Raw genomic sequence first — 72,089 nt, forward strand, 5'->3', positions numbered from 1 at the left:
GTCATTTTACAAAATAAAGAATTTAATCTGTAACTTTTATAAAATACAAAGTCTAAAATAATATCAATCCTATTTTATATGGGGACTAAATAATTTAAGATCTCGAAGAGTATATTGGCTCCCTACACATCTAATCCTGGCTCCGCCGCTGCTCATATGATTTTTCTTTTTACTGGTGTTGGATTTGTAGAACATCTCTAATAAGGGGTAATTTGTTTGTTGGTTTGGTTTATGTTAGTGATCGTATTGGTTTTTGTGGGAGAGTGAAGGTGCACTGTTTTTCTTTTTAGCTGTCAATATCAATTAGATTGTATACTTGTACGTTTATTCATAGGGAAGACAAATATATGTAAATATGGCAGTGATAATATCACTTAATCTTCTCTAACTTCACCGTTCTTCTATGATTTATTGAATGAGATCTCTATTGGTATACATAGGTATATATAACTAAGAACACTCTCAATGGTTCCTTTAAAAGAGATTCTTCAACAAAATTTTAAAAAGGGTGGAAAAATAATCTTTCAACATATGATCTAACTAAGAGCACTCTCAATGGTTCCTTTAAAAGAGATTCTTCAACAAAATTTAAAAAAGGGTGGAAAAATCATCTTTCAACATATGATATAAATGGATTTTCTAATTTAAAGGGTTTTTGTTTTCTTCGAACTCAGATCATTTTTAAAAAAGATATATATTTTAATAGTATTTAAATTATATTTTATTTTAATTTTATTAATATGTATTATATACATTGAAAAATATATTATTTTAAATGATATGGAGAAATAGAAAAAAGATAAAAAGCTAATAAAAGTTTATTATAAAATATACAAAATATAATTTTAGTAATTTATTTTAAGGAATAGAATAAATAAGTTATTATAAGGGATTTTTTCATATATAACTATATTTAGGTCAGAATTTACTTTTTTATTACCATATGACCAAATAAATAAAATTAGGAAAATTAAAGTTTTTTTTTCAAAAATACGACAGAGACTTCTTCTTCCCCAAAAGAACTTCTCCTTCTTGCAGAGCAAAATAGTGAGTTTCTCTCCATCGTCAACAACGCTTATTAAGGGGTGGAGATCTGGAATCATCAACCACAGATGATGTAGAAACTATTTTGCGATCTCCATGAACGCCGGCGAAGAACTTTGGGCTGATCTCCATTAACGCCGGCAAGAAGTTTTGCTTAGATGCTCTACCATGGCAACGAGATCACTGTAGGGAGATATCCATGAAGCCAATGAGAAAGAATCAACAATCTAGGGGGAGATCTAGTGGAATCAACGAATATCATGCGATTGAGAGGTCTTCTTGAATTTTTATACCCACACGTTTTGGGTTTTCTTTCAAAAAGAAGATTTAATTTTTATGTAGTTTTTGAAAAAAAAAAAAAATTGATGTTGTTTAGTGTATTTTTTTCAATTATTTTGTTAATTATTTGTTGTTGTTTGGTTGATTTACATATATTTTCAGTATTTTTATAATTTTCGAAAATCTGGAAGGAAACTACTGCATTGAATTTCTGGAAAATATAATAATAACAATGAGTATGTGTTAAAATTTTAATACAAAAATATGTTGCTTTCACGTTGTTTTTAAGTTTCATTTACGTTGTTTTTTTACCATTCTAAAAATAAAAGTAAAATGTACAAGCGACAGAATAACAACACAAATATAACAATGAATGTGACAGGAAGATATTGCAAATATGAAGAAAATTTACAAATACTCGTGCAATAACAACACCACTAGTTGATTTTGAGTTGTTTTGTGTGTTTGCTATAATTATTTGTTCATCAATTGATATTATTCTGGTTGAAAATAACAAAAATAAAAACTACACAATATCTGCAAAAGAATAATTAAATTATTTTCATGTTATTGTGAAGTTTCTTTGTTTTTGCAACATCTTATTTCAACTTGAAAATATTATATAATATCAAGTTGTTTTCATGTTGTTGTAAAGTTTGTTATGAATTGTTCATACACTACACTAGTTGTTTAACAATTAAAGGAATATGGTTTTACATGTTAAAACAAAAACTTATCTTTATCTCTTACATCCAAACATGAAAAATAATAAGAGAACATTATGTTGATTTTGAATCAAGTATGGGTATTGATAGAAAGAGATTGTAAATTTTTAAAAAAAAAAATTACTTATATTTAGTTGTAACATTGTTTGTTGTTTTACGGTTGTTTTAAAGTTGTAAACACGTTGTTTAATTTCATTATTTTTTGAACATGTTACTTTCACGTTGTTTGTACACTTTTAATTTCAGTTGTTAAAATTTGTAGATTTCTTATATTATCAGTTGTTTTTATGGTTTTTTATATCATTATTAAATAGTTGTTAATAGTTAAAAACAATTACTATCAATTATTGTCTTTTTTTTAAAAAAAAAAATATAATTATACAAACACTTGATGTATAAATTAAAAATATAATAATTGTTGTTTCTTAATGTAGTAAAAGATATAAACAATTAAAAAGAAATTATAATATTTAATATCTCGTACAAGATATAAATAAAGTTAACTAGAGAAAATTTAAAAAAAATATATAAAAGTAAAGTTTCTTAAAAAAAAAATCTCGCTCTTGAGCATATACAACCAAAACGAAACACACTTCTCAATCGTTAATTCATGCACAGTAACTCCAACCTTCTTGAAAGACTTTGGAACATTTTCTTGTACACTTTTGATGTATGCCACTAACTTCATTCTGATCAATTTTGAAGTTTATCATCACTAAACATCAAGTCTTGTAGCAAGTAAAACAATATCAAAACAACATTAAACAAACTATAAAACAACTTGCTACTATAAAATATATATATTTTTTTCAAATGAATGAACTATAGCCAGAGAACATTTCAAACAATACAAATAAAAAAAAAACAAATTATAAACCTTGACAATATTTTTCTTTGGAAGCTTCAACTTATCAACAACATCAGATGTCTTATCACCCACCTGAAAATATAATGATGACAAAATTAATAAAGCAATGAACTAATAAAAAACGATTAATAGCTATACAAAACTGTAAATATATCATGTACTGAACAATATAAAAATAACAATATAACAACTAAAAAATAAAAAAAAAAATGTAAAACTTAATAAATATGCAACTAAAATAACTCTAAATCAAAATTCAAATACAACTGATAAATGTAAGACCTAACCCAATGATCTAATTTTTTTTTAAAAAAAAAAAAATTAAGAACCCTAGAATAAGAACCGTATAATAACTAAATTAAAACTAAAAAACAACTAATTAGAAACTGAAAAAGTGATAGACATAAAATATTTAAGGTTGAAAAATTCTTCTAACTTAATACATAAAAAAAATAAATAAAACATAACAAAACAGGTCTTTGAACCCAAACAAAGATAACCAAAACTAATACATTAATCTTTTAATTTGCAATCTCGTCATCATTATCTCGCTTTTTGCTCTGAAAGCCTCTTCAATAGATAACTTGGTGAAATAACAACAACAAAATAAATTAAAAGATGAAACAAATTTAAAACAACTTATACACAACGTTAAATCACCTTAGTTATTTAAAGTCTTTAGATAAATCTCTGATTCATAAAATTATAAAACTTAGAAAAATAACTTTGCCAGCTTGTGAGATAAATGGACAACAATAAGTATTAAATTTTTGAAGTTGAGATCATTTGAAAAAAAATTTAAAATCAAATCCAAAGAAAATTATTGAATAATAAAACTCTAAATTTGAGTTTTATACCCAACATTTAGATTTGAGCTTCGCTAATAAAAATAAATTAAATGAAAATGCAGCAGCAACAACAACAATTAACAACAATAACAATAGCAGCAATATAAATAAAAAGATGAAAGCAACTACAAAACAACTTATAAACAACAATAAATCAACATATTTATTTAAGATCTAAAGATAAAATTACTAATTCATTAAATTCAGTTCTACAAAATAAAAATAATAATAATATCATGAAGAAACTTAACTTAAAGATGAAAAAAGTAGCACAATTGAAGATGCCCTATTTCTTTAGGCAAATAAAAAATATTTACTATGTTAGGCATTTTGTCAAACACATGGAAGGTATGACCTTATATACATATAAATAAAAAACTCAACTTACAGAAGAAGAAAAAATTTCACAAAATTTGTGGGCAAATGGGTAGAATCAACAATAAAGAATCACACTACAACAATATTCTTATAAAACTTTTAAATTTAAATTTTTATATTGATGTAATTTGAAAAGAAAAAAGAAGAAGAAGAAGGAGAAGGAGAAGAAGAAGAAAAGAATAACTTACAAATCAGAGCTTGAAACTATATCAATAGTAGCAAAAAGAAGTTTGAAAGAGATGGAGATGATTTGACCAAGAGATGAAGAAACTCAGAGAGTGTCTCTTTCTCCTTAGACTGCGCCATAGGAAGGTTAAGAAGAAGTTCTGCATGGCAAGAAGGGCTGTAGATGGGAGGAATGGAGACGGGAGGAATGGAGACAAGAGAGGCTGAAAGTGAGATGGAAGGGTAGAGATGGCTACCACTCTAAATAAATATATGTGAATAGAGGAAGAAGAAAGAAAAATAACACTTTTCGTATAATTGTAATTAGTAAACTTTATAATAGTATTAGAGAAAATTTTTAAATGTAAAAATGTAAAAAAAGGAGAAAGAAAATATAAATGTTAAATATTGGTAAAAAAAGTCACTTAGTGTAAAAATTCCTTATAAGTGCTTTAAAATCTGTGAGATTATTTACTATTTGTTGAGTAGTTGGTGTCCTTGCATTAGCTAAAATTATAGAGCATTGCTATTAGGCACCAGTGGTGCCTAGCCTCTTCTCGACATGTCGCGTTACGATTGGCTAGCGATACTCTCTAAAAGCTATTATATTAAATTATATGGGACCCGATACTTAGTTGGACCAATAGCGATATTGACACATAGGAGAGTGCTAGACACCACTAGTACCCTTTAGCATCCTCCAATTATGACCCACGGAATCATAATAAATCTGAAAGGGTTACAAAAATTGATGCGGATGGAAAGGGATTGATTGATACTAGTTTTTGACACGTGCACAACCTTATTTTAATATGTAATATGAATATAATAATTATTTAAATTAAAAAGTATAATTTAATATAAGTTATTTCTTTAATTTTTTTAATTAGTTTAAAATAAAAATTAAAAAAATGAAACCTCCTACTCTCATTAAATCAAAAATTATATTTACTCTTATGTAAAAGATATATACATATTTTGTAAAATATGGAATACTAATTAAAAAAATGACTTTTTTTTTTGTATTTTTATATTTTAAAGCAGTATTTTTTTTATAATTTTATAGAATTTCACATAGAAATCCACATAGTAGCCAATAGAGTTACTCAAATTGTAATTAAAATTCACATAGCAACCCACATAAAAACTACCGGAACAATCCAAACTGTAAATTTAAAAAATAATATATAGAATAATTCCTCTAAAAACTCACTTAAGAATTACTTAAAATCCTACATATACCAAACCAAAATTAGTTTTAGCTAGAAAATTATACAAATTAACTATTAATCAAATAATTTGAGGTAAATGACCCCCACAAAATATGGATTTCAGTAAATTTTCAAAAAAAAAAAATACTTAAAATACAAAAAAAAAAAAAAAAAAAGTAATAATTTTTATATCTAAGTGTAAAATTTATGAATAGAACTAAACAAAAAAATGTGTATTAAATAAAATATAAATAAATATATACTACTTTATATTATCCTAATTTTTACACTATGACGTGGCACTTGATAGGATGACACATGTCTTATATTTCTTAACCTTGGGGGACAATTTTATTTCTAGCAACCCGTGGAGATTGATATGAAGGTCCAAGTTGTACGTACATAGGAGGATGTTCGAGCAGAGTCATCAGTGGACATCCGATCAACAAGACCGTGTGATCAACTCGCATGCACCGACCAGGGGATGTGAGTTGGCAATTTTCAGTAGTGATCGACATTATCTCCTAACTTGCATGTCACGAAGCAATCCCTATTTTTGTGGGATGTATTCATACCTTTAGAGAATAACGACAATCAACCTAGATTTGCTCAATTTTTTATTAGAATTATGGAAACATGTTAATTTTCTATTTTATTTCTTATAGATTAAGGGAAATCATTCCAATGTAATTAGTCCCCATAAATAATGGTCTCATCTCACTATTTAGGGACACGAATTTAATCAAAGAGAACACTTAAGAGAGAAATTGTGATCGAAGAGATAATTACTCAAAGATCTTTTGTAAGAGCTTTCGAGAAGGAATACTTCATTCATTGTCTCATAAGTTAATACAACTAAAAGGAGAGTAGGCTATTACCACTATCACGGGGTTGATCCTCTATAAATCATGGTGTTTTCTTTACTTATTATTTTTTTCTTTCTATTGTTTATTTAATCAAATCGCTTTAATTAAGACTCACTGTAGTTGATTAGAAGCAAAGTCAATATTTAGGTGCTTTCATTGAGAGCAAACACACCCAAGTTTTTTGCCTTACGTTTTTGAAAGGATACAGGATGGTTGTAAACTCGTGGGGGAATTCAAACTGATCCAGTCAATCCGATGATGACAGATCCAAGAGTGCAAACACATGGAAACATAAGAGATCCACTAGGGATGACCCCTAGACAAGTTAATACTCAACCACCAACAGTAGGCCGCTGAGTGACTTTTCCTCTGGCTGGGTTCACTCCAGGTATACAAGAAATAGGAAATACCAGAACGGCGGCCGAGTAGGCCACTCCTGGCACTAAAATCTCATCCACCACAAATACTAAAAGGCCAGTCAAAGATGATACTGAGCTTCAGAACTTGTGAGCAGCATTAGGGCTAATGCAAGACCACAATAACATCCTGCACCATGACTAGAAAAATATCCGAGCAGCTATCAATCTTGCCTTTGATGAACAAAGATGCCAGTTCATAGAGTGGAGGGATCGAGAGATGGAGAAAATGAGAGCCTAGCAGGAAGCCATTGACAAACGCTTTAGGTAGGCCACCATACTGATCAAAAGGGCCTATCAAATCACCAGTCAACAATAAGTAACTGATTCTAGTATCCCCTTGGGATCTTAGAATGGGTCAGAAAAGTATGTAACTGATCATGTCGCATAGACTTACATCGATCAAGCATCCAATCCAAGGTCATAGGTTCAAACTGTGGGCCAAACAGTAGATAAATAAATCTTACCAGGGAGTAGTCAGCTAAACAACCATACCCAGATAGAGTTATTAGGCCAACCTCTCAACCAAGCTGGTCAGACACAAAGACCTCTTGGAACATCGGTGTTTGACCAAATAGGCACCTTACACGACCTCAAAAACAATCTGAATCACAGAAGAGGACTGGATGGGAAAAATGTTCCTCCTACCGTCCAGCCAAATAATGCGAACAACTATGTCCTAGGTCCAGTTCTAAGAGATCTTAATATGACATAGGTCGGCCAGCAGGCTAGCCAAGTTCATCCACTTAAGCAAGCACAAATATATCAGCTTAAAAGCATCGTACAAGGCCTGATCGACCCAAAACTCACTAATCTTGAACTTGATCGGGCAAGAGGATAACCCTTCTCACAAGAAATCAATGCTCTCGACCTACCACCCAAGTTCAAAATGCCAGTATGGGAGATGTATACATGCAAAGAACATCTTTTATCTCACCTGATATACTTTGAGATGCAAATGGACTTGTAAGGGGTGGATGGTAATGTACAGTGTAGATGTTGGAAATATTTTACCAGGATCTAGATTTACTACCATATATGATTCATTAACATCCTAATATGAATTCTAAAACAATGAAATAAACACATATAAAGTTTAGGAAACCTTACATTGGGTGTAGCGAAATATAATGACTCCTTCCGTTCAGATCTCTAGCCCTTGATTCCTTTCTGTAGTAGAGCATAATCAAGATATGAACCTGGATCTCTTTCTCTCATTCCTTTGATGTTGATTCTCCTTCTTGTTGATTGGTTATTAGTGGTTAAAAATACACTTTTATTTATTTTAAATGATAAAATAAATTGAGTTTTAATTGATATTTTCATGAAATTATTGTAATATATTTTATAAATGAAAATATTTGATTTTGATTCAATTTATGTCTTTCTTGTAGGAATTAAAGTGTATTTTTGTTGAAAGAAAGAGGAAGGAGCAAAGTTGAAAAGAAATGAAGAAAAAAATGGCATTTTTGTTGAAATCCAAAGCAACCCAACCCAAAAAGGTTAAGCCTAGCCCATGAAGCTCATCATTAATTTTGTCTCTCCAAAGCATGTGATGCAATGATGATAAGTATAGGTCATCATCAACCCTATTTTTCTCTTCCACACTCAACCTTCATCCAAAGAGTAGAAGTCAAAATCACAATGATAACAAAAATAATATTAATTTTATTTTTGATTTGAAATGTCAAATTTAATCTTAATATTTATTTTATAATCCCAAATTTTTATTTATTTATTTTTAGTCCTTTTATGGCTCTATAAATAGGAGCTCATTTTAGTAATTTTTAGTGTGTAATTTTTAGTGTAGAAAAACTATAGCAAAATTCTCTCAACTTTTGTTCTCATCTTTTCTCTTTAGAAATTTTATGAGAATGATTAGCATAATGGCCTAATCTTCCTTGGAAGGTTAGGGATGATTCCATATGCAAAGTGAGGTTATTTTGTATCTTTGATTCACTTTTTGTTGTAATGTTTATTTGAGTAATGCAAGTTCATATTCCACTTTTATTTTTATGTTCTTCTTCCATCTATACTATCTATGCTATTATACCAAATATATATATAGACTTAGTCATGCTCTTTCTATATATTTTTATTTAGTGATTATAGTAATGGTAGTATTGCTCATTTCTATCTTTTATGTTCATTTTTATTTACTTTTTGTTAAATGATATATAGGTTTAGTCATGCTCTCCCTATGTGTCTAAAAATTAATAAAAGTAATATTAATGTTCATTTCCTTCACTATCACCTCCATCTCCATCTCTATCTCTTTGTCATTATTTTTACTAAAAATATATAGGATTAGTCATGCTCTTTCTATGTGTTACTATTTAGTAAAAATAATATTGATGTTTAGTTTTATATTTAATCTTTTATTGCATTATTGCTTGATGTATAATGTCATTTCTAGGATCTACATAAGATTAAATTATTTCTTTTACTTTTAAGAACTTGTATACTAAAAATATAATGAACTTTAATGTTACATCATTTGTGTCAACTTAGTGAATCAAAGGTACAAAATAGCTAAACAAGCATATGGATGATTCTTGAAGCCTTTCTCTCTTTTACTATTGATTACACATCTATTTGCTTTCTTTTAATATTTATTATCAAATTAAAAATCACAAAATCATTGGTTACTATTATCACTTATTATTAACCTTTTGTTTTTATTTTTCTACTAACGCTTTTGTCCATAATCACCTTCATGTGGAATCGACCGCCCGATCTATACTACAACCACCGCTAGTGGAAGTCACATTTGGGCGTTAAACAATTGGATTCTTCAAAATCTTCCACACTATGATTGAGATACCACTTGATGTGTGTGGGCACTCACTCATTCACTCAAGGTTCGAAATTGACGAGAAGAAGAGGGTGGCGGCTATGGTATAGAATAAGAGGCTCAACTTTCATCTGACAGAGTTAAGTGTGAATGTGAGCCATCACTATCCATTTATAGGTAACCACTTAGGTTTAGGTTAGAATTATTTGGCATTAAAATAATGAAAAAATAAATGATAAAAGCCATTAAGTGTGGCCGGCCATGGGCTTTGGATATTGGGCCTCAGTTATGCAATTTTGCTGTTTTATCATTTCTGCATCTCATTTTTTCAAAAATACCAATTTTCCAATTCAACCATTTAAATGCCAATTCTAATTATTTAATAACTAAAAAATTAATTATTAAATAATATTGTCATTTAATATATTTATTAATTAGACATATAAAGTCTCTTAATTAACAAATAAAACCTAGAATCTCTTTTCTTCACAATTTTGCCCTTACTTAGTGAAAATTCATAAAGTAGACATAGTCTAACTTTAGAATTATAATTGATTAATTAAAATCAATTAACTGAGTCTTACAAGCAGTATGGTCTCAACTAGTATGGAGACTATGGGCCTATATGACCGAGCTTCCAATAAGCCGAACCGAATTTACCAAGTAAATTCCCTAACTTATTAATTCCTTATTGAATCCACACTTAGAACTTGGAATTGCACTCTTAGTCATATAGAACGCTCTATATGTTCCACGATATAGATACGCTATTAATTATCCATTATCATAATCCTAATTTGATCAATGACCCTCTAATAGATGATCTACATTGAATAGGAACTAAATTACCGTTACACCTTCAATGTATTTTATCCTTAAAACACTTAGCTCCGTATAAATGATATTTCCACGAAGTGAAATGAGATCTCAACCATTTATCTCTGTTTAGCCAAGCTCGAAGGATATCATCGTTTCACTTCTAAATTCTTATAGAAGTTATAGATTCCATATCTATGTTAGCGCTCCCACTCAATTATACTATCATGTTCCCAAAATGTACGTATCACCCTGACCCAAAAGTAGACTTAACTAACAAATCAAAGAGCATGTATAGTACTCTTGAGATCGAACCTAACCATATCAGGATTAAGATCATTTTAGGTGATATTGAATTGAATAGATATTACGGTAAATTTTAACAAATCTAATCAAAGTTCAATATTGGTCCCTTCCAATGTATACTCCATACATGCGATACTGGTAAACTTTGCTAATGCCCTGGAAAGGACATAACACTTATCCAAGGTGTAAGAATACCTATCGCTGATTATCATGCCAGTCTAAATCTAGTGAACTGACAAATCAGGGAATAAACTTTCGAACGTATAATCAAGATTATATTCCACTGTGCTGACAACACTATAATCATTAACAAATTCATATGTTCTGGACTTAAATAGAATTTATACATTATATATATAATCATGAAATAAATCATGTGAACCATGCAGCATAAAATGTTATTTCTGATCTTTATTAATAAGTAAATCTGATTATATTGAAATGGGTTTTATTTAGGGCACAAAATCCAACAAACTCCCACTTCCACTAATATAAAACAAAAGGTGCATTTCAAATAATCTCAACACCTTGATATACAAATCAAGTGTAGTAGTAGTATACTCCTCGTAATAGGATCTGACAGGTTGTATTAAACCCAACCTTTTCTCCACCATTACTCTTCCATAATCACAAAAACTTTGATAATGTGAAATTCCTCTCTATATGTCTACTCTCTTGGGATACTGGATTCTATACTTTCGTAACCTACTTTTTGAAATATTGCAGGAAGTAACACTAGTAGTTAAGAAATGTTGGAACGGTGCCAAAAATGTATAGAACTTTCCTTAGACTAAATAAGTACCTTTCCTGCAACTTCAACATTCAGTCTCTCTCTGGTAGACTTAGAGACTTCAGATAGGTTTTTACACTTCTCCAAAATCACTACTCCACCCCCAGAGTAATCACCATCTCATCAGCAGACTTTCTAGCACTAAGACAAGTCTAGAAATCGTATGTGGTGTAGTCTAAGAGTATTAAATGTACCCTTATCAACTAACATATAGTTCCTCTTCTTGATCTTAAGATTTACTTGATTGTCTTCCAATGTTCCTTTCCTGGATTAATCTGATACCTACTCATTACTCCCACTCAACAGCAGGTGTCTGGTCTAAGGCATACTAAAGCATACCTGTGACCTCTCACTGTTGATTGAAGGAATTCTTTCATGGCTTTATCTTTTCTGAAATAGTTGAGACTTTTCCTTTGATAAATAAAATCTATGCCTAGAAGTCGAGAAGCTTCTATAGATTGCCATTAAAAAGAAAATGCTTCAGCATCTTACTAAAGTAAGTTGCTTGCATTAGAGTAAGTAATTACCAGGTATACCATAAGCCATAGGTTTAAATAAACTCAAACTTATAATACTAGGAACAGGAAATTTTGTTAAGTCCATTGAATAGACTTATTAACGAAAATTTCCTTTCATGTCCTTGTATTAGAAAAATTTAGGTTACTCCATGTGAATGGATTAAACCATAGTTCTCTTGGCTTTTCTTTTTAGTTTCTTATTTTGACGATCTATTACTTGTTTAAACTCACAATAGATTTTAATCACTAGTGTCTTACAAGTCATAAGAAGGTGAGTTCCTAGAAACCTTCCCACTACGACAAGGTACCGTGAATTATGTCTAAGAAAACTAAATGGTATTGACCTCTTCGGTTGTGTCAAGACAACAGAGGCACTGGGATCATCACATGTAGAATAAGATGATAGAACACTTTTGGAATCAAGAAAAAAATATCTCCATTATTTGCTACTTTATTTTCAGACTTAGTCATTTTCTTAGAAAAGTAGTATTTGTTTAAACAAACACTTTCTTATCTAATGACTATGGGATGGTCCACCCCTAATCACTTAGAATAGCTAACAAACATGCAAACCTTGGTTAACAGTTCTAGCCTTTCTTAAGATTATGATTAGGTCATCCATGAATCTAGTAATAGTTTACACTAAGTACACAACCATTCCATCATTCTGGAATTTTTCTTTCACTAGGGTATTACCTTAGAGGATATAGGCAACGACTAGTAACTAATCATCAATATGCAAATCGAATTTTTGGGGAGGTAAGTTTGGATATAATTCAAAAATCAACTTAATGATCTTTGAACTGCATATCTACTAACTATTTCTCCACCCCTATCAGTTCGCAAGATCTTTAACCACTGACCTTAATGGTTTTTCACCATTGCTAGAAATTCATGAAATTTTTTAAACATTTCAAATTTTTTTTGCATAAGGTAAAATCTAGAGTGATCGTTTTTAAGAATATAACGAAAAACTCATATCCACCCCTGAATGTACGTCCATCTTCGAATGAGATGAGTATACTTTCAGTGGATATACGCATATTAACTCTCTGCAGAGAATGATCTTGTCAAAACCACTATGAACAAGATACAAATGCCATAGATTTAAAAAATGTGGTTGTAGTCTTTTGATGACTTAGGTTTAGTTACATCAAAGAGTTCTTAGAATAGTGCAAGTGGATCCGAGTCACAGAATACTAAACTCATATTCCATACTAACATACAATTTGAATCCATTGATAGAAAAATGGTTATTAAACACTTGTAAAAGTGTAACTGTATTGTATTCTAGAAATAGAAATATAAAATCTTTATTTGGAATCTAAAAGTTAAAGTCAAAGACTTAAATTTATACCAAATATAATGAGTAATTCTTTCTTGGACCACCACTACTAATTTAACTCTAAGTCTAATTTGCCCATACAAGTAGGAGATTTCTAAGATTGAGGATTTATATCATTTTGGGATAGAATTTCGGGAATATAATCAAATGCGTCATTCAATTTTATTTTTATAAGAGAAAATATAGAATGACATGATATGATTTATAGACCATTCATCTAATGATATGTTATTGAGCTAATTCGAAATGAAAAAGCTAAGAGGAATTAGGATAATTTCATATTTAAATAAGAATCCAACGATACCAATTAGCGAGAGTCAAAGTAATCTTATTTATACAATCTTGTTTCATATTGTAAATACTAGTCTAAGGTGTCATCAATTGATGAACAGCTAGATGTTGCATTTACAATATTTATCTTTCGAGATCAAACACTATTATGTTTGTCTAATGTTGACAATCCATTAGGGATTTATCCCATTAGAACAACAAACCAAGTTAGACCAACAATGAAGATTCGAAATTAAACTACAATTTAATAGCAGAAAATAACATGGTTCAATATAAATTCATACACAATTCAGAAATTATTAAACACGTAGCAAGTAGGAATGACAAGTGAAAATACTAAAACATACAATCCTAAATAATTTCCAAGGTCTTCAACAAACTGATATCAGTGTCCCGTTTAGGCGAGAGTCAGTGATACCATCCATTGAATAGAGTTGTCAGCTCATCTAAAATGATAAACATTCTAGCAACCTTTTATTCGATCAAGATCAGAATCCAGCGTTGTCCCGTTTAGGCGAGAGTCAAGGCTATTATATCTTATGGGCTTCCACCATTGTTTCATACTTTTGTAAGTCTTATATTGTCGCCACCATTAGGGTGATCAATACAAATATAAAACACTTACAAATAATACTTATCTTTCGAGATTCTACGGCGCTAACTTGCTAATGAACGTTCCTCCATTAGGGAGGATTACTCACTAAAACAATAGCTATGTAAAACCAACAATGGAGATCGAATGTCCTAATAATAATAAAGCTCATTATTTAAAGTGTATTTTCTTCTAATATTTATTTTAATCAATTTATTTTAAATATATATTTATTTAATTAAAATTTCCAATTTAGAATGAAAAATTCTAAATATAAATTTTAATTTAATATTTATAAAATTATACTTAGATGGATATGAAAATAAAATGAATTATTTCCATCTTAGTAATAATTTCCAATAAATATTAAGAAAATTATTTAATTTAAGTTGTTTCAAAAATTAATTTAAATTAATTTACAACTCAAATTTAATTTTCTATAAATATATATATTGCATTTCGAAAATTGAAGTATTTAAGAATACTATTTTCGAAAAGTGCTTTAAAATATAATAAAATAAATTAAACATTACTAGAAAAAAACTTCAAGCAAAAATAGATAATATCTATCTAGACTTTCATTGACTAATTAATTCAATTTCTAATTATAATATATTTTAGTTCATTAATCAATAAATGAAAAAATCATTGATTTAAGTTGGTTCAAAAATTAATTAAAATAATTAATTACAACTTTAATCTGTTTTTCAAGAAAAATTCAAAAATATCTTGCATAATTAAATGCAATTTCGAAAAATTGATTAATAAAAAAAATATAATTGAAAATTATTCAAATTTAAGCTGTTATGAAATTTTAAAGAAAATTTCCATCTTAAAATAATTTTCTATTTTAATTAAATAACATGAAAATAATAATATTTAAGTATCATAATGAAAATCAACTTAGATATTTAAATTTTCAATTTAATTAAATGTATTAAATTCAAGAAATAAATAATTAAGTACAGAAGAGACTTAATTATTAATTTTAGTTTAATACTAAGAAAATATACTTAACTTAGATTGTACCAAAATTAATTATTAAACAATAAATTTTACAATCTAAAATATTTTCCTAATTTAATATTAGAAAATAACTAGTTCTAGAAATAAATATCTAGAATATATTTCAATAACTAAGTGTTTTCTAAAATTTGAAAAAAGTATCTAATTTAAGTTGTTATAGAAAAAATCTAAAATATCAAACTTAAATATTTTTCAAATAAAATTTAATTAAATATCAAAAATTAAGTTGTAACCACCTAATTTGAAAAATATTCCATTTTAAGTTGATTTATATTTTTTTAAAAAATATCAACTTAAAAAATATTTTAAGAATCTTCAATAACCAATTCTTAGAATTCCTCAACTTAATTTTGAAATTCCAAAGATATTCAAATTTAAGTTGATAGATAAAATTAGTTAGAAATAACTAATTTACAACTTAAATAGGAATATTTAATGAAATAATTAAAATAAGCTTCAGAAAGAATCTAGTTAGTTATAATTCTATATTTAATTAAATACAAGAAAAATATAATAGTTTATCTAGAAAATTATTCATTAAACTAAGTGTGTTTTTCTTAAATTAATTTCAAAAAAAATTGAAATTAATTATGTTGCTAATCAATTTTATTAGGTTAAACTAATTTAATTAACCTAGCACAGTTATCCAAATCAGGCAAATGGGCCTTCACAATTGGGATAGTTCATGTGAGGGGGAGCTAGGTTCAGTATGTCGTACCCACTTCTATTGGTCCCCAACTCTCACACAAGGCCCAAAAGAGATGAATTTAACCTTAAAATGAACAACTGTTATTAATTGAATAGACCCATAAACTAAATGGGCCTAAATAAAATCTATCATGGTGTGACATTTTATTTAGCAACAACCTATATGCATCTAAACATAAAGTAAACATATAGGCTCACACAGGCACACAGATTTGGATGGATCCTATCATGTTACTAGGTCATACACAGATGAAAGAAGAATGTAAAATTTACGTGTTACAAATTATTTACTTGACCTATTGACAATTGAATCATGGGTTAAAATCAGATCATTGGATCTGTCAACAAGTTAACCATGGCAATTTAGATCAAGCAATAATAGGTTTTAGAAAACTTACAAACAAGCTAAAACACATACTCCTGCAACAAGTTGACTTTGGATAGTTGGATGTAGGATTTATTTAATTTTAAATTAATTAATCAAAAAAAATTTCGAAAATAATATTTAAATAAATAAAAAAAATATTTTTGGTTTTAAATAAAATAAATTAAAATTTAAAATTAAACCTACAATTTTGAAAAATTAGATTTCAACTAACCTAAATATCATTTCAAAAATTTGCTAACCATCTTTTAAATTTTCATGTTATTTTATAAATTAAATATCCAATAAAATAGAATGATAATAAATATCTTTTCTGATTTTATAATTTAATTCAAAAAAAAAATAACAAAATTTAAAAGTTAGCAAAATATCTTATTTCTATTTAAAATATCATGATTATAGTAATCTTATTTTAAATTTAAATAAGGTCAAATAATTTAAAAAATAGAATAATTTTAAAAAAATATTAATATCTGACCTTAAATTTAAAAAATAAGATAAAATAATCAAATTTAAAAATAAGATAGATAATTAATCCAGAAATTAGATATTTACCTATTTTCAAGTTCAAATTACACTAATATCATAAATTAAATTTTAAAAAAAATTAATTAATTTAATTATGATAATTAGAATTGAAATAGGAATAGTAAATATCTAAATACAAAACTACACAAAAAATCGGAAGTTAATTCCATGAAAAAGCATGAAAAAGCATGAAAAAAATGAAAAATTGGAAAAAATTGCATGTGGTACGGACAGTATGCACGCACGAAAAGGGGGGCTTGACCGAGTGGACACGGCGCAGGAGGCTGCAAGCAGCCTCTCCGAGCGCGCCCAGGTTGTCTTCAGACATCCCAGCACGTCTAGACCGAGGTTTCTCGGTCATGTGCTTGTCTGAGCGCGTGCAGCCGAGAAAAATAGGGCCACCCGCGCGCGTGAATGGGGTTATGACATCCTGATTTTTTTTTCTGATTTTCAAAAATTCATAACTAATTCAAATAAAATCAAAATTGAGTTCTGTAAAAAATTAAATTGCTTAATTTTTTCCAAACTATCCAACAAAAATAATTCCAGAAACAAAAATTCAATTATTTTTCATAAAATTTCACAAGCATCAATCAATCATCATATAACACACAAATCAACATGAAACCATCCAAATCAACACATATCATCGTTTTAATTCATATTTCATGAAAGTAAATCATTACCATGGCTCTGAGGCCACTTTTTGGAAATATTTTACCAGGATCTAAATTTACTACATTGTATGTTTCATTAACATCCTAATATGAATTCTAAAACAATGAAATAAACACATATAAAGTTTAGGAAACCTTACATTGGGTGTAGCGGAATATAATGACTCCTTCCGTTCAGATCTCTAGCCCTTGATTCCTTTCTGTAGCAGAGCATAATCAAGATCTGAACCTGGATCTCTTTCTCTCCTTCCTTTGATGCTGAATCTCCTTCTTGTTGATTGGATTATTCACAATCTTCCACACTATGATTGAGATACCACTTCATGTGTGTGGGAACTCACTCATTCACTCAAGGTTCGAAATTGAAGAGAAGAAAAGAGAAGAAGAGGGTGGCGGCTATGGTATAGAATAGGAGGGTCAACTTTCATCTGACAGAGTTAAGTGTGAATGTGAGCCATCACTATCTATTTATAGGTAACCACTTAGGTTTAGGTTAGAATTATTTGGCATTAAAATAATAAAAAAATAAATGATAAAAGCCATTAAGTGTGGCCGGCCATGGGCTTTGGATATTGGGCCTCAGTTATGCAATTTTGCTGTTTTATCATTTTTGCATCTCATTTTCTCAAAAATGCCAATTTTCCATTTCAACCATTTAAATGCAAATTCTAATTATTTAATAACTAAAAAATTAATTATTTAATATATTTATTAATTAGACATATAAAGTCTCTTAATTAACAAATAAAACCTAGAATCCCTTTTCTTCACAATTTTGCCCTTACTTAGTGAAAATTCATAAAGTAGACATAGTCTAACTTTAGAATTATAATTGATTAATTAAAATCAATTAACTGAGTCTTACAAGCAGTATGGTCTCAACTAGTATGGTGACTATGGGCCTATATGACCGAGCTTCCAATAAGTCGAACCGAATTTACCAAGTAAATTCCCTAACTTATTAATTCCTTATTGAATCCACACTTAGAACTTGGAATTGCACTCTCAGTCATATAGAACGCTCTATATGTTCCACGATATAGATACACTATTAATTATCTATTGTCATAATCCTAATTTGATCAATGACCCTCTAATAGATGATCTACATTGAATAGGAACTAAATTACCGTTACACCTTCAATGTATTTTATCCTTAAAACACTTAGCTCCGTAAAAATGATATTTCGGCGAAGTGAAATGAGATCTCAACCATTTATCTCTGTTTAGCCAAGCTCGAAGGATATCATCGTTTGACTTTTAAATTCCTAGAGAAGTTATACATTCCATATCTATGTTAGCGCTCCCACTCAATTATACTATCATGTTCCCAAAATGTACGTATCACCCTGACCCAAAAGTAGGCTTAACTAACAAATGAAAGAACATGTATAGTACTCTTGAGATCGAACCTAACCATATCAGGATTAAGATCATTTGATCTAGGATCAACAGGTGATATTGAATTGAATAGATATTACGGTAAATTTTAACAAATCTAATCAAAGTTCAATATCGATCCCTTCCAATGTATACTCCATACATCCGATACTGGTAAACTTTGCCAATGCCCTGGAAAGGACATAACACTTATCCAAGGTGTAAGAATACCTATTGCTGATTATCATGCCAGTCTAAATCCAGTGAACTGACAAATCAGGGAATAAACTTTCGAACATATAATCAAGATTATATTCCACTGTGCTGACAACACTATAATCATTAACAAATTCATATGCTCTGGACTTAAATAGAATTTATACATTATATATATAATCATGAAATAAATCATGTGAACCATGCAACATAAACTATTATTTCTGATCTTTATTAATAAGTAAATCTGATTATATTGAAATGGGTTTTATTTAAGGCACAAAACCCAACAGTAGAATCTTCCCAGCTACATTAGCAGAGGCCGCCCAACAGTGGTACTTCAAACTAGCTCCAGGGAAATTCAGTTCACAGATTTCTTTCTCATTTGAATTCCATGCAGAATTTTCCTCTTCTCGTTAGCTTCCCTCTCATTTAGAAGACCTTGTAGAAGTAAAGCAAATACCAGGAGAACCTTTAAGAGCTTACATCAGTAGGTTCATGACTGAAGCAACAAAGGTAAATGGGCTGACTAAAGAAGGAAGGCTAGTTGCAATCTTGGGAGGTATTGAACCCATAAGAGAGTTATGGAAAGATATAAAAAAGGCTAACTGTGGAATCGATGGCAGAATCCCTGGACAAGCAGATGATTTATTAAGCTCTAAGAAGCAGTACAGCGTGTGGATACAGTTGGACAAAATAAAACTCAATAGCACACCACTGCAGCCAATACATCTGTCCAGCTAGACCAAAATTCATAAAATCCTAGCAGTTCTAATCAAGGTGGAAAAAGGTTAAACAGTGGAAACAGACAGGGTAATGGGAAGAAAGGCAGGTTCAATGCCTGGTCCTTGTTCCCAAGCTTGTTAGCCATCAAGAGCAAGTTGCAATGCCTGGTCCTTGTTCCCAAGCTTCATTCCTAACTTGGAGGCCTCAGCAGCAAGGTTGGTCACTTGGTTCCTAATACCAAGAAAGTGCTCCAGACTATTGTTTAGATCCTATGTCTTTTTTAGATAATCTTGTGTCTAGATAAGTGCTCCCTTCTCCATCTGAAGCTCAGATTCCTTGGCCTTTAGCTTCTCTCGGTGAGCACCAGAAGAGCCATTGGCTCTACCATGGGTAAGGCTGAAGTTTAACATGGCCTGAAATCTGAAGAAAAAACCAAGCTAGTGGCAGAAGAGGACCTGGCCGGCCAAACCCTGAGTGGTGCACTTCTGGCCAGCCAGCTTTTCGTTAATGCAACCCTGGCTGGGCAGCCTTCTAGTGGTTTGTACCTGGTCGGCCATCCCAATCAGTGCAAAAATTTAAGTAAAATCAAATACACAACTTATAAATGTCAAGTCTTAAAGCTCACTAGATGTCAGACACTCTAGCTCCTCATCATGTAGCTCCTAGAGCTCCTTGTCAAGGATGGGTAGGGTCCTACTAATGTAACTACGAGCAACTTCAGCAATCCTCTGTCTGGTGGTTGAATAGGTCCCCCAGCCAGACTCCTAGACCCCTTTTTCCCAAAGATCTGGATAAGGATGAAGTCTTTCTCAGGGGAGGATCTATGATCATCAACTGATCAACTGGAGTAGGCCCCGGAGGAGGGAGAGGCAGTGGGCACCTTATGGCATCACTAGATCTGGTAATTTGGGCCACCTTGGCCTTGGGACAACCTGAAGAAGCTCTACCTGAAGGCTCTGCAGCAAGATCCATCAATCTGGAAGCCATATCTAACAAAAGAAAGTAACAAAGTTAGAATACAAGTTACAAGTACTTAATGCAAGAAAAAGCAAAAAGTTGGTATTATCAAATGCCATCATCCTCGGAGGAAGAATCATCTGAACTGCTATCACTAATAGTAGCCTTTCCGTTGCCTCTGGAAGCAGGTAGGGGACGAGTAGGCCTTGCAAAACCTTGGCCTCTAGGCCTATTCGACAGAGCAGGATCACTTGGGGTGCCTCCGCGTGCCAAGCACTGGTGGAGGGCCTTCTCTCTCTTCTCCACGATCCTCGCAAGCCTGGAGAGGGGGATTTTATCATCTAGATAGGTTGTATGCTCACCTCCTGGGAAAGTCTCCTCTACTGTCGGGACATCATTTGGGCCTCTAGTTGGGCCCTCAGCTCCCTTAACACCAGACTCGGGAGGGTACAAACCATATTTCCAAAAGTTGGCCTCACAAGCCAACCTTAATATATTTCTCCTCTCAATACGGAGGGAAAGGATATAATTAGCTCTATCCCTCATCCGGAGAGTAGGGATGGAGCATGAGTAAGTCGGCACCCTCTAGAAGTAGTGGTGGACCTATGAGATATCCTAGGCAATGAAATAAGTCCTGGCGTATCCTCCCACTTTTGACAAACTTGTGCTGTTGGTGTTGCCTAACCACTGTTAGCCTAGCTGACTGAAGTAGAAGTATTCAGTCTGGTTTTCCCTTGGAACGGATTTCAACTCAAGAAATTACCTAAACTTGTAAGGGGAGGGCTGAGGCCAGCCCAACTCTACATAAAGAACGAACATCGTCGAAAGGTACTTTATACCTTTTGGGGTGATCTAAGCCGGACACACCCTGAAGTACATGGGTATGTCTCTAAAGTAAGGGTGCAGGGGAAGTACTGCTCCCTGCTCTATGTGGCACTCTAATTAGGCCATCCATTTGAAGGCCAGCTAATGTTCTTGTTAGGCTATCAAAGGCCTATCACACCAGACATCTCCCACTAGCCCTCCTTCCTTGATCTTGTTGAGCTTCTGGGTGGAAATAGAGGACGAAGGAGATATCCACCGGTTCTACTGGTCCCCATGATTAAGGACTCGGGGCACTACAACCTCCTCCAGAATGTGGTCTATATCCCGACCGTGGAAAGATGACCAAGATTGTTCAAAGGCCACCTGGCCTCATCATACGAACCTAAAGGGTTATTGGGGAATACAACACAAGTCTTGTATTGCCTCCTAGCAGGCATGGCCTCCTCAATCTCGGATGCACTATCTGAGTTCTCCTTATCTCGGTCAGCCCCGGGTTGTTCGGCCACAGGTGCCTCAACCTAGCTGGCCCTTGGCTCTCCATCACACTAAGGTTGTGCAGCCTCCTCAGCAATGCCTACTCCCCCTCTAGTTACCAACATAACGATGTGAGGGTCATATGGTGGTGCGCTGCGGCACGTCTACTTGGTCCTTGCCATAATGGACCACAAGTCCCTAGTAACAATAATCGCGGTCTCTATGATAAGAAGATGTCTAGGTGAAGAAATTGCCCTACCAATAGGCACTACTACAAAATTCACTATTCATGTCTGTTTTTAAGTGTCACTTAAAGAATTTATGTCGGTTTACAAAACTGACGTATATACTGTAGTCGCAAATAGTTTTTTATTAGTGTCAATTTCAAAACGACGCAAACAAAAATTCGACATTTATAAACCGACGCTAAATACTTACTTTTCTATTTCATTTAAAGCGTCGGTTAAAAAATGATGCTAAATGTTTCATGACATTTTAAAACTGTCACAAAAAACTTATTCCGTCGGTTTAAAAATGTCATATCTATTACGAAAATACTTTTTTTTTACCTATTGCGTCACTTATAAAATGAAGCACAAATATAAGTAAGGGAAAATTGCAAATTTTTCATGCAATTTTCCCAACCTGCATTATCAAATTTTAGAATAATTCTATATAATAGTAAATACATAATAAAAAAAAATTAGAATAATATTTTTAAAACTTATATAAAATTAGTAATCTATTCTATTATTATTATTATTATTATTAATAATAAAATACCTCATTAAGAAGCTAAAAATATAAATAAAAATTATAAGTCACTCATTCAAAAATTTAGAAACAAGTTTTTGGGGGCCTGAAAGTCAAACTCAATCAAAGAATTAGAATTCAAACTATTTCGAGTCGAAAATGATTATTCACTCTAATTATACACAAACTAATGCAACTCAGCTAAACAAAAGACTTATTATCATGATAAAAAAAAAAATAGGAACTAATAATGAAGAAGAAAAAATACCACTCACACCCAAGCAATCATGAAAAACAAACCACATTATTCACATACTTGAAAAGTATCAATTACAATTACTAATAAAATAAAGCAAAGAAAAAAAAAACAAACCCCATTATATTAACATTATTAAGCTACCACTCACTCACACTCTTCACAATTTTTAAGCCCAAGAAGCTTGTACAAATATTATTACCTCTTCTTGAACCATCAACTTCTTGCTAAAACATTACGTGATTGATTAGTAACATTGGAAGCCATAGCACTACAGAATCCAATCCTGTGTAGAAACAAAAAATACACCATTAAAACTTTTAGCATTTTTGTTTTACATTTTTAAGGTACTCAACACAACACTTAATACCTTTATAATAGGCTAAGGATTTCTTATATTGTTTAATTATTAAATCCAAATGTATAAAATTTCATATTGAAATAAACCAATAATAATATATTACCACCACATTTGGTATTTTTCTTATACTTTACATGTATCATTTGTTATAGTAGTATATTATTTTTAAAAATAAAACTGAACCAAGATATATATATATTAGTAGTAACTACTGATTATATATATAAATATGGGTGACTATTCAATGGTTACATTTTTATTGTAACTATATGGTTACATTTTTTTTTGACCTGCAATAGCAGGTTACCAATAGGTAAAAATTCTATTTTTAGAATTAATTAATTATAATTAACTATTTTTTAAGTAATTAAATAAATATTTAACAAAGACCTATTTTAGCAATTAAAATTTTTAAATAATTTTTTTTATTTATATATAAATCCCTTGATTTAATTATTTTAACCATTAACCTATTTAATTATAATATTTACACTTTTTTTTTTTCAAAAATTTTAATTTATCGGAAGAGAAAAGCCCCAAAGCCTTGGTCACCTCAATTTCCATCCTCCCATACTCTTGTTTCTCCCAGTTTCTGAAATATTAACTGGAGACCATAGCAGATTCCGAGCACGAACACGCCATTGGACTCGGCCCATTCAATGAAGCCGTCAGGGAAGCTCCGGGAGCCAGGAGTGTGTACGGAATGAGGACCGCCGGATAGGATGACGACTCGAGGCTTGTAGTCAGCAATGGTCTTGAGAGAGCTGGTTCCGGAAAGGCAAAGGGAGGAAACATCGAGAAATCGGATACGACGAGTGATGAGATGGGTATACTGGGAACCGTAGTCGAGTATCAAAACCCTGTCTGATTCCACACTTTTGGGGTCGATGGCCATGGCTGGAGGCTAAAGAAATTCGACTGTGGACCCAATGTAATCAATCATCTTGTTGACGGTGCTGTGAAGGTTTTTCCTATTTTGATTATTCGTTGCCAGTACACATAGGTAAGCTCCTCAATCTTGGCCTCTGTTGTGTTTTTAGGTGGATTCTTTTTGAGGTATATGCATATTGTTTCAATTCCTCTGTTTGGATTGAAAATTAGTAATGATGATATTGATGGTTACGATAAAATTTTTAGCTTAGCTTTTTAATCTTCTGTTTGATATCTTTTAGTTGGTTGTGAATTTTGATGATAGTTTGATAAAGTTCTCTCTTTTCCCCTTTATTTCTTCGACTGGGCAAGATTCTTAGAGCATATTATTTTTGTCAAATCTTGGTTTCGTTAACTGATGGAACAATTGTGTGCGGCTAAAAAATAACAGACAATTCGATGATGATGGAACAATTGTGTGCGGCTAAAAAAATATCAGAAAACTTGTTATTATCATAGTCTGCAGTACCCTCTTCACTCTTGGAAAACTCGGTGTTTAGATGGTCTTATGTATCAGCTTCATCATCGAATTGTGACAGTTGATTCCTTATGTAGGATCCTCTAAACAACGAGTTTTCCAAGAGTGAAGAGGGTACTGCAGACTATGATAATAACAAGTTTTCTGATACATGCTATCTGTCCTGCATTGGCAATGTGACGGGGTTCGAAGATGCTGGTGTGGAGGTGAAATGGGCTAATGGTATTACAAGCAAGGTACACAATTTATGGATCCCTTAATTGTTTATACAAACTTTGATGCAATTGGTTATAAGATAAGAGCCAATGCTAACTATCTTGTCATCCTTACAGGTTGCGCCTTATGAAATTGTTCGGGTGGATAAACATGATGGTGCAGCTTCAATCTCTGTGGATGAAGAAGTTGAGGACTTGAGCGAAGATATGATCGAACATGACAAACAATTTTCAAGAGACAAAAAATGGTAAAAATCTCTAACTTGCTCTAAAAGTTTATGACTTTGCATTTTTCAACGAAAATTTATGAGATTGTTATGTTCAGGATTCGGTTATTTCAACTGTGGTTGATGTTGGCTGCAAGAAACACCTATGGGAGACTGCTTCCTTTTCCCTTCCACAAGCTGCCATTGGTTTTTTCACAAACGTAGCTGCAAGTCTACTTGGAACCCTTGACTCGAACTTGGATCCAGATTCAACACCATTAGTTCAAGTCCCCGAAGTTCAAAGTGAATCTAAGATGTCTAATGCAAAAGAAGTAATGGAAGGGAATGATCTTTGTTCTGAATCAGAACTAGTAACCGAGTTGGGTATATTTGGAAACAGACATGTAAATAAGGCAGATAAACAGATTCAAGAGGATAAAGATCTACCCCATGTGACCAAAAATGATAATCTAGATTGTTAGAAATTTAAATATATAAACTGAAATGTATATGTTTAAGTATTAAGTATCGAAATACCTCCAGCCATTGAATCTTGAGCTTCAAACCCACATAAGCTTTGATCTGCAAAGGAAATTGACTACCATGGGTAATCGGGCTTCCTCGCTCTCTCAACTCTCTTTAGATGGAATTTGCTGTTATGAACAGAATGAGTGAGGAGCTCGGGGACCGAGACCCTATATTTATAGGTGAGATACTCCATCGTATTCGTGCCACATTAATTGTCGAATATTTTGACAATTAATTCAGAAATCAAATCGTAATGAATATAGAAATCGACCATATATAGAATATTACGTAATTGATTCGTTCCGCATTCAATGAATATAAAATATTCATTTATCAGAATCAATAATATTATTTTATTTCCTTAATTAGAAATATTCTAATATTCTCCCACTTGGTCAGCATTTAAACTAAAACATTCAAACCCAAACGTTCCTCATTATATAACAAACATACGAATCATAGCGACATGTCCTCATTATAAGTCGAGTATTATCTTCCATGTATTACGATATATTTATTATATAACAATGTACTTTATGTGGCAATGTACTTAAGTGAATAAACCCTAACCCTTATGTTTATTCAGGTCCTCTTACGATAATTTTCTCAGATGAAATTAAGGTGCACATAAATATGAGAAAATATCGAAATTAGAGTTTCATTAAATAATTTTTGGTTGTACAAATAAAAAACTGCATATGGGTTAACTGAATCCCATATTTACTTTATGATCCTTAAATTTGTGTTGCGGCATGCCTTTAGTCAAGGATCTATGCGATCACCCAACTCAGTTTGCGTGATTAATGACCACTTATCACGCCTTTTTATGGCTAAATACTTAATGTCGATATGCTAGCTTCGACCAGTACTCTTAGAGTTATTAGCCATAAATATTGTAGCTGAATTTATTGCAAAATTTTCTTAATGGCCTAATGAAACTGTAATTCTGAACTCTAGGCCTACTATGAAACTCTATAATACATCATACGAGATGTATCCTCAAAAAAATAAATGAATCTGACTTCTATAGTGGAAATAACAATCAAGATTCTCTACAATATAACTTACTGGTAATCTTAAGGACATAATAAAATATTGATTTACGTGAATCAATACAACCAGTGAAGTATGTTAGAATCTAATTGGTTAACTATATTTCCAGATGGTCAATTCATCTTAAAATATGTATGAATATAATTTTTAGTATCTTAAAGATACCTCATCACTTTGTATGAAAAATAAAGTGGTCTTAACTTTAGTTATTCTGATACTACTTAACGATCCTGAAACAAATGTAATGCAAAGTCTTATTCAGACTCTTAGGCATACATTAGGCTTCTAAAATAGAAGCAAATGAATGTTCTTAATTTATTCTCACTCCATCATTTTTCGTATGTCAAGTTCGAGTTGAATTTATCACACTTAAAGATAAAAGTTATATTCCGATGAATAATACATAATTTTATTTAATCGAGATGCCGTGGCTACTCTCTAATTAATTAAAATTATATATATTATTTATATTCCTTATCTCAAAATAATAATTTAAGATATGAATGATTTCAACTTATATAGAAAACTTTTATCATCATTTGCAAGTAACATATTGTCGACGTATAAAACAAATATTACTCCCACTAACTTTTTGGTATATAATTATTTCCATAATTATCTTTTCAAACCTAAAGAAAAGATGATATAATACCAATTTGAGATGTTTGTTTTAATCTATAGGTAGACACTTTAAGCTTGCATATGTTCACCACTATTAGAGGAAAATCTTTGTGGCAATCTATATACCTTCTCCTCTAGTTCACTATTTGGAATTGATTAATGAATTAAAACAAGCAACAAATGCCAAGGTCTATAATAGAATCTTTTATAAAAACAATTGAGAATGTAAATCTCATTTGTTATTGATTCTTAGTTCAAAATGAACTTCTTAGCAATGAATATTCTTTTATATCTTTATGTTTCTCAATGTTGCCTAATGAATATTATTGGTGAAAAAACTTATGCTTAATTAATGTTCTCCACCCCATTAGGCAACTTTACTAAAGATAAACTTTATTGCTCTTTAACATATTCATTTCTTCATTCATGGCATGTTGTACTACAACTTCAATTCTTTATCATTCTATAATTTAATTTGTGTCTCAAATTAATATTGTAGTTGAACTCTTATTGTACAAAATGTGATCACTAGAATACAGTGATCTTACTGTTCTAATAAGTCATCTTAAGGATGGACCAACAAACTCTTAAAAGAGCAAATGGTTCAATAGCATGTTATTTTAGAAATTGTAAGCAATTACTAAATAACATAACTTATTAGAATTTTACCGATGACTTGTATATTATTAATGATTAGTTATGAATTCTCAATAACCAGTAATCTTAAAGGTTGTTGTGAATCATAATTAATCTAACACTTGAGGTGGAAGTTTGAGAAAATATGAATGATCTTTCTCGGAAACTAGGTTCCTAGATTGATCACTCCCACTGATCAAGTCAATTCTTAATTCCACAATTCTAGTGTTGTGAGATGGATAATAAAATATGTAACCCTTAAACCTTATAGCTTTTCAAATGAAATATGCTCATTTATGGTTTAGGGCCCAGATCTTTTCTTTGACAATTGTACTCTAACTATATATGGGTATTTATAAAATGTGTACATGTCATCAAGTCGGTTTTCAACCTTATCACAACTCAAAATATGTTTGAGAAACAACTTTGGTTAGAACACGATTCGATATGTACACCCCATTGTTGAGTATCAATAGACAAAGATTTAGAAAAGATTGGAGTTTGCTATGTAGGCTCCACCCCATGTCCAAAAATGCTTAGTTTCTTAAATCTGTTACACACTATAATTTGGGTGTACCAAGCATATGTATCGGGCAATGAACCCATGCTTTTAAAGAAACTTTACAAATACACTGGGAGTTTATCCATACTCACGAATTTTGATGTAGTATTCTCCATTTTATATTTGATCTCACTATCTTAATATGCAAAATGCACCATTTCTCTACTTAAGATTTAAATGTCTTTGAAACATATAAATCCATACTTTTGTAGAAAAATTATTTATGTGAGTAATCGTTAAAAAAGAGATGCAAAATTTGAGTCCATGTCTTCAAAATTAATTGACTTGTATGATTTCTAATATGATAGAATTCTAGTATGCACCGATTTTGACTTGTTGGAATACATATTCTTAATGAAATTCACACAAGTTCTAAATAAAGTTAGTAAAATCAAGTGTAATGAAGATCCCCACCATTTACTAACATTTATTCTATTTATGGAGATATGTTCCATAATTTTTGGTGCTATAATGTAGAAGAATTCTTATTAATAACACATTTCTTATTGTCAGATTGAACTTGCATATCTTTATGAGTGACATCATTTGTAGTAAAGACCTCTAAATGTGTCTAAATCAAGTTTCAATAGAATCTTGGAACATAAAGATCTTTGCCAATTTTAAAACAAAGCCACTACTATATTGCTTATTCCTTAAACTTCTAAATGTGAGAAGTTATCTTGTCTGTGGATAAGATTTGCTCACGCTATCGACTTTCTTAGGTTTATTTGTAAACCTTGCAAGAAATTATGAATGTGGAATAACAATCTAAAATAATCCACTATGTGTTAATAATCACATTAACTATATTAGAATGAATTCATACACAATAAATTAAAATTTATTGGTGATAATAAAGTGTGATTTATTTTTCTTAATTATACAGTAAAAACTGTATATGCTAGATGAAATTATCAGAATAAATTTTGAAAATTTCTAAGAAATTTATGAATAGTGATGTAATAAAATTACATATATAGTTTTGAGGTTTAAATGAATCATGTTTTTACCAATGAATAAACATGCTTAAATATGAAATCTTATTAAACAAAAATTGCCTGTGGGCTAAATTTTTAATTTAATAAGATTAGATTTAGATGTAGATTATGATAGATTTACACAATTTATGAAAAACTTAAAGTTTAATATTTCTATCTTAATGAAAGGTATGAAACACTTAATTATTTATAAATGTTTCAAAATTTTATACTTTATGATAAAATTATTAAATTAAATCTACATAATTTCCTGTGGGATAAATTAAGAGAATTTAATTTAACATATTAATCATGTGAATATAATAAAATCCCTGTAGGGTAAGATTATTATGTTCACATAATTCATGTCCATTATGTGATCTTAATCCACTTAATATATATAATTTTATATAATTAAGGATGCTGTGGCTACTCCCTAATTATTTAAAATTATGTGGTTCACTAGACACCAAAGTATAAACTGAAGATTAAAATTTTACTAAATCCAAAATTGCCTGTGGGCTAAATTTTAAATTTAATAAAATTAGATGAACTTTATGATAGATTTAATTAAACAATTAGTTTTGGAAAATGAAGGTTTATTATCTATCTTTAATTAAATTTGTGATAACACTATTAAATTAAATCCCCATAACTCCCTGTGGGGTAAATTAAGAGAATTTAATTTAACATATTATCCTAATTAATTATACAAATATAATAAAATCCATGTGGGGTAAAATTATTATACCTATATAATTAATTACAAGTTATGTCCATTAAGGTGAATTTTAATTAATATATAATTTTATACAAATAAGGATGCTGTGGCTACTCCCTAATTATATAAAATTATATTTTCACTTTGACATTAGGTATTTGGCTCTACCTAAAAGTAATTTCGTTATTAACATAGTAGACAATCACTGAGATTAATGCTCCTAGTGTGGTCGTCCGAAGATCATTAAAAACCGTTCTAGATATGAGCATTTGTCCCAAATTCATGTTTTCTTATGTCAAACCACAAAATTACTTACATTTTATTCATATTTTATTCATTTTAGGAAGTTTTATGAATATTTTATGAAGTTTTATGAAACTTAATGTGCTATATAAAATATTCAACCTATCTTAATGTTTGAATATTTCTAAATATATCTAGCACTATAAAAGGAATTTATGTATAGCATTTAAATCATACAAATCTAAATTAATTGCATTAAACATAAATTTGCCAAATAAATACAAATTAATACAATTATTGTATGATAATAAATTAAATGCTTAATTCCATAATATATAATTAATTATGCATTTATGACCATATAATATCTTAAATATTTATACTAATAATTAATTTGTATAAATAAGGTAATTATACAAATTAGTACAATTAATTATATGGAATGAATTAAATGCAAAATTAAAGACTATACTTAATGGCAGATTTTTCAAATTTTATTAATTTAAACAATAAATTACATAAATTTGGTAATAAATAATTAAATGCACAATTATACAAATTGCACAATTATTACATGCCTAAATAAATCATGTAATTAATTACCATATTAAAACAAATTTCCATTTTCAGTTTATACTAAATAACATATTAATTCTAAATATATGTATTAAATTAAAAATGGAAATTAATGAATGTAATTTATTGACTAAATTAACAATAGGAGAATAATTTATATTTCCAAATAAATAAAAATATATATATAAAAAAAAATCGAAATTTTTTCCTTTTTTTTTTTTTGAAAAATACACTGCCATAAACGACATGATAAAATTTCCTTAAACTTCCAAAAATCATGAAATTAATTCCAAATGAATCTAAATGCAAAAATTAAGACATTCATATAGATTTTATGCATCGAAAATACATAAAACAAAGACTTTAAAAATCACCAAAATTTTCTGAAAAATAATTTTGAGATTTCTTTGTTTTTTCAAAGTGGATTTTCATGCTTAGAACAATCTATATTAATATATGAATGTATTAATACATATACAATATATATATAAATATATATACATATATATATATACAGAAAAATAAAAATACTGTATGTATATATATAAACATGAAATGTATATATGTATATATTTGTATATAGCATTTAGATATATAAATAATATATATATATACAACATATATACGTAATGAAATGAAGAAAAAATATATATATATATATATATATATGTATATGAATATATATATATGAACCGAATGAATAAACAAGTATATATGTATGAAAATATATATGTATATATATAATTGGGATTGGATGAATATGAATATATAAATATATACACAAACGAAAATAAATATATATATCAACACTGAATTAAATATATATATATATAAACACTGTATATACGAGTATATATATATATATATGAAACTCAAACTAAAATCAAGGCAGAGATAAAAACCGCTCTGATACCAACTGTTAGAAATTTATATATATAAACTGAAATGTATATGTTTAAGTATTAAGTATCGAAATACCTCCAGCCATTGAATCTTGAGCTTCAAACCCACATAAGCTTTGATCTGCAAAGGAAATTGACTACCATGGGTAATCGGGCTTCCTCGCTCTCTCAACTCTCTTTAGATGGAATTTGCTGTTATGAACAGAATGAGTGAGGAGCTCGGGGACCGAGACCCTATATTTATAGGTGAGATACTCCATCAAGATTCGTGCCACATTAATTGTCAGAATATTTTGACAATTAATTCAGGAAATCAAATCAGGTAATGAATATAGAAATCTGACCATATATAGAATATTACGTAATTGATTCTGTCCAGATTCAATGAATATAAAATATTCATTTATCAGAATCAATAATATTATTTTATTTCCTTAATTAGAAATATTCTAATATAGATAAGTTTAGTCAGTTTGATATGGTTGCAGATTGTTCCGACCACCATTTTCTTGACACCGGTGCAGGGTTCACATTGTCACAGGTTAGAAAAGAATGTTAAGAGATAATAAAGTTGTGAACTTTGATATTGTCAACAAAATCCTTTTTTTAACTTCCTTTGCTTTGCATTTTTGTTCCTTATAGGCCAAAAGAAGTTGGTTAAAGAAGGTTCATCAAGAATGGAGCATACTAGAGAAAAATCTCCCTGGTTAGTTCTAAAATCTTATTCATTTGATCATCACTTAATGATTTTCATGACATCAAAAATTAGTGATAAAATGTGTTTGTTGTGACCATAACAGAAACAATCTATGTTCGAATCTTATTAGTACAAAATGTTTTTTTTCACTCCATACCATTATGATTGTAAATAATAGTGTGCCATGAATCCAATCTGTGGATTTGGAATTTGTTATATTGATGTAATTCAAACTTAAGATTCTAAGAGAAGAGAGATGAGAGAGCCATTCAAGATTAGTACTAATAAGATTAGTAGTGATGTTGATACCTATAAAAGCATAACTTATTTAAATATTATGTTAGATTTTAGCTCATTAGTGATCATAGATGTAAACTTTTGCCGAGCATGGATTTTTTCAAACACATAGAATCAACCCAGACCATATCACACTAAAAAACAAGGCTTCAAATAGAAATTAAGACATGTAAAACAAATGAAGATTGTAAGGAGTGCATAGAGCCTAATTCAAAAGCTAAATATTTACTCTAAGATTACAAAGGAAGAAACAATGGAAAATAATTTAAAGCTATAGAGTAATTATCAAATATCAGACAATCTCTCTCACTGAGAAGTTCAACGAGACTTGAAGACTAATTAAAAGTTCATCTCACAAATCAAACAAAAACTTATATTAAAAGGCAAGAACATAAATTCGAATTCAACGCTCATAATTTGATTTTCATTGTGTGAAGATGATCAAATTCAACAGTTATATGAAATCTGTAAGATTGATGATCATAATTAGAAAGAATGCTTTGTGATATAGATGTTTAACTACTATGTCAGTATATTCATATTTTTGTTCAACTTCTATCAAATGACTATGAAATCTGTAAGTTTAAGAGTTGGAAAGAACTCTTTATGGTTAGAAAGTAAGTGTTCAAACAAAAAGTGTTCACAAAATAATGATAAGCAAGTAATTCCTATTAAACTCCACAATTTGCATATTTTACATGCTTTTCATATCAAAAATCACAATTTGCATTAACATACAAAAACAGTCTAATGTACATAATACTTGTGTTGGGTCAGAAAGAAAACAAATTATCTTCATTGCATTAACAGTTAAAATCTCAACATTCAAGCATGACAATTTGCAAACACATCCTGTTTGTGCAGACTCCCTAAATATTTTGTGTAACAAAAAAACTAATTTGAAAAGAAAAATGCTGAAAGAGGCAATTCTCAAACACTTTACCAATAATTATGGAGAAAGAAAAAACACACGTGTTATAACTCTTCTTGAAAATCATAGAACAAAATTGTTACTCTGATTCAATATCACATTAAATCAATACAATGTTAATCTTATTCAACCCAGGTCCGTGTTATTGAGCTCTTTTTTCCCCTCTGTCTATCTTTAACAAATGTGTAACAAGTGTTAGTTTTCATCCTTTTCAAGGGAGGTGAAAGGAGATTGCTATGTTGTTAGAAGTGGAGACTTTGAGGTCTTTGCAACCCAGGTATCATTTCATGCTCGAATAATACTTTATTGTCTTTCCCCAATTCAGACATTTTGTTGAGTGGATGTAATTGCATGAAATGTTTTTTGGCTAATTCTTGCTCTTGATATTATCATACTACTCTGAAAAGTTCGTTCCTTTATGATTGAAAAAATAAATACTCAGCATATCATCCTTGTTGTTGATATTAAGAGTTGTATCTTTATTATAGATTGCAATGGAAAAATGGTATTGTGTTCTCATTTTTAGACCTATTCTTTTTGTAACAAATTGGAGTAAATGTATGAATGCAAGTTGTATGATTTGTAGTAATCTATACAATGAATAGGGGTTTAAGTTTGCGATAACGAAAAAATTATTTGTAATGAAAACTTTATAAAATAATAACTAATAACTTATTCCATATATGAGGAGAAAAAGAGAAATTGACAAATAAAAATAAAGAGCTCAGAATAATAGTAGTTTCTGAAAGTACTCACTAACTATGCTGTAGAACAATATAAGTAAAAGAAAAGCATTAATAAAATGATAAAAATTAGAACGCTCCCCATCCAAACGTCCAAAACACATCTGCTTAAATTATTTTTCTCTTGGTAGCCTTATCATGACTTCTCTCTTCGTTAGAATCATCCTACAAAAAAAAAAAAAAAGACAATATATTAACTGAATAAAAATATTAACCAAAACCAAGGAAAGATAAATTTCCCCAATATATAAATTAGATTACATACCCCACTTTCATAATAATTAGACTCAAGAGTTGTATTAAGCTTAGTCTTTTTATTTTCAGTAGATGGAGTCTTGATAGAAAGATCACCACAAGTTGTGTTTGAGCTCTTTTCAAATACTTCATCGATCCTTCCAAATAATCCATCTACTTCCCCCAAATCTTTTTTCATTTTAGTAAACAAACTCTTTAATTTTAATTCTAACTTCAACTCATGAAGTTCTCGTTCAACATCTTTTTCCCTTCTCTCTTTTTCCCGCTGAAAACGAATGAGTTCTTCAACATCCTCTTTAATTGATGATACATTCTTCTCCAATCGTTCGATTGCTTGAAAAACATACATCTTCTCTTCTTGGTCAAAATACATCTGCAATGTAAACTTTTTATTCTAAAAAAAATAAAAATTTAGAAGATATAATTGAGTCTGACATGGTAGGTAAGGAATTCCTTTCAATAGAACAAGCTGAGAAGTTTTATTTTTTATATGCTAAATTAATAGGCTTTAGTGTGAGAAAAAAATTGAAAAGGAAAAACAAGAGTGGTGTTGTAAATTGTAGAAGTTGGCTTTGTTCAAGTGAAGGCTTTAGAGATGAAAAGTATAAGCATATTGAAAATCGAAAAAAGGAAGAACGTGATGTGACAAGAGTGGGTTGTAGGGCTACCTTAAAAATACTTTTGAACAAAAAAACCAATACTTGGTTTGTTAAATGTTTTAGGGTTCATCATACTCATGCTCTAGCTAAGTCTCACGAAAAACCATTTGTTAGATCAAATAGAAAACTAACTGAACCTGTGAGGGAAGTAGCATTGTTGATGAAAAGGGCTGGAATAATAACTTCTCACATTTGGCAATATCTAGTAGAGATATATGGAGGTTGGGAAAAGGTGGGATGTATAAAAGCTGATTTATATAGAGGTTTGAGAAACAACTTTAGAAATTGGGATGATTGTGATACAACCACTGCCATGGGTTATCTTCAATCAAAGAAAGGTCCGGATGCAGACTTCTTTTACAACCATGATGTTGATGAAGAAAATAGGTTAACTAACTTATTTTGGGCTGATGGATCAATGAAAGTGGATTATGAATTATTTGGAGATTGTCTATGTTTTGATGCAACCTACAAAACTAATAGGTATTGTACATATATAATTTTAACAACATTACATAAGTATTTTTAAATTATTTTAGTTTTAATTATTAATAACTTGTTCCAAAAGTGAAAATTTTATTTTTATGTGGTAACAGATATGGAAAACCATTAGTAATTCTACTTGGGTACAATAACCACAACAGAACATGTGTATTTGGATTCTGTCTTCTTCAAAATGAGAAATGGGAAAATTATAAATGGCTTCTTAAGACATTCTTAGAGTGTATGGAGGGTAAGATGCCAAAAACAGTGTTGACCGATGGTTGTCTCTCTATGAAAAAAGCACTGAATAAGGTGATGCCTGAAACAGTTCATCGAATATGCTCATGGCATTTACTAAAAAATGCAATTTTTCATATACATAAAACTGGATTCACCAAAGAATTTAAGAAATTGATCTTCAGGTATAATATATTTTAAATTTTTTTATTAATTATATAGCTATGTTATATTTAAAGTTATTGTCGATTTAATTTTAACAATATTACTTACTTAATTTCACATTCATTAAGGTATTATTCAAATAGCGAATGGGAAGATAATTGGAAGAAATTGAAAGATGCTTACAACCTATCCAACAATATTTGGTTTAATGAACAATATGCTATGAGGCATAAGTGGGCAGATACATTTTTGCGGGGTCATTTTTTCGGTGGGCCAGGGCAACTGGAATATGCGAGTCTATGAACGCATTCATCAAAAAGGATTTAGAAAAAGGGCTACCATTGTGGATGTTCTTGAGGCATTGCGACAATGGCGTTGCTGCCTTACGTTATAATGAAATGGCAGAAAATTACAAGACGAATATGACTGATCCATGTCCAAAACTGACAAGCATGCCAAACATTGAAGAACAAGCAGCTTCAATCTTTACAAGGAAAGTATTCAACCTAGTCAAAGCTGAGATAAAAAGGGGAGATAAGTATTCTTGCTCAAAGTCTGAGATTTTACCTAATTATGATTTATTTCTAGTATCAAAGTATATGAGTAATCATCCTAAGCGTAAGGTTTTTATTTCTCATGATGAGGAAGACATCAGATGTGATTGCTATTGGTTTGAGACTAAAGGAATACCATGTAGACACATTTTTGCATCATGAAGCACTCAAACAAAGGTAATTTTCCAGGTTGCCTTATCAATTCTCGTTGGATGAAAGATGCAAAAGACATTGATCCTAAATCAGTTGGTAAAGAGAGAAGATGTCCACATCCCAATGCAGTACAAAATACTAGGTATGGTAGAATCAACACCCAAACGAGTTTGGTATCATATTATGCTACCAAATCTCAAAGAGCATTCACCAAGGCTATGAGTGTGATGTCAACATTAGTAGAAGACCTACAAAATATGACAAACAATGAAGATGATGATGATGGAAATGAAGATTTTCGGGTTACAATTCAAATTGACGATCCAAAAGTAGAAGCAAATAAGGGTAGGCCAACGAAATCGCAATCCTCTCAAAGATTGTTTGCTGAAAGTGGTAGTAAAATGAAGGAGCTAATTAAGCCTAGATTATGCAAAACATGCAAATGTGCTGGACATAACTCAAGAAGTTGCCCATATAAGCAGGATGATGGAGAAGAAAGCTCAAAGGGACAAAAAAGTTGAAAGAGGTTCTTAAATTTGGACTGGTTCTTAATTTTTATTTGATAATAATCATATTGTTTGAAGTGTTTTCTTTTTTTTTTTTTTTTTTGAATATTATAATTTGGACGGATACTATTATATATTATAAGATTGATTATGTTTTAAATATTACAGTAATATTTTCTTTTATTCAAAATAGAAAAATATCACTTTTTTTTTTTTAAATTTCAGTATAATTCTAAATTATATTAAAAAAAAGCTAGAATCATGATATCAACTCTAAAATTTTTGTTTAAAATAAGGATTGCTTAAATTTATAGCTTTTAATCAAGAGAAATTTAGGCCAAATGACATTAATTTGATTTTATTTGCAATTTTGACTCCAATTATATTAATGTATTTTATACGGCTTTTTTTTCAAACTTTTATTAATAGGTATACCAATTGTTTGATTATACATTTCACTATTCAATAAGCTTTATTTCATTTTCTTTCTATGTCAGAACTTTTTTTTTTATTTATTTAAATATACATCAAAACTTATACGTAATATTCTAAACAACTGAATTTTAATTTTACATATAAACAATTTTGTTGTCTTAATACATTAGAAATTTTTTTAATTTCTAAAGAAAGTGATATTTTTAATGATTGCCACGTTCTTCAATTCATTCATGTGCAGCACTTGTGTGTTTCTATTTTATAGCTTACACACAACACACAACACACAACACACACTACTCACTTCCACCTTATTACAATTTTATTAGTGTCAACCACAAAATTACCATTATACTCTTTGTACCTTAATGTATCTAGTTAACTAAAATTTAATCAAATAAGATTTATTATAACAACAAAATTTATAATTTACTTAAACATTTTTTTTAAAATTTAAAAGTAATTAAATAGCGAATCGTATTCTCACAATTTTTTTTTATAATAGTTTTGAATTTTCGTAAATAAAATTAATTTTAGGTATAATATTGAAAAGACCCCATTAATCAATCCATTTAATTTAAATTCTATAATTAAAAAAAAAAAGAAAACCAAAATCTTATAATAATGAATTAAACCAATTATAATAGTGTAACTAGTAAGTTTTCTTAATATTTGATTGTTGTTAGTTTTATATATAAGTGGCCAACTAAACAAATAATTTTGAAACTTTACAAGAAAAAACAGTTATGGTAAAATTAACTAAAAATTGTATTCATATATATTTTTTAAAAAACATTATCCACTTATACAACAAGACTAAACATTTGTAAATATTAACAAGTCATAACTTTTGAGGGGCATGATCATGAAATGTCAGGAGCCAAAAATACTAATTATTTGTTTGTTTGTATAGGTAAGTGCTCACTTTATGTGAAGATGGTGGCATAATCTAGTGTGCTTCAGTAAGGATGACAATTATACCTGCGGGTACCTGCCCTCATGTACCACACTATAGATACGTTATGATTATCCATTGTTAGAATGCTAATAGCCAAAGATCCTCTATAGATGATTTAAATTGAATAGGGACAAATTTACTATTCTACCCTTCAATGTATTTTATCCAACAAATTGAAGAATATAAATAATACAACTAAGTTGAACTTAACCATATCAGGATTAAGATCCATAAACCTAGATGAACCATTGATATTGACTTAGAAAGATATAACATTAAGTTTATGATATTTTATCCAAATTCAATATTTCAAAAATTTATACATTTTAATTATCTTATTATGTTGTCTTTATGTATATGTGTGGAATTATAGCTCTGAAATCTTGATTTGGGTCTCGAGAGTCAAATTAAAAACAAGCCAGCTAATTTTAGCTTCGCTAGCTTTATTATTGTGCGTGCTGATTACGTCCCCAAACAACCTAATTTGTTTGACTGCGGGGTATTTACTATATTATTTATGATTACGGCTTGTAAAGTTGATGTGCGATCCTTTCAGGTTAGACATTTTTAAGCTCTTTTGTTTTTTATTTTTATTTATAACATTATTTTTTTCAATCTTGTGTGATTAATTTGTATTTCTTTTATGTTTCTGTTATCCAGTTTGATTCCAATGAAGAAAGATGTTTCATAGCTTGTTGGTTGGCATATTCAAATTACAACTTAAATAGAGAGAAACTTGTGAAGGATGTGACAGACTTCTACTTGAGTAGAAAATCATAAAATGTCATTTAATGATAGACTAAACTCAAATGTTATCATAGAATGTCATTTACCTTATTTATCCTTGCATTTTCATATAGCTAAATTGTTCTTACACAGTAAGATGGTTATATGTCAATAATGGCATATAACTTCACTTATATCATGACTGAATATTTATATATAAAGTTTCAGTTGTTTCCTTATTGATGAAAAAATATAATGAGAAAGTAAAGGCTTCTCAAACATAATGTGATATTGTAGGTTTTAAACCGTCGCTTATAGTAAAGTTTTCATGTTAATTTTAAATTTTGTATTTCTCAACGACGGTTTTTAATAGTCATTGAGTTGCAAAAAAAAAAAATTCTGCTTTTTTCTCTTGTATTTATTAATTTATAATTTGTCATTATTTAGTTAAGATAAAGTATGAACATAAATTGAAAATGAACAAAAACTGAAATATATACAAACTATGTACTCAACATAAAGTATAAACATTTATTAATCTTTAGCTGGTATAAACAAAAACGAATCATCATATAAAGTAATCATCACCACTTGCTAGTAAGAGATCTTTAAGTCGGTGTCGTGAACTTCCCTGCGAACTCATGATAAATAAGAACTTCCTCTCAACGCTATAGTCAATGCTACAAATCAAACTATAAAAACTCTAATGTAGAGATAATGAAGGAAAATATAATTAATTAGGCATGAAATGCAGGGTATTCCATTAACTAGCATATAGAGCAACTTAATTTAGATTAAAGAGAACAATTTCTTCTACATGAGTTGCATCGTTTCTCATACTCAATTACAGAATGTCACCCTATATAGGATTTAAACAATTGTCATGTAAACCAAACAAATCGGTAAAAGAAACAATTTCTGTCTACATTAAACTAGCATCAGAGATAATATATAGCAGGACTCATTCAAAAAATAACTTTTTCTAGATTATTTTAGATTAATTTTACACCCTTAGATTAAAATATTTTAAATGACCAGGTGCAATAAGTCAATTAAGGTTAGAGACTCACCAAACAATAGGATAATTTAGATATTATTCTACTAAAAACAGAAAGAAGCAAGTATATATGAGTAAGGAGGCCACAGCGAGACTTTTACCAATCTGAAATGACCAAAATAATTCTTTCACTATTATAACTCTTCCCATGGGAAATTAACAATGTAAACCATAAAATTTCTAGAAGGAAACACATAATATCATTCATGAAAAAACAAGGTGCTTGTTAAAGTAAGTTTATGTATATATTTTTATAGAAAGAAAAAACAATACTATTTACTTACTCAGAGTAGGAAAATCAACTCATTTCTCATGCAATAATTGTTGGTTTGATGAGATATAATTTACTTACTCAGATTAGGCAATTCAACATATTCGTTACTGGACTTACCATTAACTTATTTTATTTTTTTTGCGCAAAGTCTATTTAATAAAACAGCAAATTTTACCTGTCCTACAGAATAAGTAAAACGATTGAAGGCTTAAAAAGAAAAATACATTTGATCCTAAAAGATCAAGAACTCGAGGTGTAAAAAGCATTAGAACCAAGTAGAAAAAAATGCCTACAACAAACACATATATGAGCCACCAACTACAAATAATCAGCCAAAATAAAACAAGAACAAAAAAGAAAGAGGCCATTAAGAAGATTGTAATAACTGTCACTACTCAATTTTATCTGCATTTGGGCTGGCGTTATCGGCAAAGATCTCGTCCTAGTTGTTTCTTCACCCCTTCGAGTGTTGTCGTCCACATCTAGCACATCATCCATCATGTCATCCTCCCCATTCATGTCCTCCACGTCATCTTCCTCTTCGTTGTTGCTTTCGCTCGGAATCGTTCTTTTCTTGGGACCATGCTCAAGTCTATGGGTGTCCAATTCTTTGTCCATTGTTTCCTGCAAGTTCAGCACATCATTATTTGCTTTCCTATTCCTTGCATTTTGCCACCTCTCCAACTCTTTCTCAACATTGGCAAGATATTGCTCCCCAATCTCTTTCTGGTATTGGGTCAGTTCCTCTCTCCTAGAAGCCTTCCATTCTTCAAATGCCTGATAAGAATAAAGTGAAATAAATATTAAGAGATATTCAAGTATGGTTAAGAAGATTTGAAACCAAGGTCACAATATCAACCCTGCACTGCACTGAAATATCTGAACATTTTGAACATTAAAGAATGCTTGAAATCAAAGATGAAAGCTAGATCGTATGGAGTGAACTTAAATTATTTTGCAAATAGATTTAATTTAGGTATTTCAAAACAAAAGTATCCAGCTACTTTGAAATCATGGCATATTTTATAGCACCATTAATGGCCAACTCATGACATGGTATGGTATGCCTTAAGGCATGAAACATACTTCATGAAAAAATACAAGATGGATAAAAACCTGTTCTTTCCGCTGCTCAGCTTCATTTGCATCAGCCTCCAGTGGCTTCTTTGGCAAATAATAAATTGGAGGCTCAGTCTTAGTCCTCAAAAAGAAAAAATTCAAAACAATAAAATATGAGCCAACAATTGGAAAAAAGAATATATGATTTTGAATTTCTACCTAAAACCTTCCTATAAAGCAAAAAACTTCAAACATCCATCAAGTTGCTTCAATACTGCTATGCAAATGAACAGAAAAACTTATCTTCGGCTCAATAAAATGTGAATATGGACACTTTTGGGCCAAAAATAAAAATAACCTGCAGGAGAAGTTAAACAGTTAAAACTTTACCATATCGGAGTCATCAATGGTGAAACACTGTAAAAGAATGATAAACACTAACTAAAAACCAAAAAGTTCATTGATAGAAAATCTACCTTATGAAATTGCAAAGTTTTTTATGGTGCTCACTCCACCGAAGATACAGCGATTCCAACTTCTTCTCTTCTGTCTTGGCAGAAACACGTGCCCGCAGAGTCAGATCTCTGCCAAAGAATTAATTTAATAAAAGAAATAAAGAAAAAAATCTAATAAACTAGTAGTCACACATAGAAAAATCAAGTTCATAATTTTTATTTCTATGACAATTAATTAAAATCCAGACATAAATAAGCACAACAACACTTTAGGGAACTAAATAATATTGGTATGGTTTGTTTCTTCCACTAGTTGCATTTCTCATGCATTTCATTGAGGAATTAAAACAAACACTTAATGGGCACACAAATTCTGTCCACATTTTCTATCCACTTTGTAATCTCACTTACTCCCATTACAAACAACCATACAAAACCCTAAGTAAAGTACCTGATTTGAGCGAAGCAATTGTTTTATCCAGCGGCGAATGAGTGAAACGGAATTCGTCCTCTCCAATCTTCGATCTCCAATCTCCGATCTAAGTTTGAAAAAAATTCTAGGGTACAGCTGATTGAGTTGAAGAAAGCCAAAATGGCAGAGAGAGAGAGAGAGGTAGAGCGAGTGAGATCGGAGAAGATGGAGGCGCAGGGGTTTGACGGGTTCGAGAGCAATATTTAGGGAATGAAAGAGTAAGGAACGTTGAACATAATGTGAAAAGAAGTACAATATTGATGATGTACAATGTTGACATCTCTATACAATAAACTGTAATCATTTTATGTTTTCAAAAAAAAAAAAATGTAATCATTTTAAATTAAAATATTATAAGTATAATAAAATTTTAATTATGAAGTTATATGTGTATAATTTTAAATTATTAAGAGTTTTGTTGTAAAAATTAAAATAATTTAAGTGCAAAAAAAATAAATTGCTAAAAGATCCTTATTTAATAATAAATTGCAACAAATTAATTAATAATAATACTTAATTTAATTTTAAAATATAATTAATTTTAATTAAAGTTTTAAAAGGAAATAAATTAACAGGTTAATATCAGGTTACAGGTCATTTTTTTTTTATTTAATTTCCAAATTAATCACAACCATTTAATACTGATCCAATGGCTAAAAAAAATGTAACCATGATAGTTACAATAAAAATGTAACCATTAGAACCTCCTCCATATAAATATATATATATTTAGTGAAGATAGATCATGACTTGACTTGCAAATAATAATTAAATAGAGATTGGAATAAGATACAAAAATCATAATTATTTTTTATCACATGGGAGAATGTTTGTGGATTATTAATTATATATGTTTTAATAATTTCTCTAATTCCATAATCATATTGACTTAATTTCTTACCAATTAAAAGAAGCTTCCGTGAAGGAAGCCAATGCCACTCCACCTACAATTGGTACAAGAGAAGAAACCACCCACACACTTGGTATCTGCTCAAGTACACCAGAAATTATATGCTTAAAATGATTAGAGAGAATGAAAAAGAAAGTAACTACCATGCATCCTTCTTATAACCTGTTAATCCATATGCAATTTCTAACATCGTGTGTATCATAAGCTTATTCTTATTAATGGAAAAAGGAAAAAAAAAAACAGCTTTACATCAACCAAAGAACACTGTAAAAGGGGGATTTTACATGAAGGAAATGCATACCTCTGGATCCACATCTAGGTTAATCCAGAGTAGGACAATTAACCTTCTTTCTAGCAATTCTTGCAGCAGCTACTATATTGTCTAAGTCAAATTCACTATCAATATTAACAAAGACACCTTCTTGTGCAGCTAAAACCAAATCGTCTAACAACTTGCCATTCCCATTAAAGATACATCTGCACAACATCAGATGAAGCTTATACTAAAGAGAGTTGCAGTAGAATTTCTAATACACATAAAAGAACAAGAAATGATGACACAATAAATGGGGCCAAGATTATTGGCAAAGGAGATGATCCTTCCTCGGATATTTGACTTAAAACTTCATTAACAGCACACGCCGGTACTGGAGGTTCATAACTTTGCATAAGAAAAAAGGAAACCTGAAAATCAAGAAAGATATTTTTTTTTTACTAAAGTAATCTCATTTATTTCATGATAATATACTTCCAACATAAGTATAATGCTACATAATATTGCAGCAGTCCTCTCCTTACCCAGCCTTCCATAAATTACTCTTTAGCAAACAAAATTACATCTTCTTCAGAGCCAAGCACTTGATCAAGCTCTTATTCAAAAATCATTTCATCTAAGTTGGTTTATTAATGTCTGCGTCGTTCATGATTCAACATATCTAGCTTGTATACTACAACACAAGTACTAATCCTATAAGATCTCCGTTTCAGGATGGGTTTAAATGTAATAAGTCTAAGAAACGAATCAAAAACTATAAATAACACATTAACAAGTAAAATACACACTTTCATGAGAGGGTGACCTTAAAAGTCCAAGATAAAGATGACCCTTTAACCATAAAACTAGCAAAGTTACATGTTAAAATTGGCAAGAGAGACATGCATATATAAATATGTTATAGTTAAAACTATAAAAATTTATTCTCCCCTTTTCAATGAATCTGAATTGTTACATATTCTTAACAGATCAATAGCCCTTCAGATTAATTGTTTTTTCCTTTGTTGCAGAGTTGTGCTTTACAATTGCTTGGCTCAGCTGAGGAACATAATGTCCTAATACATAGATGTCCATGAATAAAACCAACAATTCAAACAAAGTATTATGATACATGAATGTAAGTGTGCATAAGATATGTGGTTAGCATGAAGAAATTGGAGAACTGGTTGGTTCAAACATGAATTTAGCAATTGAATTTAGAGATGTTTGGTACTTAATTAATTTTATTAAATCAGCAGAAAATGAGTTAGGAGGCTAATCACCTGCATAACTCTTTCCTGAAATACAAAAGTCCCTTCCTTTGTACCTCATTCCCATCATAGTTGCAAATCGTAGATTCGTAGTATTGGTCACTGTTAAAATTAGACCTCACTGTAACCTTTATTATTACAGTTTTACAGATGAAGAGAAAAATACAAATAAATACAACCAGAACACAACAGAAAACAGATCCTAGGTGGCTTCGCCTCTAGTGGATCAAGATCTGGTTGTTAGTTACAACCGAAGCTGTAACTAACTTCCAGATCTATGATCAACCCTAAAACTACAAGTATAAAAGGGACACTAGATCATACCAGATCTCTAAGTTGAGAGATACCAGAAACTCGAACCCTAGAGTACAAGATCTGAAAGCTTCTGCTCCAAATCTCAGCAGTCCATGTTCATGCAAAGAAAGAAAAAGTGTTAGTGAGTGAGAAACCAAGAAAATACAGAGAGATAAACACATAGAAAGAAAAGAGAGCAAATCTGAAATACCAGTCAAAGTGTTGTGACTTGGATTTCTCACCTTTGTATCAATCTTCATCATAATAGTGCAGATCTGTAGATCGTCTTCAAGGCGAGCTCAAAGAGGACGTACCCCTGATTTAGGGCGAACCTCTATAAACTCTGGTGTTAATTTTCTAACCCTAACCTAATGATCTATGCTTGATATTTGTATGTGTGTATTGTGTGGTGTTTTTTGGGAAGGTTTCTGGGTAAGATCGATCAATAGATCGAGAAGGATCTCTGGTTCTAGGGTTTGAGAACCAGAGAGAAGGCAGAGAGAAAGAGAGAGAATTTGAGAAATTCTCGAATGTTCGAAGGTGCAAATGAGCTAGGGTTAGCTCTGATTGAACTTACTTTTGTTCAATCCAGAACGACAAATCGTTTGGTTTAAACGATTTGTCGTGTGAGTGAAGAACGACAAGTTTTCATTGTCGTGTAGGTTAAACGACCAGGGTTCTTTGGTCGTTGATTGAGTTTTAAATTGAATTTTTCTGGGACAGATTTGTCCCTGTCGTTTTGACTCGTTTCTTGAGTGGTGTAGGGCAAACTTGGGATTTCACCAAGCCAAATTCCTACAGTGGTATCAGAGCTTTGGTTCAAGCTTAAATCAACTCAAGAAAGGTTCAAGAAAGTGATCAAGACTGGGAGAAGAAGAAGAAACACAACAAGAAGTTGTGGACAGTGGAAAATCTGTGGAAATTCCACAAACTGATAATAAACAAATCTTTCTAAACTCAACTCAATTTAATTTTGATTTTTCTAACATGAGCAATATCAAAGTTGACATTGATCGTTTTGATGGATCTGGTGACTACAGGATCTGGAGGAGAAAGATCGATCTGCTGCTCACGAAACTACTTAGGGTTCTTGAAGACCCTATTGAATGGCCGTAAAACACTTCAAAGATTCAACGAAGAAGAACTGTTGGAAACGACCCGGAATCATAATTTTCAACCTTTCGATGCCATTATCGGATTGGTTGATAAAGAAGAAACACCAAATAAAATTTGGAAGAAACTTGAAGAAGCGGTTTCAACAAAAATCCTAACTAACAAGATCTACCTAAAAGAAAGGATCTTTGGGTTTAAGATGAGCCACACTAAAACCACAGATCGGAATCTTGATGAGTTTCTCGGAATGCACATTGAATTGGCTAATTCGGGGAGAGAATGAAGCCTACAGTGATGAAAATCGAGCAATAATCATTTTGAATTCATTGCACGATTCATACGTAGAGTAAAGACGACAATCAGTATGGAAGGACTTCGATCACACTTGATGAAGTCATCTCAAACTAAAATCTAAAGACTTAGAGATGAAGAGTGAAAAATCCAGTTGGACATGGTGAAATGAACTTTGACAAGTAGGGAAGGCCATCTCACAAGAAATTCTACCGGAAACGGGGTAGAAGTAATAGTGCACATCATCATAGACACGCAAACAAAGGGAAGAGTAGATCACCAGTCAAGAGATTCCTAGTGATTCTGCGAGGTGTTTCTATTGTGGAAAACTTTGGACAACATAAGAAAAGGCGCTATTTCTACACAACAAATACAAGAACAAGAAAGGTGGAAGGTTTCCAGAAGATCGATCGAAACAGACAAAGAAATGACAAGCGACGTTAAGCAAACTACTCGGATGGCTATGATAGTGGTGAAGTCTATGTTGCATCTACATCTTTTAAAGATAGACCTGGATTTTGGATTACGGGTGTACTTTTCACATGACAAATTCTAGGGAAATCTAATGGCCGACTACGAAATTCTAATGGTGGCAAAGTAATTGCGAAATAACAACACATGCAATATAGAAGGTTCGGGTAATGTAAGTTTTAAAATGTTTGATGGGATTGTCGAACCTAACTATTTGGTGTATGAGTATGTTCCTAATCTTGCTAGAAATTTGATTTACATAAGTGTTCTAGATGACATGGGTATTGTTAGCAAAATTGAAGCGAGGTTGATAGGCTAAGTAAGGGTGTTATGACAATAATCAAAGGCCACAAACATGAAGGGTTATACTACTTAGATGGAGAACCTGACTCGGCTGCAACAATGCGATCACCGTGAATCCGAGAAGACTAAAAGCTATCCTATGGCACGAAGGTGGGTCGTATCGGTGAGAAAGGCCTACGGATCATGAGTGATCAAAGGGTTCAGGTAAGGACGAGTAAGTAAAGTGGATTTACGTGAATCCCGTGTCCTGAAGTAAGCATCATAGGTTAAAGTTTAAAAGCTGGTATTCACAAAACTAAGCACATATTGGAGTATGTTCACTCGATCTTTGGGGACCGTAGAAAACTCCAACACATGGTGGAAATGTGTATTTTATGTCTATTGTTGATGACCATTCTAGGAAAGTTTGGGTATTTTTACTTAAACATAAAAATGAGGCTTTATCTAAATTCATACAATGGAAAACCCTAATGGAAAATCTAACTAATCAAAGGGTTAAAACCCTAGGACGGACAATGGCTTAGAAGTTTTGCGATGATGAATTTAACGAGTCGTGGCTCTGTTGGAATTCAAAGGCACGAAGCGTGAGAATTACTCCTCGACGAATGGGGTAGGCGAGAGAATGAATAGGACCTTGATGAACAAGGTCGGATGCCTATTATTGCAATGCAGGCTTACTAAAGGATTTTGGGGAGAAGGTTTGTGTTAACGGCGGCCTGCACAGTGAACGAAGTCCATCCAAAGGTGCCATTGAATTCAAGACACCGGAGGAGATCGTCGGAGTAAGCCTCACGATCTCTCAAACTTAAGAGTATTTGGATGTGCGGCTATGCACATCGAGTGTTGGTAAGTTAGAGCACAGAGCTCTAAAATGTGTGTTCTGTAGGCTATCCCGAAGGTACTAAAGGCTACGCATTATGGGTAAGAGAGAAACAAGGTTTTAAAACCATAAACGAGTAGGGATGTTGTTTTTAAGGAAAGATTTATTCCCTTGTATTACTAATACTAATGCGTATCTAGTCCTATTTTGAACAACCTAACCAAGCCGGGCACATACGTGGACATGCAAACAAGGAACACTCGGCCTAATGCGTTCGGGTGGAACCGAACGGAGTGGAAAATACTCGGGGAGATGAAAACTTGGTAGGAAATGACCAAGTTCGGGATGACAACATTCGGGTGGAACCTATTGCGAAGAAGGACAAGAAAATGAGGAAATCGAAGACTACCAACCGACGAGAGATAGAACTGAAGGGTTCCTAGACCTACACGGAGATTCGCTTCACACTGGGAAGAAGTCTTGCTTTATGCATTCTTTTGTGCTATGGGAGTGGAAATGACGAACACTAAGTCTTATGAAGAAGGCATGAGATAAAGATGCCAAGAAATGGTCCAAGGCAATGGACACGAGATGGAATCTGCGAGAAAGAACGAGACACACGGATACTAGTGAAGAAACCTAAAGGAAAGAGCATAGTGTCATGCAAAGTGGCTTTTCAAACACAAAGAAGGACTCAGCGAGACGGATCCTAAGAAATTTAAGGCAAGACTAAGTGGTATGGATTTACACGGAAAGAAGGGATAGACTTTAATGAGATATTCTCACCGTGGCTAAGTATAAAACCATCGAATTATACTTACCATAGCTACTCAATTTGACTAAGTTGATCAAATGGATGTAACTACCGCATTTATTTACATGGGGAACTTGAGGAAGAAATCTACATGCAACATCCTAAAGGATATGAGGAAAAAGGTAAAGAAGACTTGGTTTGCAAAAGCGATTAAGTCCGTATGGACTTAAACGGTCACCAAGACAATGGAACAAAAGGTTTGATGAGTTCATGATCAAGAAAGGGTTTTCTAGGAGCTATTATGACACCGTCTATACTACAAAGGCACTAAGATTGATGAAGTCATCTACTTCTTCGTATGTAGATGACATGCTCATTGTGAGCGAGGAAAGGACCGGATTGACCTAATGAAAGGTTGGCTAAGGGAAGAGTTTGAGATGAAGGACTTAGGCAAGGTTCTTAAGATCCTGAGCATTAACATCTCTAGGGACGAGGGAACATGGGACACTAAGGCTACATCGGAAAAACTACATTAAGAAAGTCTTGAGAATTTCTCTATGACTAATGCAAAGCAAACTAAGCAACCTATGACTAACCAATACTACCTAAGCGAGGAGCAATGTCCTAAAACTACGGCGGAGAAAGAATCTATGAGTGAAGTGCCTTATTCTAGTGCGTGGGATCGGTGATGTACCTAATGGTAAGCACCGAACTGACTTAGCCTATGCCATTAGTGTACTAAGTAAGTACATGGCTAACCCGAGTAAACAACACCTGGGAGGCTATGAAATGGCTACTAAGATACTTACCGGGATCTACGAAATAGGATTGAACTACAAAAGAAGGGACAACTACGGAATGATCCTTTGGTACGAGTGATGCGGATGCGGTGAGAGATAGTAGAAAATCTACCTCGCCTATTTCTTTGCTTATGGGGAAATTGTATCAATTTGGAAAGTACAACTGCATGACTGTTGTAGCAACGTTATCTACAACGGAATGCGAGTATGTAGGTTGTTACGAGGCTATTAAAGAAGCCATTTGGCTTAAAGGACTACTTAGATGAACTTAAACTCTAGATGAAGAACCTACAATCTATTCGGACAACCAAAGTTGTATCCACTTGTGTAAGAATCTGTCTTTCATGACGAACCAAACATGTGGAAATAAAGTATCACTTTATACGAGATAAAGTGACACAGAAGGTTGTACAGATAGAGAAAGTTCCCACTGAAGAGAATCCTTCGATATCGGTACATTTCAAGGTGCTACCACTTAACCAAGTTCAAGCCTTTGCTTGGACTTGTTAGGGGTTGGTAGTGGTGGATGACCACTACCACTTTATGTTAAGACCACGAGGACGAAGAACTATGATAATAAAGATTACAGATGAGATCTAAGGTGGAAATTGTTAAAATTAGACCTCACTGTAACCTTTATTATTACAGTTTTACAGATGAAGAGAAAAATACAAATAAATACAACCAGAACACAACAGAAAACAGATCCTAGGTGGCTTCGCCTCTAGTGGATCAAGATCTGGTTGTTAGTTACAACCGAAGGCATAACTTCCGGATCTATGATCAACCCTAAAACTACAAGTATAAAGGGACACTAGATCATACCGGATCTGCAAGTTGAGAGATACCGAAACTCGAACCACAGAGTACAAGATGCGAAAGCACGCTCCAAATCTCAAGAAATTCCATGTTCATGCAAAGAAAGAAAAAGTGTTAGTGAGTGAGAAACCAAGAAAATACAGAGAGATAAACACATAGAAAGAAAAGAGAGCAAATCTGAAATACCAGTCAAAGTGTTGTGACTTGGATTTCTCACCTTTGTATCAATCTTCATCATAATAGTGCAGATCTGTAGATCGTCTTCAAGGCGAGCTCAAAGAGGACGTACCCCTGATTTAGGGCGAACCTCTATAAACTCTGGTGTTAATTTTCTAACCCTAACCTAATGATCTATGCTTGATATTTGTATGTGTGTATTGTGTGGTGTTTTTTGGGAAGGTTTCTGGGTAAGATCGATCAATAGATCGAGAAGGATCTCTGGTTCTAGGGTTTGAGAACCAGAGAGAAGGCAGAGAGAAAGAGAGAGAATTTGAGAAATTCTCGAATGTTCGAAGGTGCAAATGAGCTAGGGTTAGCTCTGATTGAACTTACTTTTGTTCAATCCAGAACGACAAATCGTTTGGTTTAAACGATTTGTCGTGTGAGTGAAGAACGACAAGTTTTCATTGTCGTGTAGGTTAAACGACCAGGGTTCTTTGGTCGTTGATTGAGTTTTAAATTGAATTTTTCTGGGACAGATTTGTCCCTGTCGTTTTGACTCGTTTCTTGAGTGGTGTAGGGCAAACTTGGGATTTCACCAAGCCAAATTCCTACAGTCACGATTGAGATTTCCAATCAGTGAGTTGAGTCGTTGTGATAATCATTCCTATTCTGAATATGGATTCCACCGAGCCTCTACCCGAAACCACTATGGATTTCGCCGAGAACCCAATAGCTTGAGAAGCCATAGTTACTACTGGTGAATTCAAGGTTAAATTAGGTCAATCAAATACATATTTAAAACCCAGAGTAAAGACAACAATTTTCTCCTAAAACATAAACATTGAACTCTTTCCCCGTAATTGTAAACACATATAATCAAAATCCTAAGAAAATTTGCATCCACACAAATTAAATGGACAAATTAAACATTTTCTGATTATCAAAAAAGAAAGTTGACAAATTAAATGGACTCAAAATTAATTTTTTGACAGTCCCTTCAATAATAAGAGAGCATTATAATATCCATGAAGGAAGAACTGAAGCCAAAATTGATCTATAACTTTTTGACATTCTAAAATCTAATGAAGGAAGAAAGAAACTAATATTATTTCAAAATAAAAAAGAAACAGGCACTGACTTACCGAAATCTGATTTTCAACTTTGATTATGAACCTTCACGAAGGCTCAAGTGGGCGATTTTGAAGAAGATGAAGGGGCCGCCTGTTGATCGCCAGAGAGAAGAGGAGCTTGTCTGACTGTTCATAGCGTGGTGCCGATTGCAGAGAGAAGAGTGGTGCCGATTGCAGAGAGAAGAGGAGCTTTGTGGTGCTGACTGCCAGGAACGAAGAAATAGAGGAGAAAGAAATGGAGAGAGATCGACTGGTGAGAGGCGCACAGAGAGAGGGAATCAATCGTGGTTGAGAGGGGAATCAAGGGGGAGAGGAGTACCACTCATCGTCGATTAATGAAAGAGGAGAACGACTGTCAAAAATCGCCAGAGCAATAACCCTAATTTCTAATTTGTAGAAGAGAAACGAAGACTCTCTAGTTGGTTTCATGATTTTGGGTTTAAAATAAATCCTTCAACAACAGTTTATAAAAGTCGAAACCACTATTGTGAGTGTTTAAAATGACTCTCTATTAATATTCGACCTTTATAAACAGACGCAAAACACCAATATTTTTTTAAAAAATTTTGATATTTCCCGTCAGTTTTGTTATTATCGTCTAATAGACCACAGACACAAATAATGTCGTTTTTAGCGTATGTTTGGAACACTCACATAAATACAAGGCTTACTTTTCCGTCGGTCAACGAAATGAACAGTAGCGTTGACCGACGTAAATAGTGTAATTTTTAGTAGTGAGGCAAAGTGTCGAGCACACCGTCATGAACAATGTAAGTCCAAGAACCAGGAAGAAATTGCTTCCACCCAAGGCTCAACTCCCAGATGAACTGACTGTAAAACTCACTGCCTATTCACTCCGAACGGCGGTGATGCTGGACCCCAGGTTCTGGAGAACCACCACTAACCTCAAGATCACTTGAGGAGCTACTAGAGGAATCAACTAGACACTGGTCCTTGAAGAGAAAACCAAGTAAATCTTCGTCAATACGGTTGTTACCTCCCCAATAGTCACTCGGTATCATATGCACACAAAATACAAGGGGAGGTGAGCAACCTGACAAAATGACAAGGTTTAGACAAGACTCTGGTCAACTGTACCCAACAGTACTATTAAATAATTTCATCGTATAAGGCTCGATATCATCGAAGTACAGTTTCACGTGTAATAACTTGGACAAATGTTGAGTCTTAAGTTAAGCATTCAACTATAATAGACTCACCATGGTGTGTCATACAGAGTTCCTAAGGGAAGCTTGATGAGACATAGGTTGTATAGGTTCACAAAGCCATGATAGGATTGTTGCCGAGGTCAAAAGAGGATAGAAAACTGGCCACCCGCTTGGGACCAAAGCCCTAGGCCGGCCAGGGTTCCAAAGCATTGAGAGGGCTGGCCAGGGTCTCATGACCCATGTAAGAACCGGCCAAGCATGAACCTGCTAGCTTCCTAGGGTAAACCCTAAAACTAGCCAACCCCCATGACAAAATCCTAGAGCCGGCCAGGTGTTAAATAAGACCCCTAGGGCCGGTCAAGGTGCATTTTGGATCAAAATGTCTGTTTTTTCAAAACTCAAACGTGTTCTTCGTGACTCAAAGAGTCAAGAATCACAACGAAGGTCAAAATCAAATATTTTTCATTAGGAAATCACACATTATGCGTCCTATGCAGATCAAAATACCAAAAAGACTACAATCTAACGTGGGAACCAAGAATGTACAAAGCATGGAAAAGCTTGAACACAACAATGGCAAATCCATGAAAACAAGTACAAAATGGGATTTGAAAGCTTACCCACTAGTGAAAACCTTCAAGGAAGCCAATAGGAAGCTTAGATTGTCAAAATAAAGCGAGAATCCTGGGTTTTGGAAGACTTGGGTGCGTCGGCCTCAAAGGGGAAGTGAAGAGCTCCTTTGTTTCCTTTTTTAAAGAGAGAGAATATAAAGTATGGTATGATAATATGTTTCACCAAATAACCTTATATAGTTTCTTGTGAGCCCCTCTCATTTAACACGAAAAATATTATCAGTTTCCTATTTGGGAACGTGAACAGTCAAACAAGAAAAAATATTTCATAACTGAAGTTATTGTATAAAACCTGCTCGGTTAAGATGCCAATAGTTAAGATTGAAGCTAAAAAGTCCCTATTCATACAAACATTTTCACATGGACTTGAGGGGCAAATGTTATTCCAATTTTTGCCCACATGACGTGGCATGTCCATGTAGGTAAGATTGATGCCACGTGAAGTACAACTTCTCAGCAAGAAGGCCAAGTCATCATGCATAACATAACAGTTGACAAGGAGTTCGAATACTTAAGCAGGACAAAGAGATAACGAACTGCCCAACTTAAGGGGTCTGGTCGGACCCCCCTGGTCGGCCCTATTACCAGCATAAGCTGGCTAGCGTCCTGAAAAGGAAAGGTTGGCCATCTTTTTTGGTGCCTCTGCAGCTTTTAGCCTGGACAACACTTCTAGTTACGTATTGGGCTTCAACAATCCACAAAAATAAAAGGTAAACTTCAGTTATTTACTTATTCTTGGGGACTAATTAACATGTTATTTATTTATTATTTTAATGTGTAACAAATAGGTGATATCTCCTCATTTTAAGGGATATCAATCTATCATCTCTTGTAAGCTCTCTTATATAAAAGCAATAAACTAAACCTAATCTCTCTAAGTCTTAAGTTCTGAGTTCTAAGTGCAAAACACGCTCTGAAAGCTCTAAGTTCTACAATCCTAGTTCTCTCACTCTCTTCCACACGCCCCTAGTAGTGTAGAAGAGACTAAGTCTTCTTCATCTCACCAACTTGAGATTTTCCTCTTAATTCTTACTATTGTAATCTTAAGAAAGCTACTTCAGAATCCACAACACTTATGATCTCAATAGTATTATCTCTAATATCAATACAACTAAAAGGGCAGTAGGTGTAACGCCCTAATCTATAGGCACGCCACATGTGTGATTTTATAAACTAGTTTAGTACTAATAGATTAATTAATTATTAAAATTTGTGATAATATTAAAAACTTCACTAATATAAAACACTAAAAATGGACATCATAATGACACTAAAATTGTGCTCTAGGGATCCCTATTATAAAAGTTTTACAAAAGGACTGTATACAACGACAAGTCAAAATATGAAATCAAAATACACAATAGATACAGTCTAAAACAACTCCTGACAATTGAACACACAAGTTGATAAGGGTCGATATGTACATTGTTGGAGAAGATAGTCACCTCATGGTTGTTCTAATTTTTCCTTGCCCTTACCTGCATCACAGAGCACCCGTAAGTCACAAGTATTCAACAAGAAAAGTAACAAAGGAGAATATGTGAAATAACTAATTATCCATCTCACTATTATAAAATGATTAAATAATAATATTCTAGAGTGTATAACATGACCAGCCATATGCATGGAAATAAAAAGGGACCATATATTGTATTGCCTAATCAGGCAAGCCCGTGTCATAATTTAGCATCATACATAATATAACTACATCACCTAATTAGGGGAGCCCATGCCACAACCTAGCACCAATGTATCGCATCGTCTAATCAGACGAGCACGTGCCATAGCCTGGCACTCACATGTCACTGTTGCTCGTACCTAATAAGGTATCGCTGACAAGTTGAAACCCAACAACGGTTTTAGTCTATACCATAACCTAGCATTTACATGTCACTGCCGCCTGTACCAAATAAGATATCATCGACAAGAAGAAACCTAACAACGGTTTCAATCTATGTCATAACCTGGCATTCTCATATTACTATCGCCCGTACCTAATTAGGTATCGCCGACAGGTATGTTGCATTACCTAATCAGGTGAGCTCGTATATCATATCAATACTATCATCACATTGTCATTGCCTAATTAGACAATCGACAAGTACAAAACCTGTCATGCCATGTGGTACATTATAATCTTCTTGTTGGGTTTTGTACCCTAAATAAAACTCATTTCAATATAATCAGATTTACCAATTAATATAAGATCAGAAATCGCTTTTATGTTGCATGGTTCACATGATTTATTTCATGATTATGTTTAATGTATAAATTTTATTAAGTCCAGAACATATATAAATATGTATATATTTATTCATGATTATAGTGTCGTCAACACAGTGGAATATAATCATGATTATATGTTCAAAAGTTTAATTCCCATGATTTGTCAGTTCACTGGATTTAGACTGGTATGATAATCAGCGATAAGGTATACTTACACCTTGGATAAGTGTTATGTCCTTTCCAAGATATTGGCAAAGTTTACCAGTATTGGATGTATGGAGTATACATTGGAAGGGACCGATATTGATCTTGGATAAGATATCATAAACTTACCGTTATATCTTTCTAAGTTAATATCAATGGTTGATCTTAGGACTATGGATCTTAATCGTGATATGGTTAGGCTCAACTTAGTTGTATTATTTATGTTCTTTAAGTTGTTCGTGGAAGCTAACTTTTGGTTCTTGTGGATACTTACATCTTGGGAACATGATAGTTTAATTGAGTGGGAGCGTTGATCATAGATATGGAATCTATAGCTTTTATAGGTATTTAGAAGTGAAACGATGATTTCCTTCGAGCTTCGATGAATAGAGATAAATGATTGAGATCTCATTTCAGTAATTATATTAGTTTACTGAAATATCATTTATAGGTTGTTAAGTGTTTTAAGGATAAAATACATTGAAGGGTAGAACGGTAAATTTGTCCCTATTCGGTGTAGATCATCTATAGAGGATCCTTGACTATTAGGATTGTAATAATGGATAATCATAACGTATCTATATCGTGGTACATATAAAGCGTTCTATGTAACTAAGAGTGCAATTCTAAGTTCTATGAGTGGCGCAAGGCGGAATTAATAAGTTGAGAATTTACTTGGTGAATTCTAGATCTACTTATTGAAAGCTCAGTTATATAGGCCCATGGTCCCCTCACTAGTTGAGATAATACTGGTTGTAGACTCAGTTAATTGATTTTAATTAATCAATTATAATTCTAAAATAAGACTGTCTTATTTATGAATTTTCACTAAGCAAGGGCTTAATTGTGAAGAAAAGAGATTTTGGGGTCAATTTGTTAATTAAGAGACTTTGCATGGTCTAATTAATAAATTATATAAATGATAATTTTATTTAGTAATTAATTATAATTATTAAATAAATAGTTTTGGATTGAATTGGAAATATTGTATTATTGAAAAGAATAATAAGTGGTTGAAATAAAGTGGCTAAAATCTAACTAGAATTTGGACTTTAAATTATACGGCCTTAAGTTGATTTTTGCCCAATATTTTATTCTTTTTTAATCCATATAATTCAACCCTAAGCCCTAGTTGAAACACTATAAAAGGAGCATGATGCTCTCATCTCATCCACTTGACACTTTGTCAAACTAATGTCAAACTTGACTATTCAACAATCCTAGATGAGAGAGTTCCTTCTATAGAGATTTCACCTCCTTCATTGTTCTTCACTTTTGAAACCTATAGTGAATGAGTGTCTTGCCCACACATAGAAAGTGAAGTACTCAATTATAGTGAGTAAGACGGTGGTAACCAAACCCGAAGGAGAGAAAGAGATCCAGGTTTAGATCTTGATAATGCTCTGCTACAGAAAGGAATCAAGGGCTAGAGCTCTTGAATGAAAGGAGTCATTATATTCCGCTGCAATCGATGTAAGATTTTCTTAAACCCTTATGTGTTTATTTTCATTATTTTATAGAATTCATATTTAGGATGTTAATCAACATACTTGTTAGTAAATCTAGATCTTGGTAAAATATTCCCAACAACTGGCCTCAGAGCCATGGTAATGATTTACTTTCATGAAAAATGGATTTAAAACGATGAATATTATTTGTGTGTTGATTTGGATGTGTTCATGTTGGTTTATGTGTTATTTGATGATTGAATGTGAATTACGAAATTTTTCCATGAAAATAATTTTATTTTCTTTTTGAAAATATTTTATTTGGATTCGCACACGCATGTGCTTGGACAATCCCCTGTCTGAAGCAAGGTTGCACGCACACGTTCAGACACGATCCCGTGTCAAGACCCTGCATCCGCCCGTGTAAGATGCTGCACCCACCTACGTTTCCCGCACACTGGACACTGCACCATCCCTCTCCCGCGAGCGGAATGGGCTGCTTACAGCCTGTTTCGTGGGCAGCTGGGATATTTGCACCAAAAATTCGATTTTTGTGCGATTTTCCCCAAATTTCGAATTTTGCCAACTTTCAAACACTAATTTCAAAATAAAATATTATTTTTAATATATTTAAACTAAAATATCATTTCTAAATTAATAATATATAATTTTTAATATATTATTATTAATTCTTTGATATTTTGAGGTTTAAATTTAAAAATTGATTATTTTTTTTTTATGGTCAGATTTTAAAATTTAGTTAATTTCTTTAATATTTATATATTATTTAATTATAAGATCAAATATTTTAATCTTAGCCATATTTTAAATTGAAAGATAACCTTATCCTTTTAATTTGAAATATTATATTAAAATGATCTTATAAGATAAATTAAATAATTAATAAATTTGAGATTAACTTAGATATTTTTATAGATATTCTAACCATAATTTTTTCAAATTAAAAATTGGTTATTTTGTTAAATATTTTATTCTTTATAAATTATAAGTTAGAAAAATAATATTTTATATCAGTTTACTTATTAGAAATTTATAAATAGTATTTTAAATATTTAAATAACCTAGATATTTTTGTAGAAATTTAAAAAATGCTTAATTTGAGATATTTTGACATATAATTAGGATAATTATTATTTTATTCTTAAAATAATAATTACCTAGCCATATTTATTTAAAATTGGTTTATTTTATTATTTTAATTTTATTAAATTATAAGATTAGAAAATGATATTAAAAATATCTATTTGGTTATTTTCAAACAATTTATCTTATTAGATATTTAATTTAATTTGATAAAAATAATTTAAATAAACCTAGATATTTTAAAATTAGTTTGAACTTTAAATTTGGAAAAGATATTTAAGGTTGTTTTTAACAACCCTAAATTTTCAAAAGTAGTTGGTTAGATAAAATAATAATTTAATTATTTTAATATCTTACTTCACATTTGTTACATGGACATTGTTTGTTATATTTATATTGTTTATTCAAAAACTTTTTTTAACAAACCTATTATTTATTTGATCTAAATTGCTATGATTAACTTGTTGACAGATCCAATGATCTGATTTTAATCATAGTCCAATTGTCAATAGATTCTATAAATAATTTGTAACAGGTAAATTTGTATTTCTTTCATCTGTATAAACCTAGAAACATGATAGGGCCCATCCAAATCAATTTGACCTGTGTGAGCCTATATGTTTGCTTTTGGGCTTAGATGCATATAGGAAGGTCATTTATTTCTAGATATTTAAATGGACTAGGTTGCTAGAATAAAATATCACTTTTGATAGTTTTATTTACGTCCAGTTAGTATTGAGTTTATTCAATGAATAACAATTATTTAATGAAAGGTTAAATTCCACTCCTTTGGGCCTTGTGTGAGAGTTAGGGGGCAATTAGTAGTGGGTACGACATACTGAACCCAGCCCTCCCTCACATGAGCAACCCCAATTGTGAAGACCCATTTGCCTTATTTAAATAATTGTATTAGGCTAATTATACTAGTTTAACCTAATTAAAATTGAATTAGCAACATTATCAATTTTGAAATAAATAGAATTAATTTTTCATTGGATTATTTTAAAATTAATTTAGAAAAACACACTTAGTTTAATGAAATATTCTAGATAGTGATTTCTAGTAACTAATTTATATTTTTTAATATTTAATTAAGTAGAAAATATATTTAAATTAAAAATTAATTTATTAATTAATTTTAGACCAACTTAAATTAGGGTAGTTTTTCTTAGAACTTAAGAATAGAATTAATAATTAAGTTGATTTTATTCAAGATACTTAATTATTTGTTTCTATTTCATGAAATCTAATTAAATTAGAAAATATATTTAAGTTGAACTTAAATTAGAATATTTTCTTAGATATTAAATTAGAATTAATAATTAAGTTGATTTTATTCTAGATACTTAATTATTTCTATTTTAATGAATTTAATTAAATATAGAAAATTATATTTAAGCAGGAAATTTTTAATTTCAGATCAACTTAAATTAGAATTGAAAAACTGTGTTTTTGCAAATGTCAGTTATATATAAGAAAATATAAAAATTGTAAGAGTTTGCAGCAGCAGAAAGTAATTTCACAAAGAAAACCGAACATGTGCGTAATATGAAATATTTGCAGAAAAATAAATAACTTGACACAAGAGATTTGTACGTGGCATCAGTGTTCTCCCGAACACTCCTAGTCCACGGGGCCACGCCCAGAGAATGAAATCAATTAATAAAGTATCAAAATTACAAAGACAATTGACTTAAACAAGTTTAGACTCCCTCTAAAGTATTGCCGCAATCCTTTGTAATCCACTTTATGAATCTGACTTCTTGAAACACCTACAAGCCCGAACTCCCTTCGTCTTTGAAGTGTGAGTGCTTACTTCCTCCCGAAGTAAGGCTTCAACAAGTCTTCTCCCGAAGACCAAGTGCTTACTTCCTCCCGAAGTAAGGCTTTATCAAGTCTTCTCCCGAAGACCAATCTCTTGTTCAGTCAAGAAGTTCTTCACAACCTCTAGGATAGAGTAAGAACGGAAATAGAACAACTAGAACCTAGGTGAACAACTAGGCTCTCACAAAACAAGGAAACACTCTCTTCTCTCAAAAGATAAATGTAAAAAATGAATAATGGAAGAGGTAATTCGAATGGTTGCTCTCTAGGCTCTATTTATAGAACATAGAAACCAAAGAGGCAACCACAAGTTCGAATTGGCAGCTGTACAAAAACTTTCCTAAGAAAACACGATCTGCTACATCGTATTCGATGCCGACGCAAATAGACCGACTCGTAATCGGGAAACTTACTAAAATCGGGTCCGATCTTCTTTCAATGCTTGATTCCCGCCAAAAAACAGATATTCCCGATTGTATCAAGATACAATCGAAATCAATAAGGAAAAGGCAATAAACAAAGTTTCCCTAAAAAATACAACTTTCCAAAAGAGAAGGAAGTTTTTCAACAAAGGAAAGTTCAGCTGAAAGTGCAACTTTCCAAACAAGGAAAATGACAACTAAAAACCGAATAAAAGAGGTAAGAATTCGAAAATGAATGCATAGTAATCTTACCATAAAAAGGAAAAATTATTTTGTCACCTAACTTGCCAAAAAAGGACTTTACAATCTCCCCCTTTGGCACTTTAGATGAACAAAATAATTTTTACCATAAAGTACTTGCAATGCAAAGTTAGCAAGAGCACAAGATACTACTCCCCCTGAGTAACACAATCGAATATCACAATAAAAACAAAAAACATGCTAACTTTAAACCATAAGTTCACAAGTACTAACACGCCACAACTCCCCCTGGAAAAAGGGTCCAGAGTTGGGCAACAAACCAAAAAATAAATATCTCTCCCCCTTTTTGTTTATCGGAGTGCCAAAGTAAACAAAGAACAAAAAATAGACCCAAGTTTAATTAAAAAGAGACAAACGAAAACACTTTAATCTTTGTAGAGTTTAATCAAAATGGACAGTTGCCTGGACATGCTATGCTGGACATCTGCCATTGCTTCAAGACGAGTATACACATTCTGAAGTTCAGACTTGACCTCCAGAGTCTCGCCGCACAGCAGCCCGAACTTGCACGCTGTATAAGAAGAAGACCAGCCTTTGGCCGTTTTTGGAACACACCATCAAAGTATTCAGAGGGTTGGAATGTAGGTCCAGTGATGGGAGGCTCAAGAGTTTCATGAGATTGGGCCACATTCTTCTGAGAAGATAAAACTTTATAGATTAGATTCGGAAATACAAGTTTGAAGGTTGGCTTTTTACCTCTTCGGAAGGAGATAATTTGGTTGAGAATGTATGAGGCTAGATCAATGGAAGTCCCGTGCTGATGCGCATGTGAGTGTAGCCACTTCGAGACACCACTTGCCTTGTTAGAATTTGGAACCCAATTGCTTAGTGCAAACCGCATAAGGGAAGCATGAGCAAAAGCGAGGTGAAAGTGATTCGAAGACTCTCCCCCGGTTTCAATTCGAACGAGCACCAAGGAGTTCAGAGTGCATCAACTCACGATCCATGGACATCACAAAGATTGATACATTCTCAGGCAATTGCAAAGCTTGAGCAATGTCCTTTTCAGAAAACGAGAACCAATGACCCCTAACATAAACTTTTCGATAAAGTCTAGAATTCTCATCAAGGAAATCATCAGTAAGATTAGCATAAAAATCCTTAACAATGTTTGCAATGTATCCAATGAAACCAGTAAGAGTGTTTTTCCATTGATGAAATTGAATGTACTTTACAATACCATAAACACGATGGGCATGCAAATCATAATTCCTCTCACTTTCAAACTTACGGGTTGCATATAGATTCCAGTCACGCTCATTGTCTCGATAATAAAAACGAGGACAGCCAGAAAGAGAGGAAGGGATATTACCAGATGTAGGATCTTCCATGGGCTGCTTGCCTTTGGCAGCAGCAGAGGCCTTTGCTGCAGAAGCAGTTTTTGAACGAGGAGGCTCTGGCTCGAGTTCTGTGTCCTCACTGTCCTTCTCAGTATGCAGAGATACTGATTTGTCTGAAGAGACTTCCATTGGATCCTCTTCTTCTGAACTAGAACTCGATGAAGCCGAGGGAGGATTAGTCTTGAGTTTCTTCTTGGCTGGGGGGACAGTCTTCTCTCGAGATTGAGAGGCTTGAAGTTCTTTCTCAGCCGAGGCTTGCTGGGCTCGAGTTCGAGTGGAAGGGCCTGTTGGAGTGGTGCCAGCCATTGATGCAGCAGGAGGTGGAACAGCCAATGGAGGAGGAGATTCCTTAGAGGAATCAGATGAGGAAGTCCAGGTGCGCTAGGGCCTTACCGATTTGCGAGCAACTTGCTTGGGTGGACGTTTTGGCTTCTCGGCTTGAGATTCACGCTGGGGAAGCGATGAATCTCCAGGATTTGCAACAGCAGGAGGAGGAACTGAGGCAGCAGGGGGTGCATTGGAAGGAGTTGGAACGGTTTCTTCTAACTTTTTAGAGTGCCCTAGATTCTTGGTTCTCACCATTTTGGAACTGAAAGAGAAGATGAACAGTGACAGACAAAGAAACAAGAAAGAGGGTTCGGGTAGGTGGTGAATTAAGTGTCAAAATTTGGTTTATATAACCTTGGAATCAAAACAAGAAAAAGGAAACCAATTTTGAAAATTCAAATGATAACCGCCAGCCCATGAACCAAAAAAGGAAACCGCCCACTTCTCAACTCCTTTCCCTTTTTTTTTAAAAAAAATAAAAATAAAAGGAAACTAGAAATGCCAAAAAAATTTTCCAAAAATAAATCAATCTTTCAAGAATAAAGGCACATTACCATATAAAGATTAATCTTTACTTGGAAAAATATCAAAATAAATCAAAGAAGAATGAATGTTGATACTTACCATTTATGCACAAGATTTTCTTGACCCATGAAGCAAGTCACACGCCTCCCTCCTTTTTTTTTATTTTTATTTATTTTTTAAATTAAAACGAAAATAAAGTACAATGTGTACAATAAATATATGTGATTCGAATCAGACAAAGAAATCAAATATCATTGACATTTGACAAAATCAACTACATGTTATGCTTTTAAGGAAAATAACTAATTAGTATCTCATGAAATAATCATACTTAATTGATGTTGAGGAAAAAGATATGCATGTTACTGAAAATTGTGAACCAGGATTATCAATTTAATTTTAATAGAGGAGACTTACAGATTTGAACACACTTGTCAGACATAAGTGTGTGCAGTGAAAAAAGGATCATTGTCCTTGGCAAGATTTTTCATTTTCGCCTTTTTCAATTTGATCCCGCAACTGGATGCTTTCACACCATACTGAAGGTAGCCCTTTTCTATGGTAGTGCATCCTCATCATAGTTGCTAATTACAATGTTCCAGCTTACTCATCAGATGGCTTTCACACCTCAGTATGGGTAGCTCTATTCCAGCAAGGGGCCTGACAAGACTGAAACAAAAATTGCTCAACTCTGTATAAGAACATTATTTAATCCTAGACACAAATAAAGAGTAACATGAACCTTTTAACACAACATTACAAAGTATGATCAGACTGAGATCCTAATTATATTTCAAAAGCATAAACATGATTTGTCAAAATACAATGATAGAAGATTAAGAGCTAGAGATAAATCACATAACACTATTGTACAAGAATTATGAACAAATAAAATTAAACAATGCAAACTCCCAAAGACTTTCTGAGGGAGTCAAAGCGACTTGCATCTAGGGCCTTTGTGAAAATATCAGCTAATTGTTTTTCAGTATCAACATATTCTAATTGCAATGATTTATTTTCAACAAGTTCCCTGATAAAGTGGTGTCTTATGTCAATGTGCTTTGTTCTAGAATGTTGAACAGGATTTTTGGAAATATTTATGGCACTAGTATTGTCACAAAAAATAGTCAAAACACCCAATTCAAACCCATAATCAATCAACATTTGTTTCAACCACAATAGTTGAGTACAACAACTGCCAGCAGCGATGTACTCAGCTTCGGCAGTGGATAAGGAGATTGAATTCTGTTTCTTGCTATGCCAAGATACTAGATTATTCCCAAGAAAGAAACACCCTCCACTTGTGCTCTTTCGATCATCAGCATTTCCTGCCCAATCTGCATCACTAAAACAAGCAAGATTTGAATTGGTATCTTTCGAGTATCAAATTCCATAATCAGGAGTGCTATTAGCATATCTAATAATCCTTTTTACAGCTGATACATGTGATTCTATAGGATTACTTTGATATCTAGCACACACTCCCACACTATAACAGATATCAGGACGACTAGCAGTTAAATACAAAAGACTTCCAATCATGCTACGATAGAGTGTAGTGTCTACCTTTACTCCATTCTCATCTTTTGTTAATTTCAGTGTGGTGCTCATAGGAGTACTTACCTGCTTAGCCGATTCAAGGCCAAATTTCTTGACAAGGTTCTTAGCATACTTGCTTTGAGATACAAATGTACCTCCTTCCATTTGTCTCACTTGAAGACCCAGAAAGAAATTAAGCTCACCAACCATGCTCATTTCAAATTCACTTTTCATTTGATCAACAAATACCTGCACTTCATGGTTAGATGTAGAACCAAAAACTATATCATCAACATAAATTTGAGCAATGATAAAATCAGATTTTATATGTTTGATGAAAAGAGTTTTATCCACACTACCTCTGTGATAGCCATGAGAAAGTAAAAATTGAGTCAACCTTTCATACCAAGCTCGAGGAGCTTGTTTCAGACCATACAAAGCTTTTTCAAGTTTGTATACATGGTCTGGAAATTGAGGATCTTCGAATCCTTTTGGTTGCTCAACATAAACTTCCTCATTCAAAATACCATTTAGGAAGGCAGATTTCACATCCATTTGAAACAATTTAATATTCAGAATACAAGCAATACACAAAAGTAAACGAATTGATTCTAATCTTGCAACAGGAGCAAAAGTTTCATCAAAATCAATACCTTCTACCTGTGTGTACCCTTGTGCCACCAAACGAGCCTTGTTTCTCACAATTGTACCGAACTCATCACTTTTATTTTTAAACAACCACTTTGTTCCAATAACACTTATACCTTTTGGTCTTCGGACCTAAATCCATACCTTGTTGCGAACAAATTGGTTGAGTTCCTCTTGCATTGCATTGAGCCATTCCTCAAAGGTCATGGCTTCCTTCACATTTTTCGGTTCATATTGAGAAACAAAGCAAAGCAAAGAAAGCTGATTAAATTAATATACCTTCTGCGAGTTACCATGCTTTCTTCAGGATTTCCAAGGATGAGATCTTTTGGATGATTCAGTTTGACTCTGGTGCTTGGTTCTTTCTGAATAGAGTCAGTGATGATGTTTGGATGAGTCAAGATAGACGGTTCTAGTTCTCCAGTTTCAGTTGCAGCAGCAGATTCGTCATTTGCAAAGAATAAAGAATGGGTTTTCTTTGCATCAGGATCTGCTGTTGCAACTTCTGGAGGAGTATCCATGAGACTATCTATCTTGGCTTCTGTGGAAAACTCTGAAAAATCTCTAAAATCATCAACAACCACATTAGCTGATTCCAAAACAATTTGAGTTCTCATGTTATAAACACGATAAGCTCTACTGTTTAAGGAATATCCAATAAACACACCAACATCACTTTTAGCATCAAATTTACCAATATGCTCACGATCTCTATAGACATAACACACACATCCAAAAACATGAAAATGACTTACATTGGGGCGCTTACCTTTCCAGATTTCATAAGATGTTTTTGAGGTACCTAGACGAATAAACACTCTGTTTATTATGTAGCAAGTTGTGTTAATAGCTTCAGCCCATAAGCGCTTTGTCAACTTCTTGCTATTTAACATCACTCTTGCCATTTCCTGCAATGTTCGATTCTTCCTCTCAACAACTCCATTTTGTTGAGGAGTTTTGGGAGCTGAAAATTCATGAGTTATACCTGTAGACTTGCAAAAATCATCATACACAGAATTTTCAAACTCCTTACCATGATCACTTCGAATTCGAACAATTTTCCCAATATTACAACCTTTCTCAACTCTTAATCTCAGACAAAGAGTTTTAAAGGCATCAAAAGTGTCAGATTTTTCTCTTAAGAAATCTACCCAAGTAAACCGAGAGAAAACATCAACACACACAAAGATATATCGTTTACCATTCAAACTTTCAACTTGGATTGGACCCATAAGATCCATGTGAAGCAATTCCAATACCTTTGAGGTATTGATATCAGACACAGGCTTGTGAGTGATTTTTAATTGCTTCCCAAGTTGACACGGTTCACACTTACCTTCACTTTCCTTACCAAGCTTGGGAAGACCTCGAACAATACCTGCATTTGACAATTTTTTCAGGTTTTTAAAATTAATATGCCCAAGCTTGGCATGCCACAGATCTGTGGTGTTGTTGATAGCTGAGTGACAAGTAAACACAGGGGTTAGAGTGTAACAGTTATCATTGGATCGAAATCCTTGCAAGATACATTCATTGTCATCATTCAGAACATAACAATGATCACTATCAAAAGAAACAGTAAACCCTTGATCACAGATTTGACTGATGCTAAGTAAATTAGCCCTCAGTCCTTCAACTAACATCACATTTTTCAGTCTAGGTAACCCTTCAAAATTTAGAGTTCCCATACCAACAACTTTTCCAGATAGGCCATTACCAAAAGTGACTTCTCCACATTGCATAGGCCGAATGTTAGTCAAAAAATCCTTGTCACCTGTCATATGTCTAGAGCAACCACTGTCAAAATACCACATTTGAGATGCAGCAGTTTTATCAGAAAAACCAGCTAGACACTTCTTTTTCACCCATATTTGTTTCAAACCTTTATGTTTCTTTTGAGATTTTTTCAAATTACCAAAATAATTTGTTTTAAACAGATTGTTCAACGTGAAACATTTAGGTCTGATATGTCCTTTTCTACCACAAAAATGACAAATGGGAACAAATCTTTTTACCTGAGATCTTACCCTTTTCGAAAATCCTGGAGATTTTGCAGCATCAGAAGCTGTTCTTGCTGCAACAGCCTGTGAAACCGTTATCCGCAGTTTGTAGCCTCAAGGTGATTCGTTGGAACACTAGATTTTACAAACTTCGTGACTCCAGAACTTTCCATTCCATTAGAACCAAGGCCTGCGAAATCTCTCTGACCTGCATTCTGAGCTTTTTCAAAAATAGAAGATCCAGGATTAAGCATTTGAACATTTTTCTTAAAGTTTTCAAGTTCCTTCTTTAATAGAGAGATTTTTTCATCTTTATCACAAAAACTTGTCTCATATTCTTTTATTTTCAAATTACACATTTCAATCTGATGAGACAATTTTTTATTCAATTTATTCAACTCTCTATTTTCAGAAGCAACCTGAATCCATTTTTCATACATGACTTTGTATGATTCAAGAAGAGATTCTTCACGGATTTCGCATTCATCCGAATCCGATTCCTCTTGTTTGGTGGTATTATTCGTACATACCAATCTAGCTTTCACCTGTGAATCACACAACACATTAGTCATAACAGAGGTTAGGGTAACATTTTCAGCAATATCTTCATCACTTTCGGTTTCATCATCACTCCAAGTGACATTGAAACTTTTCTTATTCTTTTTCAAAGTGTTTGCACACTCAGCTTGAATATGCCCAAAACCTTCACATTCCCTGCACTGAATTCCCTTTTTGTTAGAGACAGATGGTTTAATGAAAGTATTACCTTTTGAACCTTTCGAAATATTCTTTTATTTCCCATCTTTTTCATATATTTCTGAAAATTCTTAGTTAATAAAGCAATCTCATCATCACATTCACTATCAGAATTTTCATTATCAGCAACTTTCAAAGCAATACTTTTACCTTTATCAGCAATGGATTTGGGTTTGTCCTTTTGTTTAATCTGTTGATTTAATTCAAAAGTACGTAAGGAACCCATTAATTCTTCCACTTTCATAGTGCTAAAATCTTTAGCTTCCTCCATTGCCAAAAGTTTAGTATCAAACCTTTCTGGAAGAACTCTAACAATTTTTCTCACAAGAACAGAATCATCAAGCTTTTCTCCAAGAGCAAAATATTCATTAGCAATGTCAGATAATTTTTCATAGAATTCAATTAAAGTTTCATTATCAGACATTCTAAGCTCATCAAATTTAGTTTGAAGCATGATAAATCTAGATCTTTACACATCAGAAGTTCCTTCAAACTGAGTTTGAAGAATCTCCCAAGCTTCCTTAGCAGAAACACAAGATGATATAAGTTTAATGTAACCCTCACCTACACCATTAAAGATAGCATGCAAGGCTTTGCTATTGTAGGCAGATAGTTTATCATCTTTAATAGAACATTCCAGTTCAGATTTTATAGTAGTATTACCTGAAGAATCTGTCTCAACTGGAGGAGACCAACCTGATAGAACCATTCTCCACGCCTTCTCATCTTGAGATTTGATGAAGGCCCTCATTCTAACTTTCCAATAAGGATAGTTAGAGTCATTAAGCAACGGTGGTCTAGAAATAGAAATTCCTTCTGCAAAAAGTGACATTCTAACAAAAACGTTATAGGACCACACTAAGAGTTTAGTGTCAGGCTCTGATACCAAGTGAAAAACTGTGTTTTTGCAAATGTCAGTTATATATAAGAAAATATAAAAACTGTAAGAGTTTGCAGCAGCAGAAAGTAATTCTGCTACAGCAAAACTGAACAGGCAGAATATAAAATATTTGCAGAAAAATAAATAACTTGACACAAGAGATTTGTACGTGGCATCAGTGTTCTCCCGAACACTCCTAGTCCACGGGGCCACGCCTAGAGAATGAAATCAATTAATAAAGTATCAAAATTACAAAGACAATTGACTTAAACAAGTTTAGACTCCCTCTAAAGTATTGCCGCAATCCTTTGTAATCCACTTTATGAATCTGACTTCTTGAAACACCTTCAAGCCTGAACTCCCTTCGTCTTTGAAGTGTGAGTGCTTACTTCCTCCCGAAGTAAGGCTTCAACAAGTCTTCTCCCGAAGACCAAGTGCTTACTTCCTCCCGAAGTAAGGCTTTATCAAGTCTTCTCCCGAAGACCAATCTCTTGTTCTGTCAAGAAGTTCTTCACAACCTTTAGGATAGAGTAAGAACAGAAATAGAACAACTAGAACCTAGGTGAACAACTAGGCTCTCACAAAACAAGGAAACACTCTCTTCTCTCAAAAGATAAATGTAAAAAATGAATAATGGAAGAGGTAATTCGAATGGTTGCTCTCTAGGCTCTATTTATAGAACATAGAAACCAAAGAGGCAACCACAAGTTCGAATTGGCAGCTGTACAAAAACTTTCCTAAGAAAACACGATCTGCTACATCAGATTCGGATGCTGACGCAGCAGATCTGACCAGAATCGGGAAACTTACTAAAATCGGGTCCGATCTTCTTTCAATGCTTGATTCCTGCCAAAAACAGATTAGATATTCTGATTGTATCAAGATACAATCGAAATCAACAAGGAAAAGGCAATAGACAAAGTTTCCCTAAAAAAGACAACTTTCCAAAAGAGAATTCCTTCTCTTTTGAGAAGTTTTCAACAAAGGAAAGTTCAGCTGAAAGTGCAACTTTCCAAACAAGGAAAATGGCAACTAAAAACCGAATAAAAGAGGTAAGAATTCGAAAATGAATGCATAGTAATCTTACCATAAAAAGGAAAAATTATTTTGTCACCTAACTTGCCAAAAAAGGACTTTACAAGAATTATTTTCGAAATATATTTTATTTTATTTTAATAATCATAATACCACTTAAATTTTGAATTGCATTAATTTAATGTAGATATTTAGAAATTTTTTTCAATTTTGAAAATTAGATTAAAATTGAAAATTAATTTATTAATTAACTTTAGATCAACTTAACTTTCATTAATGATTTATTTAAAATAAATAGACTAAAATATATTTCTTTTAATTAGAAAATAAGTAATTAGTTTATGAATTATCTAGATAGATATTTTCTAGGTAGACTTTTTTGTATTTTTCTAGATATATTTAATTAAATAGAAAATTAATATTTAAGTTGATTTGTTCTAGACACTTAAATATTTGATATTTTTCTTAAGATATTTAATTAAATAGGAAAATTATATTTATGTTGAAAATTAATTTATTCAATTTTAGACCAACATAAATTAGAATAATTTTTCTAATTTTATTTTATTTTATTTTAAAGAGATTTCAAAAATGTATTTTATATACATTGAATTTTCAATTCTGTCGTATATATTTATAGAAAATTAAATTTGATTTGAAAACGAATTTAATTAATTTTGGACCAACTTAAATTAAATAATTTTCATTATATTTATTGAAAAATTAATACTAAGGATGGAAAATATTTTTTTTCAGATCTTCCTAAGTTATAATTTTATAAATATTAAATTAAAATTTATATTTAGAGTTATCTAAATTAGTAATTTTAATTAAATAAATATATATTAAAATAAATAGATTAAAATAAGTATCAAATGAAAATACAACTCTTTAAAATAATGAGCTTTAGTTATAAGGATATTCGATCTCCATTGTTGGTCCTACATGGTTAATTATCTTCAATATAATCTCGAGACGCTAGACTTCGTTCCCCTTATGGATGGTTATTCGTTGAAGCATTTAACACCGTAACGATCTCTTATGATAAGTATTTTGTAAGTTTTCGTCTC

General features: G+C 32.1%; 4 protein-coding genes across 10 annotated transcripts; 2 read left to right on the forward strand and 2 right to left on the reverse strand.

The window, feature by feature from the left end:
- Positions 1–23,980: 23,980 nt before the first annotated feature.
- Positions 23,981–38,568, forward strand: LOC115713590 (protein FAR1-RELATED SEQUENCE 5-like). Of its 4 annotated transcripts, XM_061107271.1 has the most exons (7): positions 23,983–24,527; positions 24,846–25,005; positions 32,641–32,713; positions 32,815–32,878; positions 34,314–36,237; positions 36,351–36,659; positions 36,768–38,568. In XM_061107271.1, exons 5-7 carry the CDS (start codon positions 35,531–35,533, stop codon positions 36,940–36,942), a joined length of 1,191 nt encoding a protein of 396 aa, XP_060963254.1. In that variant the 5' UTR covers positions 23,983–24,527; positions 24,846–25,005; positions 32,641–32,713; positions 32,815–32,878; positions 34,314–35,530; the 3' UTR covers positions 36,943–38,568. The 4 variants fall into 4 exon arrangements, with proteins under 4 accessions (XP_060963256.1, XP_060963257.1, XP_060963254.1 ...); XM_061107273.1 differs by lacking the exon at positions 24,846–25,005 and having other exon boundaries at positions 23,981–24,527; positions 32,645–32,713; XM_061107274.1 differs by lacking the exon at positions 24,846–25,005 and having other exon boundaries at positions 23,981–24,527; positions 32,661–32,713.
- LOC115713612 (uncharacterized) lies at positions 24,274–25,823 on the forward strand. The gene is made up of 4 exons (XM_061106217.1): positions 24,274–24,351; positions 25,010–25,168; positions 25,265–25,395; positions 25,473–25,823. The coding sequence occupies exons 1-4, from the start codon at positions 24,274–24,276 to the stop codon at positions 25,576–25,578; spliced, it is 474 nt and encodes a 157-aa protein (XP_060962200.1). The 3' UTR covers positions 25,579–25,823.
- A 2,934-nt stretch (positions 38,569–41,502) lies between the features above and the next one.
- Positions 41,503–44,513, reverse strand: LOC115723609 (uncharacterized). Its single transcript, XM_061106218.1, has 4 exons — positions 44,500–44,513; positions 42,838–42,945; positions 42,419–42,503; positions 41,503–42,079 (listed from the first exon to the last, which is right to left on the reverse strand). Exons 1-4 carry the CDS (start codon positions 44,511–44,513, stop codon positions 41,621–41,623), a joined length of 666 nt encoding a protein of 221 aa, XP_060962201.1. The 3' UTR covers positions 41,503–41,620.
- LOC115713596 (diaminopimelate decarboxylase 2, chloroplastic) lies at positions 44,325–47,069 on the reverse strand. Of its 4 annotated transcripts, none has more exons than XM_061107275.1 (3): positions 46,047–47,069; positions 45,779–45,824; positions 44,325–44,882 (listed from the first exon to the last, which is right to left on the reverse strand). In XM_061107275.1, exons 1-3 carry the CDS (start codon positions 46,277–46,279, stop codon positions 44,697–44,699), a joined length of 465 nt encoding a protein of 154 aa, XP_060963258.1. In that variant the 5' UTR covers positions 46,280–47,069; the 3' UTR covers positions 44,325–44,696. The 4 variants fall into 4 exon arrangements, with proteins under 4 accessions (XP_060963258.1, XP_030497947.1, XP_030497958.1 ...); XM_030642087.2 differs by having other exon boundaries at positions 44,325–44,675; positions 45,735–45,824; XM_030642098.2 differs by having other exon boundaries at positions 45,735–45,824.
- Positions 47,070–72,089: the final 25,020 nt, after the last annotated feature.

This window comes from Cannabis sativa, chromosome X (assembly GCF_029168945.1).
Source record: "Cannabis sativa cultivar Pink pepper isolate KNU-18-1 chromosome X, ASM2916894v1, whole genome shotgun sequence".
Classification (NCBI taxonomy): Eukaryota; Viridiplantae; Streptophyta; class Magnoliopsida; order Rosales; family Cannabaceae; genus Cannabis; species Cannabis sativa.

Excerpts from the sequence above, each read along its gene's own strand:
- LOC115723609 (XM_061106218.1), bottom strand. Across the intron at positions 42,504-42,837 it reads AAACTTTGCAATTTCATAAG|GACTAAGACTGAGCCTCCAA; the intron begins GTAGATTTTCTA and ends TTTCTTTTTGAG. Across the intron at positions 42,080-42,418 it reads CTGAGCAGCGGAAAGAACAG|GCATTTGAAGAATGGAAGGC; the intron begins GTTTTTATCCAT and ends TATTCTTATCAG.
- LOC115713590 (XM_061107273.1), top strand. The coding sequence starts at position 35,531 with ATGGTAGGTAAGGAATTCCTTTCAATAGAACAAGCTGAGAAGTTTTAT. Across the intron at positions 36,238-36,350 it reads GCAACCTACAAAACTAATAG|ATATGGAAAACCATTAGTAA; the intron begins GTATTGTACATA and ends ATGTGGTAACAG. Across the intron at positions 36,660-36,767 it reads TTTAAGAAATTGATCTTCAG|GTATTATTCAAATAGCGAAT; the intron begins GTATAATATATT and ends ACATTCATTAAG.
- LOC115713596 (XM_030642087.2), bottom strand. The coding sequence starts at position 46,279 with ATGATGAAGATTGATACAAAGGTGAGAAATCCAAGTCACAACACTTTG. Across the intron at positions 45,825-46,046 it reads TCTCTCAACTTAGAGATCTG|TGACCAATACTACGAATCTA; the intron begins GTATGATCTAGT and ends TAATTTTAACAG. Across the intron at positions 44,676-45,734 it reads TTCAGGAAAGAGTTATGCAG|ATGTATCTTTAATGGGAATG; the intron begins GTGATTAGCCTC and ends GATGTTGTGCAG.
- LOC115713612 (XM_061106217.1), top strand. The coding sequence starts at position 24,274 with ATGGTCTTGAGAGAGCTGGTTCCGGAAAGGCAAAGGGAGGAAACATCG. Across the intron at positions 24,352-25,009 it reads TACGACGAGTGATGAGATGG|GATCCTCTAAACAACGAGTT; the intron begins GTATACTGGGAA and ends TTCCTTATGTAG. Across the intron at positions 25,169-25,264 it reads CTAATGGTATTACAAGCAAG|GTTGCGCCTTATGAAATTGT; the intron begins GTACACAATTTA and ends TCATCCTTACAG.